Source organism: Sinohyriopsis cumingii, chromosome 6 (assembly GCF_028554795.1).
Source record: "Sinohyriopsis cumingii isolate HCF-2022 chromosome 6, ASM2855479v2, whole genome shotgun sequence".
NCBI lineage: Eukaryota > Metazoa > Mollusca > Bivalvia > Unionida > Unionidae > Sinohyriopsis > Sinohyriopsis cumingii.
The window spans coordinates 42,462,555-42,534,643 of NC_142966.1; the positions used below are offsets into that span (position 1 = coordinate 42,462,555).

The window sequence follows — 72,089 nt, forward strand, 5'->3', positions numbered from 1 at the left end:
TTAAAACAATTACTAATAGCTTATCCACAAAATTCTTTCACCCTTTTGAACAGATGAATTGCCAGTATTATTGGTGATGACATTTAGCAATTCCAGTTTTAATATTTTAATTTCTCTCTAATTTATCTTACTTAGAGATTCAGTACAATTTCTTGACCACAATACTTTGTCTATCCATGTGAAATTTAGTTTCTCTGCTCATATGAAATGTTGCTTGCCTTTTTTGACCTGGTGGCTATTTCCTCTATAATATATTGTTATACGACAAACAAAAATTAATTTTGGCAAGGTTTGAATTTTTCTTGCAGTGTTTTTAACATCAGCATCGTTAGTTTAATAATTGTATCTACATTTGTTTATCATCATGTAATTGCATGGACATTATTTAAACTTTAGACACAAACAATCACATATCACATCTTTATATAACAGTACAAAATGCTTTTAAATAATAAATTTATAAATTGTTGCCTCCTAAACCAATTTATTATTTTAATTTAACAACATAAATGAATGTTTCCTTCTCATCAATTGTAAATTTCTGACCGATGGTCGTTTCATTAGAACTAAGTGCATGAGCTTCACTGCAATTGCGATGAGCAAAGATCATTAGGAAGTCCGATTCATTCAAAAACTAATTCTATTTCTAAACGTATTACTATAGTAGTTTGTCAACCAAAGTGTAGCATCTTTTTGATTCGTTGAATCGCCAGTATTATTGGTTATGCCATTACGTAATCGTTCTCGTTTTCTTATTTCAAATTTCTCTTGATTTCACCTACACACAAAATATTTTTCAACCACGATTCATTATCCATCAGTATGAAGTTGATTGTTATAGTCAAATTAAATCGACGTTTTTCTTTTCGACCTAATTGATCTTTATTGTCACTTAGTATTGAATCAAATGGATGGTACTCATTCTCATTGATCCAACTTTTACTCTAAACCAGAACAGGATGAAGTATTGCGACGGTGTGTTGGAGAGAATATTACTATGGAACTTAGCATACTATCAAATGAATCCAGATTATATCTCTATAATGAGACAGTTGCAGTATTGGAGGGATCACGCTGTATTGTGTTCACTGATTCACCTTTCTATGGACGACTAAGGTGCACAAGCGACGTGTTTAATGAGAAGATGTGGTTAATAATAGAGAGCATCGAACAGATGGATGCCGGACTGTACAAAAGGATCACGGACGGTAGTGAATGCGGCCGATGGTTCCTTAACATTACAGGTATTATAAAATTAAAAACTCAATTTAAGTCATTATTAGTCCGTTAACATTTATAGAAGTAGTTAGTTCCTTAAGAAAAAAGTAACCTTCTTATGTGATCAACGAATCTTTTCAAATATATTACCGTGCGTTTTTCTTATGTGATCAGCAAATGTTTTCAACTATATTGCTGTACGTCTTTCTTATGTGATCAGCACATGTTTGTAACTATATAGCTGTACGTCTTTTTTATGTGATCAGCACATGTTTGTAACTATATTGATGTACGTCTTTCTTATGTGATCAGCAAATGTTTGTAACTATATTTCTGTGCATCTTTCTTATGTGATCAGCAAATCTTTTCAGCTATATTGATGTACTTTCAAATCGTTGAATCAACGAAGCTAAACACTCTTCTCCACATTGATCTTACGTATATATTAACATTGTGTCTGCTGAAGAATTTTCTGTACTAAAGCAAATTATTCAAATAACCCAAACGTTTTGTTTCGGTAACATTTAAAATAGAACATCTTGAGAAGAGCATTCTTTCTGACAATCGTTTGACAATAAGCAAATGCATTACAAAAGAGAAAGTCACAGTCGCATACCAGATAACATACAGCTAACGGGATGCCTTTACTATTTTTCTTTTCTTTTAAGATCACCCAACTTTCGCCTTTATTGGAGACAACGTGATGCTCAGCTGGTACTACAATAAGCAAGGGATGAACCGTATACTACGGATTATTCACCCAAACGAGGGAGTAATGATGATGTTGCAACCATCCAATAATTCAACAACCAGGAGTAATTTTGAGCATCGTGTGTTGTACAGCGGGGACATATCGAAAAGCTACATGTTGTTCACTCTGATGAATGTAAGCAAATCGGACACAGGCGTATACATCATTGAAACCCTACACGGAAATATCATACCCGGTAGTAAACAATTGATTGTAGAAGGTAAGAGAGCTATCTTAGTTTGCAAAGAGATTTTTCTATGCTTAACATTTTCACCAGATCTAGTGACCAACAATATTGTAGCGAGTATAACTATATATTCTTGTTTTGTACCCATGTCATTACAGTGTTGACGAGGCAAACTTGGAAATTATTTAGGAAAGAGATTCCCATAAAGTTCAATTTTAACCAGCTCGTACATAGGTTGTATCTATTATGATACACAGTTTGGCCTACTCATCTGCGATTAGTTTGACAGTTACAACAGTAAAACAACGTATGTGCCAGGAGCACCTTACATCTATAGGGATTAAGTAATGTTACTGGTTGATTGGAGATGCGCAAATGTTAACATTTTTGCCCATTTATTATCTCCAGTAGAAAGCAATGACCGTGTTAGTGATGATGAAGATGATGGTGACGATACTAGTAAATATTCTTATTATTGTTACGAAGGTAAAATGATAATGACAAGATGCACTGACTGGACTATGTTTCATATTAGACAATACAGTATTTAAAGGTTTTGTTCTATCTTCTCCCCTTTTCTGTTTTGCTCACTACCGGAATACGTCTGCCAGTATTAATACCTAGAGGAATATCCATAAATAATCTCATAACAATTACTACTTATATAAGCACATATATGCAACCAAATTAGCACGAATAATCTTCCAAACGTTAATACATGTATGTGTATAAGCGTGCATCAGCTTATCATGGAATAAAGTTTTGTCAGAACTCCTACTCATATTAGTTTGTGATAATTGGTATTTTTATTGATTATTTCTCAATCATTTCAAAACTAATTGGTCACTGGAAAAGACAAACAATTATATCAACAAGGGAAACACTCACGATAATGCAAAGTTAGAAAAATCTTACTCTAATCAAATTAAAATTTTAAGTCTTTATAACTATTTGGTAAGGAGTAGAATAAATATATCTTACAGAAAATATGAAGCATGGTCAAAATAATTAATGTGGCAGATAAGGGATCAAACCTGATAAAGATCATAGGTTTAGCAAAGAAGTGCACCAAAGATAGAAACTTCATTGCTTTTCAATTTAAATTCATGCAGATAATTATTGTAACAAAATCAATACTTGAAAAACTAAATCATCAATAACGATACATGTACTTTTTCGTAAACATCTGAGCACCAATTTTATTATTGTCCATCGATTAAAGGGTATATATAAATTCTGGACAAAATCACACCAGTTTTGGTATATTTAATCTTTACGGTATATTCCGTCAGCTTCTACTCTTGGAAATATAATAGCATCACAACCTTTGTAAGTGCAAATGTACATATCCGTGACGAATATTACAAATCCCGGTTGAGTAAACGTTTAACCAGTTAACCTTCTTTGCTCTTGTTTTTGTTGTGTTTTCTTTCTTGTTGCTGCTTGTTTAGTCTTTTATGGCTTGGTTAAAACTTTAACTAGTGAAGAACAATTAAGATTTTTGTTGAGTACAAGGCTAGTTTCCATAGCATAAAAGCTACAAATGAATTTGGGTTTTAAGGATTACCAAAGACATCGTTAACACATAGTGTTGTCTATCGTTCTGCAGAGCTTATCCCCCCACATCTACTTGGACATAGTAGTGGATGAGAAAATATTTAGGAAACTAATGCTATTGTATTTCAAAGTTTAATTGCCATCTATCCAGGTTTCCTAAGTTAATGAAATGAATGTTTATTACACGATGTTTAGATAATAATGTGATATATGTTTATTTAATATAGTTCTAAATACAGTAGTAGTGAAGGGGGACGATTTAGCGTCAATGGGAATTAGCATTACAGACCCCCCCCCCCCCCGGGACGGTTTAGCGTCAATGGAAATTTAACATGGAGAAAAATCGTGGGACTGTTTAGCGTCAAGGGAAATTAACATGGGAAATACATTTTGGGACTGTTGAGCGTCAAGGGGAATTGAACATGGGAATATGGGACTGTATAGCGTCAAAAGGAATTTAAACAGGATGGGACTGTATAGCGTCAACGGAATTTAAACAGGGCAGGACTGTATAGCGTCAAGGGAAATTTAACATGGGATTTTTTTTTAAAATTTATTTTTAAAAAAAAAAGGGGGGGGGGTAGGCAATCGAAAGTCAATCTCTTTTCGAGACCTATGAGTGGCCCTGAAAAGGGCCTTTGGGTTTATGTTAATGTATCCATTAACATAAGTGGCACCGCATTGGTCTTCTTCTTGTCCTTAGGCTGCGCTTCACTGTAGGACCGTAAATCAGCACTCTTTTGAGGCATCCTTGTCTTTCTACGTAGATCCTACGTATCCACAGACTGGTGTCTGTCCTGTGGACAACGGTCCACTTGGATCGGACATACATTAGCATGTCCGTCCTAAACATCATTGAAGACACAAGGGTGGGTGATTCAACTGTGGTCCACATCTTGAGGCGACGAGAACAGGTGAATCAATGCAGTGAACTGCGCTTATTTATAGGTAGAGGAAGGATTGAAACGGATTGAGTTCATTCACCAATCCGAACACGCGTTACAAAATTCAGTCAGCCCGCATCCAATCCGAAGAGAGCAGTCTGTGACGTCACGTGGTCTATATAGATTCGCTAGCGCCTGTGTGCAGTCAATCTATGCGACAGTGATTCAACATGACGGAAACTCAGAAAACGATCCATTGGGGTGCACCAGCAGGGGAGACCGCCCAAGGGAACCCGGACTTACTTTCAGAAGAGGTAAATTAGGATTTTGTGGATTTTCTTACCTCGCAAGAATTTGTTCCGGAACCTTCGTTACCTTCTTCATTACCGCAAGTAGAGAATTTTAGACAGAGACAGAAAGAAGAATTGGAGAAATTTATACAACGACAAAAGGAAGCGGAACAAGCTTTTCTCCTACAGCAACAGCAGCAAGAAGAAGAGGTAAAAAAAAACAACAACAAGAAGAAGTAGCAGCAAAGAAACAAGAGGGTGAAAATCAAACGGTCACGGTACTGTTGGACATTTTAACGGAGTTAAGAAGTCTGAAAAGTGCTTCAGTTGCGGTGTGTCACTTCACCACTGGGAACCGCAAGATTCGACCTACGTAGAACATGCTCGATGGTCACCGAATTGTCATTACTTACCCTTAGTGGGACCGAGACATTAAAGTAACTTACCATGTCGTTGACGAAGAAGAAACCAGTTTGGCTAGGAGTCAAATGTTGGACATCACCGAGACCAGTATTTAAACTTCATTTCAAAAACGATATTGAATCATTACCTAAAGAACTGCAAGAGAAGATTTACAAGGAAGTTTGGCAGGGACTTGCCAGAGTGAAATCTCAATGGGTGACAGTAGAACTTTTGTGCCGTGAAATTCACAAGAGGAAAGTGAAAAAAGTCAACCAGTGTGTTAGATTTCTTTGGGTCAAGTGTGCATTCCTCCTATTGTATTACTCTAGACCGTTTACATCAAAAGAGTTCAGTGACATTCTTGGACGTTACCCTGAATGGCAGTGGTCAGAAATTACTCACTATGTGGATTACTTTTGCTCTAGGAGAAGATTGTGAATTGTACGGACTGACCTATTCATGGATACTTTACAAGAGAACATTCGTGCTTTGCCTGTGGAGTTGAGAGAAAGGATTTACCGAGAGCTGGTGAAAATACAAGTCAAACGTAAAGAACAATTGCATCCGTTACGTCACCAGATCTTTAACCACTGGTACCTGAATGATATAAGAGGACTGATTCGTCAGAAATTGTTTCAGTGGTCAGACCTTGTTGAACACTTTCAGTTTGTGAATGAACTAAACGTTCGTAATTTTGGTTGCTTCGAGATTCACCCACTGCAACGTATTGAGGAAGACGAGTTAAATGATTACCAACATATGTTACGTGGAATCTGCTTAGCGGAAGACGAAACATCTAGACAAACTCTGACGTTTCGGTTACAGTATGTAACATTTAAATTCCCTACTGGAGAACGAACATGTCTAGTTAGAAATTACCTTTATTGCTTCCGAAACAAAGAGACTATAAAATCAGGCTGCCATGCGACGGATTATGTCACATATTATAATATTTTTGAATAATTATTGAACAGATTCCGTGGAAGGAACTCAATGACTATATTCAAACCGTGGATCATTACCATCGATTATTACAAGAACTGTATCCATTCAATATGGGTCGACAAGTGGTGTGTGTCTTAGGGACTTGTTTTCTGGGATTTCGTTTACCAGCCGATTCTTTGTGGACTCTTTACGATCAGTACTTACCACACACCCCCCCCCATGGCCTTAAATGGTCACGAAAAACTCCTTTTGCTCAAAGCCTTGCGGTTTCATCTGGATACTTCTCGACCTCTACAGGAAAAAAAGATTCGTCAACTTTTAGCTACCCAAGACGTGTATGACGATGTGTATGTAGCTTGTGACTTACACCCCCAATGGACAGATGTCCGTGCCTGGAAAGAATGGGATTTTGAGGCTTGGACCCAAGAAGTGGCCCAGTATGCACGAGAGTTGTTCAAGGAAAAAAGTTACTTTTCAACCTGTGTTAGTGACGGTGCCAGAAGAACCCGTCACCCAGGACAGGACTGTCGTGGACAGGCCTGAAAGACACTTTCGGGAGGACACTTGTGTGACCTTACCTCCTACTATAGAACTGGTCAGAACATTACCCAAAACATGTTGTACAGACACTTGTGTTTATTCCACGTTAATGGTTATTATGTGCCTTTTATCCTTGTACTTAAGCCTTTGGCTTTTATGTATTTTTGTCTTTCGTATTCATGTTTAAAACATTCAATAAACGTGTTCTGAAAAAAGTATATAAACTCTCGTCTTGTCTGTTTTCGTGTCACAAGTGACATTACTAACACTATGGCTACCTCTGCTGTCTCTGCTCCCTCTTCGTCTACTGTCAAAGTCATCGACGAACGACGAACACTTAGATCGTGCCAGTTGGGAGGCTTTGTATCTTCGCCATTCCTTTAACATGCTCATTGCTGGACCTAGCGGTTCAGGCAAAACCGAATTCGTCAAACGTTTGATCGAACATAAACATCATTTGATCGATCGGCCACCTCAGCGGATCGTGTGGTGTTACAAAGAGTGGCAATCGGCGTACAGCCTCTTGCGAGAAAGTCAAGGCGATTCCATCGTGTTTGTGGAAGGCATTCCTAAAGAAGACGACGGCATCGTCTCTGACTCCCGTCAAATCCATTTGGTCATTTTTGACGACATGTTAGGAGAAGACGAAGAAGAAATTAAACTGGTTCACGCGCAAAGGGCATCACCGTAATGCCAGTGTCGTTTACATCACCCAAAATTTGTTACAACAAAGTAAAGCCCATCGCACCATTAGTCTCAATGCACATTACGTGGTCTTGTTTAAAAGCCCTCGAGATAAATCGCAAGTGCAAGTCTTAGCCAAACAGTTAGGAACGCCTTGGCTGACTCAGGCGTACGACGATGCCACTCAAAAGCCACACGCCTATTTACTCGTCGATTTGAAACCTACGACCCCCGAGGATTTGCGATTTCGTACCCACTGGTTTCACCATTGGTACCAAGACGGAGGGCCTGTCCTGTACACGTCTCCGTCTTCGACTTAATTTCACTCCACAAAAAAAATCTATAAAAACCTCAGACCCTTTTCGTCTGTCTCACACAGTGTGAACATGACGTCCCTTCAGTCTCATCTTCCCGTCAAATTGATTCGTGCCTTGTATGGCATCAGTCGAGAAAAAAATCCACAAATACGAGCTCGTGTCTTAGAAGCTAGTCTCAAAGAAGTCTTACGATGGTTCACGGTGACGGCACGTCAATTACTCCAATGAATCATTCAGATTCCTCATCAAACCAAACGCTTTTTCGATCGAAACAAAGTCGCTTTGACCCAACTGGCCGATCCCCGCATCGACACTCAACCCAAAAAACAAATCATTTTGAAACCTGGAGGGAGCGGTACTCTAGGAGGGGTCATCATTCGCTCTCTCTTAAGATGGGATCCTAATGCCCCCAAACTTCTCCCCAAGAAAAAAGTCAAAAGAAGCTCCAAGAAGAAGAAGAAAAAGACCAGGTCCCTAAGAAGAACTTCTCAAGTGGCGGGACCCTCCTCTTACCAGACACCACCCCGGAAAAAGAAAAGAAGCCCCCAGAAAAAGAAACAGAGAAAAAGTCCCCAGAAAAAGAAAAGTCCACAGAAGAAAACTAGTCGCAAGAGAGGCACTTCTTCGGCCAGGACGCAACCTTACACTCGCAAACCACGACCTGCCACGGCGGTGACTGCGTCTCCGGCACCCTCACGTTCATCCACTTCTCCGTTGATGACACCAAGAACTGTAGAGTACTTGGAGACGTTGATCACACCAAGAACTCCTCCGTTGATGACCCCCAAAAGAACTTCCCCAGTGGCAGGGCCCTCCAATTTAGTGGCAGTGGTTGCTGCTCACAAAGTACCTTCTCCCAAAATCAAAGTCCAAGAAAGATCGGGCATGTTACAAAGTTTACTGGATTTGTCCACGCAAGAACTGGCTCTATTTAGTCCGTTGCGTACCCCTGCACGACGTGTCATGCCTGTCCTCAAACTGATACGACGTAAAGACAATCAGTGGCGACGCGTTCCATTATAAAAAAGGCCTGTGACCAAGTCGGGGGTATCAGTGTTTTTGGTGCTCCTGAAGACTCAAAGATGTCACCCTCCAGAAAACCATAAGGAAAGAAAAGGAAAGGACTGCCTCCTCGTTTAGTCAAACATGGGAACATGTTATCGGTCCTGTCCAAAGCTTCTCCACCTCTACGAAAAAAACTCATTCAATCAGCCTCCAAAGAGGTCATCGATACCGTGTGCGAATGTTGTTTGAACGTCTTGAAAGGCACGATCCCTTTGTCCAAAGACCAAAAACAATGCTTAAGCAAACATCGTCACGTTCTTCGCGAAATGGTTGAAAAGAAAATTCCCCTTCGTCAAAAGAAGAAGATGTTGGTCCAACGTGGAGGCATTTTACCCCTCTTGTTAGGCCCCTTACTGAAAGGAGTCTTGGGAACCATGTTGGGAGGACTGGTGGGAGCAAGATAAAAAGGCCCTCGGAAGTCCCAAGATCTCAGAATCGACCCCTGACAACCCCATGGAAGGACGAAAAATAGCTTTAGTGCCTTACAAACGATGGATGGAATACCATCGTTGGCAAGAACAACGCACCCCGCATTTACCTTCCAATCCCCATTTGAGCGAGATGTCCCAGGTACAACACGAATTGCAGTCCTTGATGGATCGCCAAGATTTGTCCGAAACAGAAAAATCGCAAAAGTACGGTCAACTCTTGCAACGACTGCAACTCTTTCACCAGAAAGCTTTAGACGAAACAGCTCTACCCACTCTGAAAGATTTTAAGACCTTGATGAAAAGTCCAGCACCATCACCAGTACCAGTACCAGTCCCACCACTACCAGTGACCAAGACAGAAAAAGGAGAAGAAGAAGAAGGGTTTCAAACTCCACCAGAAAAAGTACGCAAGTTAACAACACCACCTACCTCCAGAATTGGATGGATTAAAAAGATGATGGCCACCCCTTCTTCATCAAAAGAGAAAAAGAACGTGAAGACAGAAGTGAAGACAGAAGTGAAACAAGAACCGATATCCCCCGCTCAGACATCCTCCTCTTCAACTCCTATTGCCGGTCGCACACGCAAAGCATTGCAATCCAAGAAAGTACCCCAAGAGAAAAAGAGTAGCATCCATCAAGAGTGGGTGTCTTATTAACACACAAACACAAAAAATGGAAAAATCTTGGCCAGCATTTACTACGATCCCTCCCATCCTGCAGGTTACGCAGGAGTTCAAAAATTGTATCGTGCTGCCAAAACTCGACTGATAAGTCTCCGTTTACCTCAAGTGCAATGATGGTTACAAGAACAAGCTACCTACACTTTACACAAACCCATTCGACGCAAGTTTTCCAGAAGTCGCACCCAAGTGGAAGGCATCGATCATCAATGGCAAGCCGATTTAGCCGATGTCTCTCATTTGGCCAGCTACAATCGTGGCTACAAATATTTGTTTTGTGTCATCGACGTCTTTTCCAAATTTGCCTGGGTCGTGCCCTTGACTTCCAAATCGAGCAGCGAGTTAGTGCCAGCCCTGCAACGAGTGTTGAAACAAAGTGGTCGTCACCCTCTTCGATGGCAAACGGACAAAGGCACCGAATTTCTGAACCAAGCTTTCCAAAAAGAATTAAAGAAACGTGACATTCATTTTTTTACCACCGAGAATCCTGAAACCAAAGCCAGCATCGTGGAACGTTTTCAACGCACTTTGAAAGAACGCATGTGGAAATATTTTACGCATTACCACACTCTGAAGTACATCGACATCTTACCGCACCTGGTGCAAGCGTACAACCAATCTTACCATCGAAGCATCAGACGTGCCCCGCAAGAAGTGACTCCCGAGAACGAAGTGTTGGTGTTTGAGCGCCTGTTTGGTACGTCCCCGACGAGGGCTGTCCCCAAGAAAAGTGGAATGTTTGCCGTAGGAGATTGGCTGCGCATTGGCAAAACCAAACGCACTTTCGACAAAGGTTACTTACCTAACTGGACGACCGAATTGTTTCGTGTCACTGGACGAGTGCATGGCCGTCATCCTGCCGTCTATAAATTGGAAGACATGAACGGAGAAGTGCTCAAATGAACGTTTTATTTGCCCGAGTTACAACGTGTCACCAAAAAAGAAGACGACGTGTACGACATCGAAAGCATTCTTGAACGCAGAACCCGTAAAGTAGGCAAACGACGTGTCAAAGAAGTCAAAGTACGTTGGAAAGGATATCCACCCAGTTTTGATTCTTGGATCGACGCTTCGCAAGTTATCGACTATAAAAAGAAGTGACCATCATGCCCTTTCACACAGACGCAGCTACTACGGCTACCACTCCTTCACTCAGTTCTTCTGTGCAAGATTTACAAAAACAACCCTTGTGGGTGTGGTGCGGAGAACGTGTGCCTAAAACGCAAATCGTCTTTTTCTGCCAAATCTTCGTGGTGTATTGTGTCATCGGGGCAGCCATTGCCAATTTGAGTTTGCAACAAGGAGACAAACAATTGTGGACCATTTTATTGAGCAGTTGCATCGGTTACCTGCTTCCCAATCCCTCCCTGAAATTCTCTTCGAACGGGAACCACGGGAACCTTGTGTCCAGTGCCAGTGCCAGTCACCACTCCAATAACAACAACAACGACCCCATTTTAGGCGGAGACACGCCTCTGACGTCCAGTAACCCATCGGACAGCCACAGAACTCTGGAATTATGAGTCACCAAAACCAATTTTACTTAACCTTATCCAGTGACAGTTCCATGGAGGTGTTTCCCAAGAACACGTTGTGCTGTTACACGGCCAAATTACCTCAGGCCATCCCATTAGATCACGAAGCCCATTGGGAAGTGGCTTTAGTAGAAATCATTCACCCAACCCAAGTCCTCAATGTCCTTCCCAATCAAAATGTTTTTGATGTGGAAGTTCATGACGAACAATTGCAACAGTACTTGGATACCTATGGCAAATATGACAAGAAAACCCCTAGCACAAAAAATCAAAAGTACACCACCTATCACTTGTTCATTCGTCCAGGCTATTATTTTAGTGGTCAACATTTGGTCAGCACCATAGCCTCCAGGTTTAATATCGTGTTTGTGAAAGCTTTGGAAAGTGTCCAAAAAAGTGTCACCATGGAATACCACAAAGCAGCTCGTCGCTTCTTGATGAAATTTGACGGGAGTAAAATCCTGTCCATTTTATTTTGTCCTGAATTGTTTGACATGTTGGGCGGAGACATGGACATGAGAATAGCCATGCTCAAGAGAAAGGGATTACAAGTCATTGACCACAACGAGTCTTTTAGCAAGTTATTTCATGCCCCGCTAGAACTGAACCAAGGACTGAATTTGATGTTTGTGTACTCTGATGTGGTGGAGTATAACGTGGTGGAACACACCTCTGTGCCGTTACTGCGTGTCATTCCTTTCAAAGTGGATTCTGCCACGAACGCCGACGAGGAAGGTGGAAACACTTATCACGTTCACCGCGAATTTGTACATCCTCACTATTTGCCGGTCAGCAAGTCTTATTTGGACACGGTTAACATTGCTATAAAAGGAGATCTTGGACAAAATATTCCATTCACCAAAGGAAAAGTCACGGTGAAACTCCATTTTCGAAAACGGTTCTCTCACGACTCGTAAATCATGTATCCAGTGTACCGAGGGGTTGCTCGACAGCGAGGACACGGTTTAGGAGATATTTTAAAATCGGCCTTTCGTTCGGTGGCCCCGGTGTTGAAACCGATGGTGACACGCGGATTGCACGCCTTGAAAGATGCGGCACTGACGCAAGGCAAAGAATTTCTCCAAAATGTCATCATCGACAAACAAAACCCTAAAGAAGCCTTCATGAGGGCAGGCAAAAATGTCTTGCTGCAAACGGGCAAAGACCTTTTGGGTCGCCGAGAAACACCTATAAATGCCCTGCACGCTACCGAGTCAGGCATTCAGCAAGGACAAGGCAGAAAGAGACGACGAAGAAAATACCCTTTCACCAGATTTCACACTTCTAAAGCGAGAAAGGCCAAGAAAAGAAGAGCCGTTCGAGACTTAGACGTTTTCGATTATTGAAAAAAAAATACACAGAAAAAAATGATACACCGAGAATCTTGCGCTTGTTCCAAGTCGGAACTGGATCTGTTTGCCATGCCCCCCCCCCCCCCCATGATGACGATGCAAGAATCCCAGTGGGTGGAATTTCATCCCGTCTCCTCATTGACCGATTCCGCTTCCATCGAGTTTGAAATCAAAGGACAGCCCGAAGATTACATGGATCTGAATAGCAGTTACCTATACTTGAAAGTGAAAGGAACCGAAGTGGACGGTGACGCTCTCATTGATACGTCCAGAGTAGCTCCCGTCAACAATTTCATGCATTCCTTGTTCAGTGGAGTGGACTTGTATTTGAATAACAAACTGGTCAGCAGCAGCATGGATACTTACCCTTACCGAGCGTACCTGGAAAATCTCTTGACGTACGGAAAAGAAGCCAACAACACTCATCTGGATGCTTGCGTGGTATGGAAGCCTGACGCATTAGGTGCAAAGTTCGACAGCACTACAATTGCTGGGGATGATCAAAATACAACGGGATTTATAGAACGAAGAAAGAAAATTGCACTAAGTCGTAGTTTAGAACTGATGGATCGTTTACATTTGGACATGTGGTTGCAAGAAAAGTATTTGCTGAACGGAGTGGATGTCCGCTTGAGACTGAATCTCAGCAGTGCCGCTTTCCATCTGTTGTCTAATGCTAACGATTACAAAACTGTCATCCAAGAAGCCAGACTCTACGTGCGACGTGTGGAAGTGTTACCTAAAGTAGGTAACGACGTCAGTCAGACGTTGAGCAGAACGACCGCCAAGTATCCGATCCGACAAGTGGAAGTGAAAACCTTCACCATTCCTAGGGGACAGCGATCTGTGATCGAAGATCATCTGTTCCAAGGACACCTACCGAAACGTTTGATCCTTGGTATCGTCGAGAATACAGCCTTCAACGGAGCTATCGATAAAAATCCTTTCAACTTTCGACACTTTGGCGTGTCCAAGATCGAAGCCAGTCGCGATGGCAAGACCTTGTGTGCCCGACCTTTCGAGCCTAACTTTGTTGACAGGAATTATTTGAGATCGTACTTGTCCCTGTACGAAGCCACCGGACAGTTAGGAACCAACACCAGTCACGGTATTACGTACGAGGATTATGCAGGAGGCTATGCTTTGTGGGCTTTCGATTTCACTCCATACCAAGGCAGCGACGAGGGACATTTCCACCCTATAAAATCCGGCCAAATTCGAGTGGAAATTCAGTTTGCAAACCGAGACCCTGATGTAACGGTGAACGTCGTCCTGTATGCCGAATTCGATAATACCATAGAAATCAACAGTTTGAGAGAAGTCATTCTAGATTATTAGAAGCTATGGAAGACTGTTATCCCTCTTTACCTAGTGAAGAATCTTTGGACATGAAATGTGAGGAGACCATGGAAGAAGAAGATTCCCAAGACGAAGAAGTGATCATGATGAAGTCAAGATGGCCAGAACAAGAAGCCCATTTAGTCTCCTGTTTTGCTACATTCCTGACAGATGTAATGAAAGAATTGATCAAGGAAGAGTGCTATGGATGTCACAACGATCATCCCAGTCAAATTCAACACGACAAATGTCTGATGTTGAGCCAAGAAGAAAAATTGGACGAATATCTGGACAAAGCTTGGGGTGTCATCGAGATAGAATTCGTGTTGAACGAGTGGTATAAAGGCTTGGATAAACATTCTTCTCCTCCATTAACGTCTCTGGAGCGCCGTCGCATCGAATCTCTCTTTGACCAGAATAAGAAGTCGGAGCCAAACGCCTTTTACTTGTCAGACATTTTCAAGCAAAAGGTCAGGATCGAATTGATGACTTATCATTACCTGTGAAGAAGAAAAAAAACATGGATACCTGGGAACTTTATTACCTTTTGAACCACAGTTCGTATACGGCTTCTTGGAATCCTGTCGTCTGTGCTAAAGATGAACTCCCTCATCGCAAACCTCAAGACCATCTAGCTTACATGATCAACACGGACGACAGTCATCTCCCAGGAACCCACTGGGTAGCCGTCTACTTTCCTCAAGAAGGATGTGTGGAATATTTCGATTCGTACGGATTGCCCCCTTTGGAAGACGATATCATTGACTTTATGAGAAGAAATGCTCAAACCACCCGATTCAATAATGTGAAATTACAAGGCACAGATTCCTTGGTGTGTGGACAATATTGTGTGTATTTTCTGCATCATCGCAGCCTGGGCTATTCCTTAGAACATTTAGTGACTCATTTTGATCCTCGTTCTTCTTCTAGAAACGATGTGAAAGTAGATCGATGGTTTTGTGACCATTATGCTTATCTTTTGTCTCAAGCTAGGAAACGTAGTGTCCATCAATAGCCTAATGACTTCCAACATTGGAAATCACAATTTCATTCTCAACGTTGTCAAGCCTGTTTAAAGTAGAGTGTGAATTGAAAAAAAAATGTTTGTCATTAGAAAAAAAGTTTGATGTTATATGGTTGAGTTATTGTTAAAAAATCTTAGAGTTGTTGGTTAGTGTTAAGTGATTTTTGAATAAAAAATGTTGTGTTTTGAAAAAAAAATGCCTTTGTCTTTTGTTTGGCTTTAAGAATGTTGATTCATGCTCTTTGACTTCTTACTATCCCTCTCATGACACTCATTGAACGTTGCGGCTCGAAAACCGTGGAGGGATGTTTTCGTTCACGTCCGCGCTTTGACTTTAAGAACCGGGGCAGTCTTCAGTCTAACCATCCATTGTCAACTCATCCTCCTACGAAGATGTGCTCCAAACTAGCTAAGCTAAACGAAGCCTACGTGAATTTGCATAGGGTCAGACAGTCTGATACCGAAGCCAGAAGAGATAGAGAATGTGAGAATGCTAAAAGTCACTGAAGACCTGATAGAAGAGCTCTTCAGAGAAGAAGTGAACAGGGAGAAAGAAGAATGGACATAGAAGTACAGACTTCAGAGACAGCAGCAACAGCAGCAACAACAACAACAACAACAACAGCAGCAGCAGCAGGAACCTGAACCTGACAGAGGCTTTGTCGATTGTCGTATCGACACCAAAGAGTTCTTCTTCTCTTTCCGAAGAAGCAGACCTATCGTCAGAAAGTCTATCCTCAGAGGATGTCGCATTCTTAGAAACTAAAAGATTGCCATAGCAAACAAAAAAAAAAAAACAGCCCTTTTCAGGGCTACCCCAATACTCTAGAAAGAAATAACAATCGATTTGCCAATGCGTGGAGGTAGAGTAGTGTGAATATAAACACTAACTCTTTTTTTTTATAGTGTGAGGGTATGCGTTTGTGTATAAGATTGTGTGTTTGTAAGTGCTCACGTACGTTGGTGTGGATAGTAGATTAAGATCATGTTTTTTTTTTTGCTGTTAGAGGTGTGGGGAGAGTAGATTTGGGGTTTGATTGCTTTGCGTATGTGGATAGTATATTGAAGTGATTAATGAAAATTTTTTAGAATAGTAATGGGTAGCATAAAAAAGTGAGTGGGTGTTTCTTTTAGGTCCGCGCGTTGTTTGGTCATGATCTAGGTAAGATCAATTTTATGTTTTTAGGGGGATGTTTTCCATCACGTCCGCGCTTTTACTATAAATTGAAACTCGTTCGGCAGTCTAGCTACCCTTGTTGATTGATCAACACCACCAGAATGGACACCAGAATTGTGAAACTGCGAGAACTCCAGATGCACCTGGAATATGCCAGGCGCCTGTTAAATGAATTGGCCGCGGAGGCCATTGTCGAAGAGGGAAGGATGAGAGAGGTGGAGGAAAGAAGAAAAAAAGAAGAGGAGGAAAAGGAGAGAAGAAATTTCAGAATCCCAGAGACAGAAAATTGGGATTCTGAAGCCACTTATCCCGCCTCTGCACTCCCAAGAAAAAAGGTAAAAGGAGACTGGGGAAGAAGATGCGTGTGTGGCGCCAGACCAGGAAGGTACCAGCATTAGATAGGTGCATCTGGAGTTTAAAAACAGACAGCCCTTTTCAGGGCTACCCAATACTCTAGAAAAGAAATAACAATCGATTTGCCAATGTGTGTATGTAGAGTAGTGTGAATATAAACACTGACTGTTTTTTTTTCCTAGTGTGAGGGTATATGTTTGTGTTTGTAAGAGCTAACGTACGTTTGTGTGAATAGTAGATTATGGGTTTGTTTATTGTTTCTTAGCGTATGTGGAGAGTATAGTTTGGGTTTTGTAACCGCTCACGTACGATTGTGTAGATAGTTAATTATGGATTAATTTTAATGATTTGCGTGTGTAAATAGTAGATTTGGGGATTGTTTATTGCTTGTTCACGTATGTGGATAGTAGATCATATGAAATGAGAAAAGTAGGGGATGTTTTCCTTCACGTCCGCGCGTTGTTTGGTCATGGTCTAGGTAAGATCAATTTTATGTCTTAGGGGAATGTTTTCCATCACGTCCGCGCTCTCACTATAAGAACCGACAGTATTCGTCGTTCAAACCATTCTACAGAGAAGATCGCTTCAAACCACCTCGATAAAATGCAAACATTGCAAGACGTCCTGGACAATTTGGGCATGATGGAACAAATGCTAGTGAGGCTAGATGAAGATCACTATTCTTATAGCCCCCATCGAGTGGAGATGGAGATTAACAACTTAAGAAAAGTAAAGGACATGATAAGTGATGTGATGAAAGAAATAAAGGAGGAGAAGGAGGATGAAGAGGAAAGGATAAGGATAAGAGCATGGAATGAAAAAATTGAAAAAGAAGAAGAAAATGAGAAGAGGAAGAAAGAAGTGGAGGAGAAGAAGAAAGAAGAGAAAAAAAGGAAGAAAAGAAAGAAAAGAAGAGAAAGAGTGTAGGAGAGAAAATAAGAAGTTGGTGGAGAAATAGAAGAAATTAGAAGCAGAAGAAACCCAAAGGTCCTTTACAGGGCCACTCATAGGTCTCGAAAAGAGATTGACTTTCGATTGCCTACCCCCCCCTTTTTTTTTTAAATTTTTTAAAAAATCCCATGTTAAATTTCCCTTGATGCTATACATTCCTACCCTGTTTAAATTCCTTTGACGCTATACAGTCCCACCCTGTTTAAATTCCTTTGACGCTATACAGTCCCATATTCCCATGTTCAATTCCCCTTGACGCTCAACAGTCCCAAAATTTATTTCCCATGTTAATTTCCCTTGACGCTAAACAGTCCCATGATTTTTCTCCATGTTAAATTTCCATTGACGCTAAACGTCCCGGGGGGGGGGGGCTGTAATGCTAATTCCCATTGACGCTAAATCGTCCCCCTTCACTACTTACAGTTAACTTCCAAATATAAGATGGACATGGATACAAGATTGATTGACCATACCGACATGAAGCCCCTTAACACGATACAGTGCATTAATGAAATCAAACTATCATTGCTCTTTCTTTCTTTTTTCATAAAATTGGGGAGAAATAGTTACAAACTTTCATCTGTATTAAATCAGCCATAATAAGTATGTTACAATTACTTCCACAAAACATATTTTTGTTTTTGTTGTATTTATATTTTAGGTACATGTGCATTTCAATTTCACAAAATACATCTTCGTCAACTTTCCAGTTAAAATTTGAAAGGCTAAAGAAACAAAGATTCTAATGGATTGCAACTTCTTTCACAACAAAGTCAATGTATCAAATAAGTTTTGAATATTTAGGTTAGCAACTAAATATTTGCTCTCTTACATGTATAGTAAAATCTCATGATGTTACAAGGAATGATATCATACAAGACAAAGTCATACCAGTTACTGTCATCGAATGCATTTGAAAGTAATAGCCTTACAAACGTCCATTTGTATTGTATAAATTCCGTAATTCATTTATACCTTTTTTGTAAAACAAACGCACTCGTCTACGATACTCTACTTACTTTCTGGCAAGAAGATGGTTAAAATATGTTCCTAGACAGATGACTATTTGCAGTACTTACATGGGATAGCGGGCATTTTAAGAATGGTCTGCCATCGACAGTCACATATTGTGTTTATTGTGTAGTCATAAATTATATGAAAGCAATAGCATTTAGAACACAGGCATTACCAAATAGTATTTTCCCTCTTGCGTCTAGGAAACTGGCAACTTAAAGGGACAGTTGTAACTTCCAATGGTAGCGCACCATTGGGGGTATGTGTGTGTGTGTGCTAATGTACGCAGTTTATAATATGCAAGGTACATACATATGGCATACGATATATATTCGTAATGTTTATCTACAGATATTGCCACTACAAGCACCACGAGTACTGTTACCCTTGAGACTGGTTCCACGGAGATTCCAGAGTACTATCCAACCAGTGTTCCGAACGGTCAGCAGAGTACAGTAAGAGCGAGTAATGTCATTTAGAAGCGTACATAGTAAAAGTAAATTATTTTTTTTGGGTCAAATTATATTTTGTTTCTTGTCATTCATTTTGTCAGAGATAAAATATAATTAAAAAAGTAATATCTATTTTGAGTATACAAACCTTTATCTGCATGAAATCATTTACTAGGAGAATATTAAAAGTACTTCCACAAAGTTGTTTTGTTTATACACGTGCTGTTACATACATAGCTATTGTCATTTTTAGTTTAAGAATTGCAAGGCCCCCAAAATATGCTGAAGGATTGAAACTTTATTCACAACAATGACTATTACATGCAATGAGTTTTGTGACATTTAAGTTAATAGCCGAATTCTTTTTATCTTACACATATGTGGCAACACATCACGACGTTACAATATATATATATATATATATATATATATATATATATATATATATATATATATATATATATATATTAGACAAGGTCCAAACATCGGCGGTAATCGACTACATTTAAAAGCAATTTCACTGCAGTTTTATCATAAAGCACATTCGTCTAAATGCTCTATTTGCTTTCGATTCCAAAAAGATGGTAGAAACTGCTCATTAATAGAGGCTTAGTCATAATATTCACAGTATTTATATAAGACAGCAGAAATTCCAAAAAATAGTGTGCCACGTACAAGTATATCGTGTATTCTGTCGTCAAAAATATCCACATAATAGTAATTTCGTTAAGATCGTAGAAATTGCCAAATAATAGTATTGTTTTTTTATATCATGGAAACAGGCAACTTGTAGGGTAAATTCTAACTTCCCATGGTTTCGCTCCTTCTGTGTTAGACTTTACACAAGTACTTTCCAATGATACAGATAAGTAAATTATTCCTCCACATCTAATCATGATCTTGTCTCTTGACATCATTTTTCAATGACCAAAACAGAAACATAAAAGACCGCTCCGGTGGCCTAGTGGTTAGAACGTCCGCCTCGGATGCGGGAGGTCGTGGGTTCGATCCCCGGCCGAGTCATACCAAAGACTTACATAAATGGTACTAACAGCTGCCTCGCTTGGCGCTCAGCATTAAGAGGTTAGTGTTAGGACTGGTCGGCCCGGTGTCAGGATAATGTGACTGGGTGGGACATCATGTTACATGTCTGCGGCATGATGCCTCAGTGCTAGACATCACTATAAACTGCCACATTGCAGATATCGTAGCGATATGACTGAAAAATTGTTAAAGCTACGTTAAAATCCAAATCACATCACACACATCACACACAAACATAAAACAGGTTAGATAATCATAAAGCACGAATAATATTAAAATTGAGGCAGCAGTTATCTCAATACCCACCTTACATTTAGATGCGTAAACAAAGTTACAAATTATAGCAAGCAACACTAAATAGTCATTACCTACTGCGTCGTGCGTTTTTGACCATAATTGATGCTTTGTTTTGTACTCGAAAATTGTCTACCTTTTATGGAAATCCTGTCTAACACAAACAAGTGGTGTTCACTTATTGGACGCCAAAACATTTGTTGTCACGCTGGCACTGATTACTGACAGTTTAGTCGTTAAATATTACCGTGCAGAAGTTGGAAGGTAATGGTCATATGAATGTAGTATCAACGAATCTCCAAATTGTTGAATGATGATATAGGTAGTCTTTGCCCCGCTGTTTTGCACGCATAATACACTGATTCCGATTCACGTGACTATCTTAGCCATTTTGGGGTTGTAGAACGTTTTGGCTATTCATTAGCAAACCACAAAGAACTGAAAACCGGCAACTGTTTACACAGCGCAAACTATTAAAAAGTGCCATAAGGTTAGGTTTTGCGCAGCAACCTATCAGAACCAACGTCAGTGTATTTATTAACTGTTCACAAAATTCCCAAAATTATCGCATATCAAACGTTAACCTATAACGTTAACTCACGCACAAACTCTTAAAAGCGAGCAATATGCTAAGCTTTGTTCCAATTAAGTGGCAACAATACCTCACTCACCTTTGAAACCTCATACATATATAGCTAATGGTATGACAAAGACTATAAAATATCCACACCAGATTGTTCACAATGGTTAACATTCCTTATTATCTTTCATTGATTTGGTGAAATATATTGGTGCGGGAGAAAATAAAGACTTGATTTGATGACCTGCCTTTTACACATAGAAGAAAGCTGATAATTAATTTGTGTTTTACAGAATACCATTGACATCCGCAGCACACAGTGTTGTCTATTAGAAATCCGTAGCACATAGTGTTGTTTATTAGACATCCGTAGCACACAGTGTTGTTTATTAGACATGCGTAGCATATAGTGTTGTCTATGATTTTGCTGGGCCATTGCCTACCTTTGGATACTACGGCACTTCCTATGACAACAATAGTGGAAGGCGAAATACTCTAATTAGCTCGTGTGTTTCAAATTTTAAACGTCTCGTTTTGTTTACACGTATAACTAAATGTTCAGTGTACAGTATTTGGGATTACAAATCTTGTTTCATCTTATCAGTCAGTTTATAAGAAAGTTTTCTGAACCTACATAAATTTTACTTGTAAAAGACACAGAGAGCATAACAGAGCTAGACGTGCGAATATTCTCCACAAGAGAGCTAGGACCAACAGATGGAGAAGAGAACCCAGAAATCCAACGTTTGAATGCAGACACGAGGATGTTAGAAGAGGTGAACAGAAAGACGAATACTGAGAGAGAAACAGAAGAGACGGAAAAACAAAATAAAAATCTACAAGGTACCAAATAACATGCTCACTTGAAAACACGGAGTATTACATTAGATTAGTGGGAAGAGAGCAATTAGGGATCTCAGACAAAGGAACATTTTAAGAAAAGATTGCATTAGGTCTAGATAGTTTATGCACAGTCTTTAGATGGCAGAACGACTTTTGTTCTGTTTATAAAATTGAGATGGTATGGATCCCTTATAATGAAATGGAAAAATAGTTTATATCGATGAATGCTTTCCTTTTGTTCATATTTAAATTTACTTAATAGTAATGAAGATTGTAGTACATTTGGAACGCCTATTATTAATTGGGTGGAAATGAACAATGTCTCATTAAGAAGAATTTATATTCAATTCAGTAAACTTGTTCTCTTTTGTCTCATTGTTGCATACGAGAGGGAGATAAAAATGCCTTACCGTACACGTATGATGATGTATCATAACTAGGATATTGAATTCTGCCATACCGTACACGTATGATGGTGTATCATAACTAGGATATTGAATTCTGCCATACCGTACACGCTTGATGTATCATAACTAGGATATTGAATTCTGCCATACCGTACACGCTTGATGTATCATAACTAGGATACTGAATTCTGCCATACCGTACACGTATGATGATGTATTATAACTAGGATATTGAATTCTGCCATACCGTACAAGCTTGATGTATCATAACTAGGATATTGAATCGTGTCATACCGTACACGTATGATGATGTATCATAACTAGGATATTTGATTCTGCCATACCGTACACGCTTGATGTATCATAACTAGGTTATTGAATTCTGCCATACCGTACACGTATGATGATGTATCATAACTAGGATATTGAATTCTGCCATACCGTACAACTCTGATGTATCATTAGGATATTGAATTCTGCCATACCGTACACGCCTGATGTATCATAACTAGGATGTTTCACCTATTGATTGATTAGACTGAGACCTTCATCAAAATTCCTCCGAAATATATAATCAACTGCTATTTATGGCTGACTCCAGTCTTAATTTTTTTCAACTTTTGCAATTGTGTCTTTCCTCTTTAAAGCTACAACATAACAGTAGCAAGAATAAGCTACTGCATTTAGATCTGTTTCTATCATTCAGTTTGAATGCGGTATGTTATTGGAAATTCACAGTAAATTCACGTGCCTTAAGTTTAGCTGCACACCAAAATTCGATTGAACTCCAGAACATTATAAGAGAGTTAATGTATGTACAAACGAAGGTGAGTGGGTCCAAAAACTATAACTCCATTAATCGATGACGTAGAACACGGTCAGTGAGGTTCTATCAATATAAAGATGAATGGGACATTTGAGTAAAATCTAAACATTATAAAGAAAGCAATTTAGTACGAGCAAAAGTGTACTATTTCACAGCCACTGATCTCTCTCTCTCTCTCTCTCTCTCTCTATATATATATATATATATATATATTATATATATATATATATATATATATATATATATATATATATATATATATATGTGTGTGTGTGTGTGTGTGTGTGTGTGTGTATTGTTTTCCGACAGTAATACCGTATAATCTATTTCACCGTGTGGTAAGAAATATGTATTATTTTAACGAGTGCCGATAGCATGCAATGAAATAGATCCGGTATTTGCGTTAGAAAAGAAAATGTTCCTTTTATTACATACCTTATTACATACCATAACTGCTCCAGAATCGAAGCTTCTAAGATTATAATCATATAAACATCAATGGCTTTAGCTAGCGTTGGGATTGGGTTGACTTAATTTGTCGTAGAACGTTACACTTTTGACATATTGTAAACCATTTGACCCTATTTGAAAAATATTTGATCTTATATGAAAACAAAGCAAGTATGATTCAGTAATGCAACGCAGCTGGTTTCCCGTTTTTGTCAAGGAAGTAGGGGGAAATAATTTCATAGAGACGCGAACAACATCTAGTCGAATCTCGTCAGCAAAAATTAATTTCCATGACTGAAATGTAATACAGTTCCTGTTTATTTATTACAAAGTGTTTCCTTTTGTTACTGTAGGTATAACTGCAGGCACACATAATCAAGCGTCACATGGCATGACGTGAAAATCTTATATTTTCGGATGTGAAAATATGAGGATATATTTTTCACATGTGTAAATATAGGAATGGAAATATATGAGAATTAGTCCGCCAAGAAATGTGCATATTTCACAATATATATGTATTGTTACAGTGAATATGCCAGCCATCGTACTCCCTGTCATTTTTGGAGCGGCTTGTGCGATCATTTTGATGATTGTGTGCCTAGTAAGGATTCAGCGGATAGATATCAGTAATCTAGAACCAGGTATAATTAATGTAGTCTTTGTTGCTCCAATACATACTCTGAAACTAATTTTCCCAGTTCTTGAAGTTCGTTTTTTGTTTTCATAATCGCATTTAAGTCTCTATTTCATTCTTTGGCGTCACGCTTCTATTGTCTTTGTGCATTCTTTTATGCCCTTCAATGGCAATATGTTTTGGAAGAGTCTTGATGTAAGAATAAAGTTAAATTTAATTTTTGCCTTGGAATATACTGAATATTATATTCGTTCAGATTATGGTTGATGTTTGTCTTAGAAGACGTCTTTACTTGGTATTTGTCTTCATATAATTGTTCCTGTATGGAAAAGATCCAGTGTTTTTCTATAGCGCTTCCAATTTCTAATTTCAATTTATTATGGATTACAACACTTGCCATTCAATCATTTATAATTTTTTGATAGAAGTCTATCCAGAAACTTTGGTTTTTGTTGTAGAACGGCGTCATGTACTTGGGGAAAGTGATACCGATTTATGTCGTACAAACATTGCACGAGAGACCTCGGACAATGCCTCAAGAGAGATTATTTTGATGGGTGACTAAATGCATCAATCCAACACCGCTGAAAAGGGGCGACATAACTCGAGCATAATGCTTCTACACAATACCCAAACTATGTGCTTTGATGAGTATGACATTGTTGATATTTCAAGTAATGATGATCGCACAAATGCATCAAATAATATAACTATACACGAGTAAACGGAACTTGTATCGCACCTTCCAGGACACATTTGGATATTTAACTGTGCTGAGTGATAAAGACACGCTACCTTGAAATAGATACGTTTCTTTCAATATATCATTCCAACACCGCTCAGAATTGCACAGTTTGACTGCAGCATTGTTGGTTTAGTCAGTAACAAATTACTGTGTTTTTGAATAGATATGCGATTGCTGATATTTAAAGTAACGAAGATTCCAAATGCATCACATGACGAAGAAATCAACTAAGAGTTGACCAATGTTTTTAACACACGTTTTCGGGATACATCTGGATATTTGACGGTGCTGGGTGTGATGGAGACCCTCAAGAGTTATACTCCCGGCTATGAAATTCAAATGTCAGGAGCATCATTTGGATCGTTTTCGTACAACGTTATAGATGAGTGAATTTGTTAAACCATAAACATATTGCAATGAGTTAAAATAAAATGTTCAGTCTGTCGTATTGAAGTTCGAGACGAGAGCATACTATTTAGATTTTTATCAAAATTGCGCGCTTTGACGGATAAAATAAATCAGACGATTACAGGTCCGGCCCTATTGCAAGGCGAACGGGGCAATCGCCTTGGGCCCCGGGCTGTGGCATTAAGTTTATAATGGCTCAACATCTGCTTGTATGCTAATTAAAATGTTATTGAATACAGATGTAGATTGAACTGCATTTTGTAAGAGTTCATCAACGCATATAACGACCCTGTGTATTTGCGTTTGTATTCAGTAGGAGTGTCCAGAGGAAGAAAAAAAATTAAAAAAAATTAAAGACACACAAAGTTGAAATACTTGAATTTTAGGAACATTACGTATCTAGATTGTTCTGATAATGTTAAAACACCTGTCTTTCAAAAGTTACAGGAAAAGCCAACTCTAGAGTAACATATCATATTCCTGAAATCGATCGCAACACGTTCTATTATTTTTCATACATTTTGGGGACCCTAGTGGCCGAATGGTCTAAAGCGCTCTCCGTTACGGATCACTACCATCTCACCTCTGTCTGCGCCGGTTCGAGTCTCGGATTCAGCCAATGTGGGTATGTGAGAAAGCTTGCCAGTAGCTTCTCGTGGGCCGGTGGTTCTTTCCAGGGTTTTCCCGTGTTCTTCCTCCACCATTAATACTGGCCGCCATGTATAGCCTATAGTGTGCTGAAAAATGGCGTTAAACCCTACAACAACAACAATATACATTTTAAGAGCACATATCCTTTCATTTTGTAGTCTGAGAAAAGGATGTAATTTATAAAATAGTTGTATATTTCGACAAAACAGTTGCCCAAAATTGGTCTAATTCAGGGATATATCATGTTCTTAAAGTAAAGGTAAGGTAAATAAAACGTACTGTTTAATGATGTTGACTATAACTTGTACTCATATTGGCAGATCGAACTCAGTTGTAGATGCTCTGATAGTAAGATCTTTCTTAACATATGCTTTGCACAATAAGCAAAAACAGTAAATGATCCACTCACAAAGATTATTTACTCCATTGTCAATGCGAATGCTACTAATTGCTAGTCAATTTAACAGTTTTAACACGCTTGCATATTTTAATTATAACCGTCTCATATACGAATACGAAAACACCAAAGCATATTTGTGAAATTCGACATCATCACTGTCTCGTTGTGGTAAGAGAACATATAGAGCACACTTCTAAAATTTGAATGAATGCCGGCTATTGTGCTGGAACCAGAACATTTTGATAACACTTCTGAATTTAAATTAGTTATGCATCCTACCAAGAAGCTGAATTACTGAAAGGAACAATGGAGAGTTACCATGATATGGAGGGGAAACAGTCTTCAGAAATACATAACACGCAAAAAATTCTGATTCTTAAAGGCAACAATAAATGATACAGGTAATACTGATATCAACACACTGGTGTCCTTACCAGGCTTATACGAGTTGTATCCCTTATAGTGGCATAGAGATTATTATTCTTGGCCGATGTCATCCTATTTTCCTTATATTTTAAAGGAAAGAGAACAACATTTAATACGGAAACTAGTGCGAAGTATATAAAAGCATCGAATTGCATCTCCTTTGCTTAACATGACCCAATAATAGCTTGCACATATTGACGGCTTTGCGGTTAAATGCAAATATTTCAATGAACTACAGGCCATTGAAGAGAAAAAACAATGGCAGGAAAAGTTTATCAAGGTGTTTTCTTATCCCGTGTTAGACTTACGCCGCAATGGTATTAATGGTTTTAAATCGAGAGATCTCACCGGGCCATATATTTATAGTGGGCACCACCACCGACCGTTTTCTCCATAACGGGGCGCGAAGCATATCATTTTCATCATTTTAAACGTTTCCTCTTGAGTCGATCTTTCATCAGATTTAAGCAAGTTTTGCCAAGACACTATAGTTATATGACCAGATATTACACTGTGTGTGGTAAATAAATGATTTATTTTATTATAAATACACCAAATTTATTCCTTTAATCTCAAACAGCTTTAAATTTACAGAGTGAAAGACAAAATCTGATGACAACGTAAAATATTGTGCCGCGATCTCGACAGTGAAAGCAGTAATTTCAATCTTCTACGCGACTTAACCTTCTAGTGATAATGTGCAATTATACCAAGTTTCATCTTCAACGGTTCTAAAGCTACAGAGTGGAAGTGAGCTTTGATGGAAGTAAGTACAATACCGAGTCGAAACCGCACCTTTTATAGGACCAACAATATAGTAATTGATACCTTCCAGTGATGTTTAAAAAGTTTCATTTCATAATCTCATCATTTTAGAGCGGAATCGAAAGTGCGGAGGACGGAAGCTTAGAAAAAGTTTCAAAATACTCCTAAGAATTAAAACATCATGAGCTAACGTTATCTTTCTGGAAAGGATCCATGTACGAGGTTTTAAGAGGTTGACCTGCCAGAAGAAGAATATGATGTTTGAATTTGAAAAGAGGTACTTACTCGATTCCAGTATAAAAGTTTGTAAAACACTTTATATATATATATATATATATATATATATATATATATATATATATATATATATATATATATATATATATATATATGTATATATATATTGTTACGTGTTTAGGCTCTAATAAACACTAACGAAAGAATGAAAACACACAGGATTTGAAAAATTTGACAAAAAAATTATTTCCCTGGAAAAACAATGTCAAAATAAAAAAATAAGAACTTACGGTCAATAATATTTTTGGTGTTTCAATTTCCGAATAAAATTTAAATAAATGTATTGGTCCAAAATTTATGTATGAGCACTCAAATGCTTCCAGGAAAAATAATTTAGAATCTAAATAATTCGAATCAAAATTAAAATGTAATTCTCAAACTGGTCACAATCACACACTTTCCAGTAAAAAAGGAAAAGCCCCAACTGAGAAATATCTCTGTAAACAACGATTATACAGTAACTTGCATCATTTGCTTTTTACTTACAGGCACATGGAATTCAGATATAGCCTTGACCTTAGCATCCATAGGTTTAACTTTTCCATGTCCTGCGATATGTCCTAGAAAATATACACTAGCACGGCAGAACTCACTTTTGGGTAAATTAATTGTCAAACTTGCATCTTTGAGTCCGTGAAAGAATTTCAGAATTGCTGCTAAATGGTTTGTCCAGGTGTCGTTGTAGATGATAATATCATCGATGTAATCATCATACTTATCTAGACCAGAGGTAATCATATTTATGAGATGTTGAAAAGTACCTAGCTACTCTTTCATCCCAAACGGCATTACTTTATATTGATAAAGTCCATTTGGAGTCACTAATGCCGAAATTTCCTTTGCTCTTTCCGTTAGTGGAATTTTCCAAATTCCTTTCAGAAGATCAAATTTGGTGACATACTTGGCATTTCCGATCATATCAATACAGTCATCGATTTTTGATAATGGAAATGAATCTGTTTTTGTCCCAATATTTACCTTCCTATAATCAGTGTACATGCGGAAAGTTTTATCTGGTTTTGGAACAAGTAAGCATGGTGAACTCCAGTCACTTTTACTGGGCTCTATAAAATCATTCTCCAGCAAATACGGAATTTCTTTTTCCAAGTATTCCTATGTGAGAGGGTTAATCATGTCAGGGTATTGTTTCATAGGTTTAGAATTTACAATGTCAACGTCATGGAAAATTTTGTTCCTTCTTGTAGTAACATCTGGAAATAAGTGTTCGTATTCAAATAATAACTGTTTGAGTACATTCATTTCCTGCACTTGCAAATGTGAAAGTTACTGGTCCAGATCCCTCATAATTCCTGAATTCCGAAGATTTGTCATTCCAATGTCAGTAGAATCCAATGATATTCCTTCACTTAAATCTTCACTGAGTGGGACAGGTACAACTAAATTACTTGCATGTTTAACCTAGCTATCTCTTTCAATATACTCTTTTAGCATGTTTATGTGGAAGAGTTGTTTTTGTTTTCTTCTCCCATGTGTATTTATGATGTAATTTAAATCATTTATGTTTCTGCCAACTGTGTGGGGACCATACTACTTGGCCTAAAGAGGATGTTGTGGTATGGGCAAGAGAGCCAGGACTCTACCACCAGGCTGAAAACTCTTTTCCTTCGAGTTTGTATCATATCTTGACTTCATTTTTAATTGAGTGGAGTGCATATTTGCTCTTGCGACCTCACAAGCCTTTGACAACGTGTACTTAAAATTGGAAACTTAATAAAGAAGATTAATTTCCGTATCTTTATTAGAAAGAAGTTCCTCTTTTATTAACTTCAATAGTCCACGCCCAGTGTGTCCAAAACCAGTTTAAAGGGACTGAAGCCTAAAGATTTTTAAACTGATTCTATAACATCAAACGATAGTAAATAAATGTCTTCATCCCAACCTTTACTCGTATCAAAACAATACAGTGTAAATTGCAAATGTAATTGGCTATTTCTCTTTTTTCAATTTCATTTGTTCTTTCTCTTTCTCCAATTGCAACTGCATTTGTTTTTTGTCTTTATCTTTCTGAAGTTCCAGCTTCCTCAACTCCAAGTCCATCTGGTATTTCAATTCTAATTCCTTTACGTTTATGTCAGAGTCTGATACAGACTTACTGATCGACACCAAAGCACTTTTATCCAAAACAATCTTCTCTACCAAGTACCGGACCACAATATTTTTATTTCTTGCTTCGTTAAGGAACCCATTGCATCAGAAAGATACTATTTTCTGGCAAGTTGAATTAATTCATCTTTTTCCAAAGGTCTAATTGGTCCTGGGTAGGACTTGAAAGAAAAGATTCCACTTCTGATGACATTTTAGAAAAAGATTTCTCTACAAATTTCAAAAACTAGCGGAATTCAAATTTCAAAAAACAAAGATCTCTTAAATATTTTAGGCAAAATTCAAAAATTGAGGACGAACAACCCAATTCCTATGTTACGTGTTAGGCTCTAATAAACAGTAACAAAAGAAAGAGTGAAAACAACAAGGTTTAAAAAATTTAACTAATGATTTATTTCCCTGGAAAAACAATGTCAAAATGAAGAAAGAAAAAAAAAATAACTTACGGTTTTGAGAATCAAATCCAAAAATAATCCCAGAATAATCCACGGATTAAATTTTAGAAGTCCTAGTAATGAAATGTTCTAATAATTCACGTTCGAGTCCCGACGAAAATCCAAAATGGAAGGCGATGACGTATACGGTAGACAGATTAGAGCATATGTGTACATTCCTTTTTTATACCACAGTCAATAATTATTTCCAGTGTTTGAATTTCCGAACAAAATTTAAATAAATGTCTTTGTCCAAGAATTCTTTACGAGCATTCAAATACTTCCAGGAAAAAGAATTAATCTTTAAGAATCCAAATAATTGGAATCAAAATTAAAACGTAATTCCAACACTGGGTCACAAGCACACACTTTCCAGTGCAAAGGAAAAGCCCCAACTGAGCAATATGTCTAGAAACAAAGATTATACAGTAACTTGATAAATATAACAGATTCCCAGATGAGATCAATTTTCTCCGTTATGTCTGAATTAAAGTCGGGAACTAGGCCAAAATAAGATACAAAGTTCGGTGTTTACAATATACTCTAAGGTCAAACTAAATATCAAATTCCTAGTAAAAAAAATTACATTATTTTGACATATAATGAAATTAAAAGTAATTTAAAAATAAAATTACAAACAATTAAATTAAAACAATTATAAATTATATCAAATATACATAATAATTCCCCCCATAAAGAAAAATAAAGATTTATATGATAAATCTTTATTTTTACCATATATTAATTATACGTGCGGTTAAAAATAACTCTTATAAATTACACACAGTGTACATTAAATCATATATTGTTATACACGGGAAAGTGCATCTGCTATCAAATTATCTTTTGCCTTGATGTGCCTGGGGTCAATATCATATTCCTGTAACAAGAAACGCTACCTTAGTAGTCTTTGAGTTTTATTTTTCATCTTGCCGATGAAAATAACGGGGTTGTGGTCACTTGACACAATAGTCGAAGAAGGAGCTGAACTAATATAAACTTCAAAATGTTGTAATGCCAATATCAAAGTCAATCATTCCTTCTCGATTGTTGAATGATTTCATTAGTGCTTATTTAATTTCTTAGAAAAATAGCACACTGGATGATCAATATGATTTTCATCTTTTTGAATCAAAACTGCTCCAACCCCAACATCACTTGCATCAACAGACAATCTAAAAGATTGGCTGAAATTTGGAGCTGCAAGAACTGGCATGCTTTTTAGTATAGCTTTTGAACTTGTCAAAAGCCTCCTGACAAGTTTCAGTCCAAAGGAAGTTGTTCTTGTAACTCAATAAATTTGTCAGGGGTTCAGCAATTGTAGAAAAATTGGAACAAAATTTCCGATAGTATCCAGCATTTCCGATAGTATTATTAGGACAGAATTTTTCAGTACAAGTAACAAGATTGAAAATTCCTCTAAATTGTGTTAAGAGTAAGTTTTGATTAAATTGTATTAGAAGTAAATTGATAAATCATACTGAAAGTAATCTTCTACTAAAATATATTGAGATTTAATGCATTTATTCGTATCCTACTATTCAACAATGATTGCGCTATTATGATCAAGTACGAACCGTCTTATACAAAATATTACTTGTATCGCAGACTCAGCACAAAACAGTATATTCAGCAGGTTATAAAAATAGCGAACTAGACAGATTCCAAAAATTCTTATGGAGGGCAAATGTGCTGATCTTGCAGAAGTACTTACGTAATAATGTGCATAGACCTAGACAATAATCTGTAAGAGACTATGAAGCGTCGCTTTGAGATTCTGGCCAAACGCAAGAGCTAAAGAACACGCCATATTTGGCGTTGTCTTAAGAAAGCGGGTATATTAAGCCCAGCCAGTTTTGCTGGCCAGAACCTCAAACAGGCTTTGTCTTTTGCAGGTAAGATAACCGTCTATGTATAGTTTTTCATAGTATAAGACTTTTTAGTGTTATAAGAATTTGTAGTGTCATAAGAATTTTTAGTGTTATAAGAATTTTTAGTGTTAAGATGCTAACCTAACATCAGTATGTTTAAACATTAGATTATTTTAATATTTCTTTGCTACTCTTTAATATAATGTAACGGAAAGTTTAATTGTTTGAATAACTTATATTTACTTATAACTATATTATTTATTATAGTAAAAGCAACGATCGTTACCAACGTCATACTCAGTAATAGTTAATTTAGGAATAAAATACTCTTTAAATAATAGAGTTTAATATGCTGACCTTTTAGAATAAATTCAGTAAAATATATTTCAATTACGGTATTAGTCTGAAATATTGAATTTTAGATTCTTTTGCTATCGTGAATAATTCGATATTCAATTATCTGTATTACATTCTAAACGGCAGATATTATACAAGTATGATGTTGGTAAGTGAAAGAATATCGTAGTTTTATATGTATTTCTTATATTCGAAAATTGAGCTTGTTGTAGTTTGATACTGAAATGTAAGTTTACATGTTGAGTATTTCAATAAAGTTTTGCTGGCCAGAACCTCAAACAGGCTTTGTCTTTTGCAGCTCGATCCCGAGTACCTTCAATTCCCCAAGAATGTAGTCACGTCTTCATCATCGAGTGACACTACATCAAATGACTTGAACTTCCTTCATTTCTTCTCTCTCTCTCTCTCTCTCTCTCTCTCTCTCTCTCTCTCTCTCTCTCTCTCTCTCTCTCTCGGAATTGACCCGAAAGAACAAAACTCTTCGTAAAAGTATCCAGCTATACCTAAATATCGCATCAATATATATATATATATATATATATATATATATATATATATATATATATATATATATATATATATATATATATATACTCTAATAGTCTTTTGAACTTACATTAGTTACATTCTTCTCAAGTCGCTTTGTGCTCACAGTAGCTACAAGTACCACACATTTGAAACTCTTAATTACAGTTTGTCCGTTCCTAAACATATACAACTATTTACTCTCAAGTTACCTATACATTTCTAACGTTAAAGCTACTTTTAGTTTTCAGGCGAATGATTTATGTTTTCAAGTAATAGTTCCGTCGACCACAGCGTCGTCCATACTCGGACAGGAAATCGCCACTAACTCAAGACCTCATTTGAAAAAAGGTTGAATTAAAAAAGAAGCATTGCTCCAGATTTAGCATTGTATCATTTTTTTTTTTTTGCTGAAATATTTCTTTTGCACAACGCTCTTAGCTGTAGTGTATAAAGCACTGAAGTGAACACAAGCCCACAAGGTGACCCAACGAACCAACCCGAGGCCCATCGCGCTTCTGTTATCATTCATAAAATCAGGTGACCCAACGAACTAACCCGAGGCCCATCGCGCTTCTGTTATCATTCATAAAATCAGGTGACCCAACGAACTAACCCGAGGCCCATCGCGCTTCTGTTATCATTCATAAAATCAGGTGACCCAACGAACTAACCCGAGGCCCATCGCGCTTCTGTTATCATTCATAAAATCAGGTGACCCAACGAACCAACCCGAGGCCCATCGCGCTTCTGTTATCATTCATAAAATCAGGTGACACAACGAATCCACACGAGCAGCAGGGGGGGGGGGGGGCGAATCCGACATTTTGTCCAATCGTTATTTTGCTTAATTATTACTTTCTGCACTCAGCGGATCCGGTGTAGTCAGCGCTGGTAAAAAAAAAAACGACGACGGTCCATCCTACACGACGGTGACGTCATTTAGTTTAATACACTTTTCTGCGCGCCGATCCCAGCGTCGTCAGCGTCCGGTAAACACAGCGACGACCGCGTCGATGTCATTTCCCCCCCTGCTGCTAAGGGGCTATTTACAATGAACTTACAAACAGAGTGATCACTAACTCCTCCTCTTGTAGATCAATTAAGTTATTTGACTGATCGGTAAGTCTGAAATTAATTCTCGTTAAAAACCGATTATGACATCGCATATAGACCGGATTAATCGGGCTCTCAACGATTAAAAATCCGGGAGGGGCTGTTGGCGAAAATGAATAAAGGATATACCCCTGTTGAGCTTGATTTGATTGCTTGGTATCTACCTGGTAACTCCCTTCGATAACATCACACACTAGATTGATTGCTATCACCGATGCGATATTTACGTTGTATGGAGCAATATGCCTACCACCATCTCCGTTATCGTGTCTGAGGATAATTGATGGACCGAGGAAATCATTAAGAGACTTTCTTAGTTCTGGCGCGTTGTATCCTGGAAACTTGAAATCGGGTAAATCGGCTTCTGTGATATTATACTCGGTTAGGAATTTTTGTTTATTATCATCGCTGTTATCGGATATTATTTTAACGATTCGTTCATTGATATATTCCATGTCTGATATAAGTTGATTTAACACCTCAACGTGTTTTCGTGCTTTTGTTTTCCGTAGTTGTTCTAGTTGCAATTGGTAATTACGATTAATCTCGATAAAAAAACTATCGATATCATTTAAAATAACTGTTAATATGACGATCGATTCAGGGGTTTTGTCATACTGAAAATACCATTGCATGGTATTCCTGTCTTGAAATATAAACCAACTGGGTAATAACGTGTTTTTCATAATAGACAATTTATCTTGATAACTGGGATTAATTTCATGATACGATTGCGCATTCGTGTGCAAATCCGCGGTGATTTCATTAGGTGGATTCTCGGGCCAACCTAGTATGGTTCTTATTGAACTGTTATAAATATCAACCATATACCCCGGTGTGCTTATTTCAATGGTCGACGATAACGTCGGTTCATGAACCGTAATAGCGATTTTTGATTCTTTTCCTGTGATCGATTTTATCCTGCGTTGAAATTCTTTATTGATTTGTTCTACTTGGTATGACCCAGTTGGTATTGTAACCTCATTCCAGTCTGGGGTCCCATCGGGTTTATTTGTCCATGCAAAAACCAGCGAGTTATTAGGTTGTTGTCCGTTAAATGCTTCCGCTCGGATATTAGGCCAACTGTGATATATTCGCAATTTTGCCAGCGCTATTTCCTTCACTGGAATCGGAGAAGGGAAGTTTACACTGAATTCTGGCTTCGTTGATGTTATCGATATCATATTTGTTTGTACCGGAGTGGTGTTCTCCGCGATCCGTTGAAGTAATTGAAACCCTTCGGGGTTCAGCAGCGACATTATTATTATTCGTCGTTTCTATTGTTTAATTTCAACACCGAATATTAACAACCTGCTTGTTTTCAGGAGAATGTTTTAAGCCCATTGAAGTGGTTTCAGGAGAATGTTTTAAGCCCATTGAAGTGGTTTCAGGAGGATGTTTTAAGCCCATTGAAGTGGTTTCAGCGACGTGGTTTCCAGCTTCCAGTTGAAAATCCTCGATTTTTGACATCGCGGAGTCATACAACTGGACCATCGTGGAGAATTCAGCATCGGATATAAACGAATTATCTATCGCCAACGAGATCAACCCGGATAATTTCGAGTACGCGTCGGATACTATTTGATGTTTTACTGTATACTCGTTGAGTTTTTTCTGAGAACACGATGATATCTTTCTAGTGATTGCGTTGGCGACTCCAGCAATTGTTGTCGCCGCGGAGATAGCGATTGGAACAGCGATCGGGGCCATCATGGTCACCGTGGATAAAATAACACCGGTACCGGCTACTATACCTGACACCGAGTACACGACCGCGTCGATGGTGGTTATTTTTCGGCGGTATTTTTTTATTTTTACACGGTATTGTTCGGAAAGCGTTTTCAAATTCGCGGAGAATTCTTTTACGGTATTGAATCGATATTGATGTGACGTCGGTGATACCTCTGATTCAATTACCTTGGTGGTCATTTTTATTTTAAAAGAGCTAGTGTTTTTAATTACTTAGATCCGTTACAAATTCCACATACCATGTAATGTTTGCCCCGGTTAAATTTCTATCAACGGCATAAATTGTAAACTGTTCAGTTGCGTTCTTGTCTATAATTGTTGATATTGTATTGTTAAACCCGGATGAACTCGACGATAATATATTAAACTGCATCATTGAAACCAGTGTCAATCGATAAATACCCTTAACAGTTGCGGTGATTTTTACTGTATTCTGTGTAGGAGTCCAAGCGAATGATCCATGATGAATAGTGTATACTGTGTTGATGGTGTTTTCATGAGGGATTTTTATTTTTGTCACCTCCGGTAGTCTGTCTTTAATCGCTGTAACATCAGTTTTGATTGTTCCTATTTCCTGTGTATGCTCGTCTATATTATTTATGATCGCTGTAACATCAAGTTTGATTGTTCCTATTTCCCGTGTATGCACGTTTACATTATTTATGATCGTTGCAACATTAGCGCCGATTGTTTCTATTTCCCGTTTATGCGCGTCTACATTATTTATGATCGTTGCAACATTAGAGCCGATTGTTTCTATTATCCGTTTATGCGTGTCTACACTCCTTTTGTTCGCTGCAACATCAGTTTTGATTGTTTCTATTTCCTGTCAATACGCAGTGATATCATTTATAGTTATTGTAATTTCATCCGGTTTGGTATTTTTTTTACCAAAGAATTTATCAATGGTGTTATCAGCCCTGTTAAAATTTTTTCGTAACATGTAAAATTGGCCCGACAGCGTTGTAAACTCCGAAATAGTACTTTTTATCCCCACAAGATTCGGTTCGGTTACCGTCGGGGTTCCAAAAAAACTAGCAGTAGTGAGTTGTATATCGGTGACAGACTTTTGTATCCCCTCGAACTGATTTGCTTGCGCGTTAAGTCTATCATAGAAATTTTTTAACGAATTCGACATGGTCATATAATTGTCGCCAAGTGTGCTTATTTTTCCATTTATCGTCAAGATGGATTCACCTGATTTAAGTCGTCCGTCATCGGTATACAACACGATAGTGTTCTCGGCGGCATCACGCTGTCGTATTAAAACGTCATTCAGCGACACATTACTGGATTTCAGTTTACCCTGGCGGTCTTGAAATACAACTATTTCGCCCGGGTCAACACTGGTTAAATTTAACGTATCAGCGATTTCATCCTCGATTAGTTTTTTTATGTCATCGGTGGCGAGCGTTTCCGTGGGTTTTTTCAGCGCCGAAACCGGTCGTCCCCAGATATCAATCATTATTATTGTAAAAAAAAACAGTTTTTAATTAACCCGCCGGGCCTCTACGACCCCACTAGTGTATTCGTTTACAACCACATGAGGTGGTTTCCGCGATGATGAAATCGCCGCGAGTACGTTCAATACCTCACGGCCGCATATCGGTGGGTCACTTAATTGTTGTGTTGGCAGCGTGGAATAAAAAACCGGGGCTGAACACGCCCGGATATACCGCATGAACTCGTTTGGCGGGGCTAACCCGTATGAATCAAAATAGACGATCGCACGCGGATCAATTGCGTATGCAACCCAATGAGTTCCCGCTCCGGAGGATTTATCGAGGTTAATTATGCCGGTTTCAATATTCCTTGGTTTTGTCGGTAATTGATCCCTCATAAAAACACCTCTGAAGTTTTTTATCGCTAACGCGTTTGCGGCATCTATTAAATCAAAATTAGACATAGGAGTCATTAAACGGTTCCCGGTAGTCTTAGACCCTTCCCCGAGTACCATGAATACGGGGTTCCCGGTAGTCTTAGACCCTTTCCTGCTACGGGTCGTTTTTTTTTTATAGCCTTTCCCGGTTGCCTTCTTCAATGCCATTCCCGCCGCGGTACCAACGGCTCCTAACGCCGCCGCCTTCGCCACTGCTGGGGCCGCCGCGGCAATCAACGCTGGAATCGCAGCTAACAACGGAAATATCCCACCGGTCTTTTCCATGTTTTTAATCGCTGCGGCTGAAAAATCTATTTGAACACCCTTTTTATTCTTCATCGCATCATTGAAATGTTTTATTTGACGCGCCGTCAACGATATCTTATGATTACCACCTGCCATCTGTGACGGCTTTAACGTTATTGTGGTTCCACATTGTTTAGCCGACTTTGATCGTAATTTCTTGACTTGACCATCCGTCAACTCTACACCGACAACATTATACGACATTTTTATTGTAAACGCGTTTATGTTTTCAATTACATGTTTTCCACTGGTGCATCAACGATTCTCATTCGTCCACCAACGCCTTCCAACAGCATTGATTTATCGCTGAGAATGACAGCAACCGCTCTATAATTGGCAATAACTCCGCGAGTTACATTAGCTCTGAAGTGTATATCAACGACGGATTGTCTTGTTAAATCAAGATGTTCCAGCGAAAAGTAATAGATCGGATATAGTTCTTTGAAATCATGTTGTGATATTTGCAAACCAGTGTCGACGTTTTGATCACGACTCATATACGACAGCAACCGATGGTACACGCGTGCAATATGGTTTTGACCGTAATTAAGTTGTATATCCTCAGATGGTTCCTGCTGGCCGTTTATTCTCAGCGAGACGTCAGTAACGCCTAATCGATCAAATATCATATGGCTGGATAGTTGATTATCAACTCTCGTCATATCCTGCAACGCAACAAATATATGACGCGGAGCCGAAATGCCTTGTTGTGATGCCAGGTTCCATGTAAATATACCATTGATATTTGATTGCTTAGTATCTGTTGTTGTTGTTAGCCAACTTAGTAATGATTTTTCTCCCTGCTCCATAAAGGATAGCAATCGTGCCTCTGTGGTAATGGATGGAGTCATTACTGGCATCCACAATAATATTTTAGTTAAAACGACTTTACCAGGGTCATTATTTGGATTTGCAAGATCCGCTGAAATTCTCCAAATTGCATTTCTATCATCACCTTTTCGCACAAGCACCACGGTATGCTTTGCTCCGTAGATAACTTTTCGCACGTTCCTACAAAATCCAAATATATGATGCAGTGGAATCGCGCATGAGAAAGATCTACGCGGCCCTGTTAACATTGATATGCGTGTTGCAGCTCCGATGTTAAAATTAGGATCGCTGTTTATAATCATATTCTCAACATCAGCGTTAGCGCTATCAGCATTATTTCTTGGTCGTCTTACCACAAATTGCGAGTTTCCAGCAGTGTTTCTAGTATCCTTTGCAAACATCATAGATGGACCCGCTGATCTTGTATAATCGTCGGAATATCTTGCTAGCCCGATTATTGTTGTAGCAACATCAACATCACGTTCTATTGATTCAATTTCTCGCCCGTCAATGAGATATTTTGCGCTCTCAAATAGCGCCATTACGCCGTTATTGACTAAGCCAACTTTGGTATCATCTGGATACGGTGCTGGTACAGCAGGAGTATCGGCCTCTGTTACAAGTTCTCCTTCGATTTCAATAAACGCTTCACACGGCAAAAAGTATTTACTGGTATCATGGACTTGAAGTTCAATTCGCGATCGTATGTTGGGTTGTACTGCATGATAGGAATAAAATTGATAATTACGGACAGAATCATCCTTGTGCACTGGTGCGTCCATATCAAACGCCGGGTCAGCTGTTCGTTTAAACATTTTATTTAATAATACGCTGATGCATCTAAATCATCGTCGTCGTTTTAAATTCTTCGAATTTTGTCGTGGTTTTAAACCACTTCCCGCTATTATGTTTGCGATGTCATCTTGATTATTGTTTACCAACGACGCTAGTTTTTCTTCCACGGCGTTATTTATTACTTTACTGACATTTGCAGGCATCACTGTCGTTGATGGCATCACCGGTGGTTTCTGTTTTCTTTTTCTCACCAACGACATTAGTTTATCTCGTGCTGCAGAAAACGCCCTTCCGGCAACATCTCCAATAGCGCTGATTCCCTTATCACGAATAACATCAATGGCCTTCATTCCTAATTGTTTAGCTAACGGCGCCACTTTTGGAGCCATTCTTGTAAATAACCCCGCAATGGTGCTACCGAGACCGTCTCCGTACCACGCGCGGTATACAGGCAATCGTGAGTTTACCACGTAGACGCTGACTGGTTTATCATGGTTGTAGTGTATAATCATCTTTATTATAAAAAACACCAGTGTTTTCCAATTAGTGATTGATCACCAGTGATTGATCACCAGTGATTGGTCAATCGCTGTAATGACCGTGGTCCACGAGTTCGTCTATGAGCGTTCGATATACATTTATGTCCATGATACCACCGGCAAATAACCGCCTGCAAATATCAGCGGCCTCATTGATTATTTCCGGAGAGTTATTTCCGGCTCGTTTTCCTCCGATTAGTATTTCTAGCCGTGATATATCACTGAGAACATTACCAGGACAAGTAACGTCTTTACCAACAGAGTATCCTTTTCCGTGCTTTGGTCTTTCACTTTTTACTTTATTGTGGAATATTATATAATTATTATCACGCGGTGGTAATTCATTTTTATATTTATTTGCCAAATACACTATTCTTGTCCAGTCCTTTAACGACCTTATATTTTTCTCGTAGCCGCTATTGATATGCTCATCTCGTGTGTCCTTAGCAAAATTTGTAACAGTAAAATTAACTAATTCTTCGTAGCCGAGATTTCTAATTGTGTCTATTGTGCTCTTTTTAAGCACATTACGGGGTATATTCCCCTCTTTCTCTATTTCTTCCGGTATTTCTTCCGGTATTTCTTCTTCTGGTTCTCTTGCGGTGGCGCCTAGTTCTTCTTCATCGGCTATTGTAACATAAGGTTCTTGTGGGTCCGTTATAGCGAGTGGTGGCGGCCTCCGTGTTGTAGCAACCGCTATTTTCGCAGGGAGTGTTTCCAGAGACTCTTTTGTTTGCTCGGTCTGAGCCGCTATCTTTTCAAGCGCACCGAGGACGGGCACAGTTGCCGCCGTAACATCTTTGGTCGCTTTAGTTACCGGAGCAAAGAGCTGTTCGCTTCCAACAGCAAAATCAGTTTGTAGTTGTTGCCGCGTTTGAAGTTGTTTTCGGACCCTGTCTCGTAACGGTATGAACTTTTTAAGCGCCGCTAGCCGCTCTCTGGCCAGCCGAGTAGTAAGTGATTCGCCTACCATTATTGCAATTGCTCCGTAGTTTCTAATTTCCCGCCGAGTGTGGCGGGGGGGGGATATGTCCCAGGGGCTCCAGGGAGTTTTCGTCTATAATCCTTCTAATGTTTTTAATTTTATTAGAGATTTCTCGACGTCGTTCAAAAGCCTGTCCGAGTTTTTTTCGTACTGTCTCAACGGCAGTAAATAGTCCAATAAATGCATTTACGTCATTGCCATACAAGTTTTCATTGATCGTATATTGTAATCGCTTTATAAAAGAATACTCGCGTGGCAAGGTATATCGACCTTTCTTTGATTGCTCGTTAATAATTTCATAATCGGACAATATTTTTTGGTTATCAAGCTTATCAGATAATTCAATTCCTTGATTTTTTAATTTTAAAATCTCGGTTAATATATTATTGATGTCTTCGATATTCATATTCTTATAAAACATCTTATTTCTAAATTAAAAAAAAATTATTTTACAAAATGAACCCCGCGTATCAATCCCGAGGTGTGTTATCTAGTATGAAGTATTTCGTCATGGCGACTTCGTCATGGCGACTTCGTCACGGTGACCTTGTCACTCGCTGATTTCTGTTACATATGAAAATCGAATTCTGTGACTCGTCTTTTTTGAGATCGCTGAATGCTGTATTCCTTCTGCAACAAATCGTATTGAGGCTCTACAAATATCGAAATATTTTCCTGCCTCATTCATCGACTGAAATATTTTTTCTTCGTGCGTTGTTGTATCAAATGACTTTACGCTTTTTGCCTGCTTTGAAAACTTACCAGTTTGGCCTTTTTTGGTATTTTGACTTTGCGAGATGGCTTGCAAGTTTATAAGAGAATTATCAGTCTTATTATTATTAATATGATCAATCACAAGCCCATTCTCGATTAATCCGTTGAATACTTCAAATACCACCCTATGAACATAATAATTCTTCTTTCCGGTACCAAACATCAAATACCCCTGATTATTTACGGTACCAACCGGCTTCTTCAGTCTACAATTTCTAACAACGCCGTCGCGAGATGCCTCGTAATTAACGAGCAGAGGATGCGGCTGAAATTCTTGGTTCATTTGTATAATAATACTACTTGTCTAATTCATTATTTGGTTTAATTATAAACCTTGCAATGTAGTCCTGAGGAGTTTTGATGACGAAGTCTGCGGTGGGGTCAATGACGGCGTTTTTTATTCGCTTGTCATAATAGCGTTTTAACTCTCTGTATCGCTTTCCGCCACAACTGATACATAATTGCGATTTTCCTCTTACACCAACGTGGCAAACCAAGCACGGGAGGGGGCCAAGAGAACCATTACGAACGCTTTGTAAATGATACCCGCAGAATTCACCTCTACATGATTTATTGCACGGGGTTGTCGACCCAATCATCAACCATTTGCAGTGATTCATTATACTATATTCTTTCATTTAAATACTTGTTTTAATTATATGGAGGAGTTCGAGAGATTAGCAGCAATTAAGCCCTGGAAAAATATTAAGTTCAATCTCGATAGAGTCCTCAAGGACGCACCAAAAGCGTTAATAAACGATAGAACCCTGTTGAATAAAATACGCGACTGTATCAATGAATTCAAGCGTGATGGTGCATCTCATAGTTGGTCAACATTTCGAATTGATGGTATTGTTGATGCTACCATGAACGACAACCGCGTGGCAACGATAATATCACAACTTGACGGTAAAAAGTATTTCTTCAGAGTAAAATTCATTGTCCGGGTGGAATCAGGTAATTGGATCATACGTGATAAATTTGAACCGGTTCTCAGCGACAAGAAAACAGTTATTGTTAGCCGCGACTCCAAGCCAGGGCTGTTAACCGGAGTTGACAGACCATACTATGAACGAGCGTATCCTGAAACAGCAGTTGTCTATGGAATATACCCGTTAAATAAGAAACCTGATATCGGAAAACTAGCGCCGATGAAACAGTCAATGGGGATAAATTGTGTAGCAGAACGAGTAATAGAGCATTTTACAAATGCGTGTCGAGGAAATAAATTGACTGATTTACGACGTAGTAAAATAAACCAATGGGAGGAGACAGTGCGCGAGCGAGGAGCAACCATCAGCGACATAGCGAGATTAGAAACGTCGCTGAGATTTCCAATAACCGTTACAACAATAACCGGTGAAGTATTATACGAATCGAAGTATAAATCAAATGGAGCCCCAATCAAAATTATTGATCATAACGAACACGCGTGGACGCCCGCGGTCACAATATTTCCACGGGATAGAACAGTAAAGTATATCCCGGGGGAATTCCTGGAAGAGGGTGGTTTTCTCGCGGAGAGGAAACTATTTGATGCTATTGCCTGCTTGTGTAAAAACGACCCTGTGTCAGTGTGGTTACTTCGAAGCACTGAAAACGACATGGATACCTTTGATCAGTTTGTAAGACCAAACGGTGAATTATATCGCACTGAAGCGTTTCACAACAAGATGAAAAAAACCGCCATGGAATTTGAAGAGCATGATGAACAACTGCTAACAAATTGTTTTACGATTCCATCGGTTGCGGCTCATGTTGCAGCAAGGAAAAATGCGTGGAGACCAACGCGCAAGGAATTTCTACCGGATGTACAATCCAGTTGTTTGGAATACTATCACGGTGAACTATGGAACACTGAATACAACCGCGACGCTATGATTTCCGTTGATATGGTTGCCTGTTATCCAGCGAGTTTTCTCGGGTATGGATCCGCCGCTGAGTATTTCAAACGATTTGGACACCCCAGACATGAAATGACTCGTGTTGCTATTAATGGACCACTGCCTGATTTTGATTTAACCGGATTCGCTCGCATAGTATCATTTGAATTCTCAGCAGGACTTCATCGCTGTTGTTATATTTGGATTGGTAGACACATGACTGAAAAGAAGTGGCTGCCAATAGCGCTGCTACGGTATATGATTGATTGTAGCATGCTTGTATCGTTGATTGTCAGTGACGCGATTATATCATGTCGGGCGCAGACTGAAGTCTGGTTACCAGAACCAGAGCGTCTAGATAGCATAATTGACGAGTCTAGAGCACACATTGATGCCGACGAGGAATATATCATCGAATGGTCCAAAAAGATATTCAACCAACGAAACCGCGAGGCAAAAGATCTCGGTAGAAGAATAATTGGTAAGTTCACACAAGGTGGAAAAAACTGCGACTACAAACGATATTGCTCACGGCTGATTATAGATGACGCAGAATATGATTTCGTAATCAAGGACGCAGTGGCAAAAAATAGATACGTGAACTGCAAAACAGCTTTCTTGTCCAATGGAACAAAGTTGGGTACAGTTGTTTCCTACAGCGATGGAGACAGCCCCGCGTATCCACATTTGAGGGCGTCTATGCTGGGTTACGCCGCTATCAATTTATTCTCGATGATAAATAGATTTCCCGACACTGCGGTTAGAGTAGCCGTTGATTCATTTTATATAGTCGTAAAGTACAAGGGAAACTTAGCCGAGTTTACTAGTCCGGACGAGAGTTGGGGTATATGGAGAATTAAAAATGAAATACGACGCGATTATTCCCCGTCAGCAGATGTCACCGTTGAAAACAATTACTTACGCGGTGATAATCTATCAGAATGGTCTAATGCACCACCGTGTTCTGATCCAATTTGCAGATATAAAACAGTTTATTTAAGCGGTTGTGGCGGGTCAGGAAAGACGACTCGGGCAATTGAATTATTTCGAACGCGGGCAAGTATAATCGTGCTTACACCGACCCATAGACTAGCGCGAGAGATAAAACAACGAAATGTTGACGCAGTTACTTATCACAGCTTTTTTCGATACAGCGGCGGTGAGTGGACTCCTGATCGAATGGGTGAAAAATTTATTCCTGAGGTTATCATCTGGGATGAGATATGTACTGTTTCGTTAGATACTTTACAAATGTTTCTTGAGTGGTTGTTGCGCGCGAATACAGCGGTAATCATGTGTGGCGACCATGGCCAACCACCACCATTTGTCGGCGAGGGTCCACATGATTGGTTAAAGGGTTTTGTGGACTATTATGAAGAAACCGATACTGATTACCGAGCACTTGATGAACAACTGCGCGAGGTTAAAAAATTAATCAGATTACAGCCGGATAGAGTTCAATGTGAAATAATCCGCGAGGTGATTCCGGAAACGCCGTTAAATGAATTCTGGGAAACATGGAGACCAAACGATTTGATTGTAGCGAGTAGAAAGATAGTCAGAGACACACTTCAGCGGAAGTTGTTTACGTTGCATAAGGAAAAGTTTCCAACGCGCCCAGTGCCGTTATGTTATAGACCCGCGGATACACGGCGGCAGAACATTGAAGTTGAAATCCCGGGCCCGACAGCGTCAGGGATAAAAAAACAAATTCTCGTGCTGAATGATATCGTGCTCGTTGATATCAGCGTCGTCGAGGACGCGCTACGTGCTGATAAATCCCCGTGGACGCTAGGATACGCAACGACAATACATTCCTCGCAGGGATTGACTATCACGGATACAATTGTTTGGGTGATTGGTAATCGCATCGAATGGTCAAATCTAGTCTATCTTGCAGTGTCCAGAGTACGGAGAATGAATCAGCTTCGAAGAATTGTTATTGACGAAGCCAGTGACAACGATGACATCATCGATACAAGCGTCATTGATAGAAAACTCTCGGGTTACCGCCAACAGGATAAAAAAAAACAGTGGCGTTTTGATATTGATGCCGAATTAATAATTGCGTTACGACAACAACAGAATAATCACTGCGCGAGTTGCAATTGTGTAATGCGCTGGCGTTATTCGGATAAAGACGCTCGCCAATTTACCGTGGACAGGATCGATAACAGTCTCGGTCATATCCGTGGTAATGTGAGGTTAACTTGTCTTGAGTGCAATAGACGCAACGGCGCTAGTTAAGACCACGCGGGGGCAATTGAGTATCGTCAGGTATCACTTGTAGTTGCTCGCGTGTAAACCCCCGCTGTGGGGCAGTTGAATCCAGTCTATAGATCGGTGGTCTACCAGTTGATCGTGTTATCGTTGATATGTTATGTGTGGTAACACTCCAAATAGGATCAGTAGCTCTTTTTTTACCGCCTTCAAGCTCTCCTGGTTCATACACATATCTAACAGTGACATCGCCGAGAATCGGATTGGAAACGCTATCTATTTTTGATCTTCCGGGTATATACTTTTTTTTAATCGCGTCGCTGGGCTTCATGTTGATTGCTCGGGTAATCTCGTTATTTAACGCTGAAATTACGCCTGGTAATCTTTTAACCCATTCACGAGATCGTTTTTCCTGGATGAATTCTTTCGCGTATTGATATCCAAATAACCGTTCAGCAAGAGTCCGATTGAATCGTTCAACAATTGCCTGATCACGATGTAGCGCAGTATGACCTCGTCGTATCGCGACGCTATGATGTTTCAGCGTTGATAAAACAGCGCCGCGAAATTCACTACCAGGATCAACTTGTAATAGATTTGGCCAGCGCAGAGGACCCCTTCGGTAAATCCGCTCAAACGCATCGGCTACTTCAGTTGCCGACTTTGTTTTTAACGGCTCCGCTTGTTTGTATCGACTCGCAACATCAACTACGGTTAGCGCGTATTTGTAACCGTTGTCATGCTGCAGAAATAGTATATCAGCTTGATGAACTTCATTGGGTACGGTAACATCAAAGTGCGAGAAGTTGATTTGTTTAGGCGGTGGTAGATAAATTTGCCATATAGCCTGTTTGGATAACCAATTAGCCGCAACGGCCTTTGTTACCTTTGCAGCGCTTGCGAGTTTACCAATTGCGGCCTTCCCCTTCCAGTATCCTCTCGGAGAATAATAGATGGATTCCATGTTGTTATTATAAACGCTAGCGTTTTCAATTACCAGCGCGAGAAGCTCCGCTTCCAATCATTAATTTACCTTTCATAGCCGATTTTACCAACCATGAAGCCAATTTTTCTTTGAATGATTTATCAGGAATAGCATTTAACGCGTGAATTAATTTTACATCCGCGATATGACGCTGTTGCAGATCGCTACTTTTGTAGTAAGCAACATCATGAGCATGACACGCCTTATCGATAGCGTTTATTGGATACTCACCGGGTTTGGGCTGATTTTGATCATCGAGCCTGATATCTAATCGTGTTCCGGGGCCACAGTAGCTATATCCTGGGAGGTGCTTTTCTCCTGGATACTTTGCCCACGGGGTTCCGGGGAGTTTTGATAACTTGGCTGCAATATCACCTCCTCGCTTTTTTTTAAAACATCCCCGGGTCTAATAGAAATAAATCTAAATTTCTTTGTACCGCATTGTACACACTTACCAGTAAGCGCCGATCTGTTATTTCTTGTTGTAACGGTTGTCATATCATTTGTGCCAGTACGCACTCTACACTTCACACAATATAGATCCATAATTTATGTATAGAGATATGAATATAATTGATTTTTCGGCGACTAAAACAAGAGAACCAGTTAAGCATGTTTCAGCGTTACCAAACTCGATCCGGATGATTATCATCGGACCATCTGGATCCGGCAAGACGCAATTATTACTTAATTTAATAATGAGATGGATGAAGTGGGATAAGTTGTATTTAATCGCCCCTAGCGTAGATGATCAACGATGCTACGAGGTGTTGAAAGATTTTAACGAGAATGCATCAGCGATCGCTGAAAAAAATGTTATTGAGTTTATTACAGATATCAATGATGCACCAGGTATTGATGATATTGATGGCGACGTTAACAATCTAGTCGTGTACGATGATGTTATGTTAGACAATCAAAAAAACCCAGCTAGGATATTTTCCAGAGGCAGGCATGAAAACACCGACGTGATATATGTCACTCAACGATACACTCAGATTCCAAAAGTAATCAGAGACAACTGTAATATTCTTGCTGTATTCAACGGCGTTGATACACACACGCTACGAAATATTTGGCAGACATGGTGCGGCGGTGACATGGACTTTAATGTTTTTCGAAACTTTTTTAGTCATGCTCAGTCGACCCCACATGGATTTGTAACGATAAATTTACATGATCCTCGGACACGATATCGTATCGGACTTGACCAAATATTCGGTTAGTTGTAAATAATTTTCATTGTAAATAGCCCCTTAGCAGCGGGGGGGGGGGGAAATGACATCGACGCGGTCGTCGCTGTGTTTACCGGACGCTGACGACGCTGGGATCGGCGCGCAGAAAAGTGTATTAAACTAAATGACGTCACCGTCGTGTAGGATGGACCGTCGTCGTTTTTTTTTTACCAGCGCTGACTACACCGGATCCGCTGAGTGCAGAAAGTAATAATTAAGCAAAATAACGATTGGACAAAATGTCGGATTCGCCCCCCCCCCCCCCCCGCTGCTACACGAGGCCCATCAAGCTTCCATATCATTCATAAATATCATTCGTTTATTCTACTTATATAGTATGGCTGTGCTGAATACACAGTAGTTAGGCCAGATATTCACATACGTCCACTCTACCTATGCCGTATGGCTGTGTCGAACAACACTGTGGTTACGTTAGATATTTAGGATTCAGGCGCTAATTCAGTTTCCCTTGTAACCTATGCAAACACCATGATATTAAAAATTCAGTAACTTAAAATTTTTGAGTGCTGATGATGAAACTTGTATTTATCAGTATAGATGAAACCTGGATGTCAGCTTATGTGTAGAGGAAAGGATATGAGCCACGGCATTTTCTGGACCTGCGTGTGTTTGAATCATGTGCTTTCAATTCCGCACCAAAGAATCAGGTGCTAATTTTAGTTATGAGTGTTCCAACTTCAAGACTGTTAGAGGACTGAAATTCCATCAATAAAGCAATGTCTCTATAAAAAAAATTCATTCACAACTAGGACAACCTCTCAAAAGATTATTTTTCCTAAAACATAACTTACATTATTAATCAACCCTGGTCAGCCTAACCCATATATACTCTATTTTAGGTGCACCCATTTCCAGGCTGGTTCCCATTTTTCCATACCATTAGTGCCGTGTGTGAGTCACATTCATTCTCTCTACCTCTGCAGTATGGTTGTGCCGAACAGGTATAACGGTACCAATTGTACAACCCCAGGTGGGCGGAGCATTGTAGGAAAACATTGTATTCTGAAAAGAAAAATAAAAATAAAAACCTAACTGTGATTGATGCATTATGTAAGAGTTGTATTTTTTGTTAGGCTTAATAAAGTTAAACCTCTTAGCAACATGTGAGATTATGATAATTCATATTTAGATCATATTTTGTATTTGTATGATTTTTTTAAAAATGTGGTACACATGGCTGAAAATGTCTGTTGTGACTAGATAACTCTTACCTCTGTCTCAGTCCAGCAGAGTTATATCCCTTAAATGCAATGGAGTACCTGGTTTGTCCTTGTCAAATTGACGATCTAACCTTGTTCTTTATGACAGTGTGTGACCTGCATGCTGAGGTAGGATAAAAAGAATATTTATTTCACAAAACATTAGCATTGAGGTGTATGGAAAAACAATTGGTACTGTGATACAGACACACTGTAGGTACGGTGGATATTCTCATTCGTATATCTCAGCAGTATGGCTGTGCGAACACACAGTAGTCACGCTGGATATTCACGTTCATCCAGCAGCATGGCCGTGCCGAACACACAGTAGTCACGCTGGATATTCACGTTCATCCAGCAGCATGGCCGTGCCGAACATACAGTAGCCACGCTGGATATTCACGTTCATCCAGCAGCATGGCCGTGCCGAACACAATGTAGTCAAGCTGGATATTCACGTTCATCCAGCAGCATGGCTGTGCCGAACACACAGTAGTCACACTGGATATTCACGTTCATCCAGACATAGAACACAATTAATTTTACTATATGTTCTCTAAACTTGTTTCTCAGTATTGACCGTTCCACTGTGTGACAATCAATACAAATCATATGTCAATCTAAAATAACTTCAAAGATGAACTCACGGTGAAGTTCTCGTCAAAGGTTGACCTGCTTTTTTTGAGATGCTGGACTGTCAACATCGAGCATGTAAACAAATATATCAATAATATACGCAAGAATGGAATATAGACAAAACTTTTTATTACAAACATTTAGTTTAGAATATGACTCCATCATCCGTAGTCTATACTAAACTTTTCCTGATATAAAGAGAATAATGATCAGCTAAAAATGAATTATTAAGAATTAATTTTTCATGAATCAATTCATCTATAACAGCTTCAATGCACTTGAGTAAATGACGCTGAAGTTATATCGTTTGATCCCACAAATATATCCATTTAAGTCGCTTGTAAACGGTTTGATGATTTGATATTCAGCCAACATAAAAAACAACAATGGCACAATCGTCAAATCGTCATCAACAGCAACAATATTGCCACTACTACTACTGCTAATAATAATAATAATAATAATAATAATAATAACAACAATAATAATATAAATAATAATAATAATCACAATCGAATAAAATTGATGTGGGTGGGATCAATTTAGGTTTCAAATTTCATCACAATTAATGGGTCACACATGTTAGGAGATTCTCTTTACAAAATGAAATTGCATATTGGCTTACTTTCTATGTGGAAGCAAAATTACATGTATAGTTGGCTTTTTGTGTTTTGTTTTCTTCAGTTTGGTTTCGTCAGTCTGTGTATTTGTCGGTATCTGAATACATAATGCGTACATTAATATACAGTACTGCAGCTTAAAGGCTGGTGTGTATAATTAAATACGTTTGTTGAATCGGAATTGTGTCTACCATTCTTATTGATATGTGTAAATATACTATCCTCTTGTGCCACGTATGTGGCTCTTTACATGAATAAACGAATACGTCTTTAATCTAATCGGTTTAGCTCGTTTTCATGAAATTGATTTAAAAATCAATGGTTATTTAACAAACGTGAAATACACTCAAGTATTTGAATCTAGATAAATATCTAACCAAGTACAACATTATTTTTTGACCGTGATGCTATTCTTTTTACGTCAATCGTGATATCAAATTTTATCTGACTCAACTTCAACAAAACAACATAGCACACTGGTACAATCTCGTTTCTTTCTTCAATTTCCAGAGTTCGTGACCGACTAAAATTGTGAAATCTAATTAATCCTATTGTAGAGCTATCCTATTCTACAGCACCAAATAAATTTTTGCAAGCAATGTAACGAGGACATACAATTTCCGCATGCACATTAACAATGTACATATTTGTATTATCAAGATCCTTTTCTTTTATATCATTCATATGACAGGTTTCAAAATCGCCGTTATAGTACACCCCCACCCCCCACCAAAAAAAACCCCACCGAATGTGGCAAGCTTTACAATTACTCATTTCTGGTTGTTATTTGATACCGTTGCATCTTCTTTTAATGTCATTATCATAAAACAATGTGTACACAGAACATCGTATGGTTGACGCAGTGACTTCTGCCGTATGCCTAACGGAAAACACATTTTACGACAAGAGAACTCACAACAGCAAATGAATTCACACTGAATGACTAGTCTTTTTATGAAGCAGCAAATAATTAAAAACTGTTCTGTTGTGATTCAAAAGTACGATGAAAAAGATTTCAAAGGATTTCCTCTGCAATCTCTCTCTCTCTCTCTCTCTCTCTCTCTCTCTCTCTCTCTCTCTCTCAACTACTTCGTTCACACTGATCCATATATCCCCGGCTGTAGCTTCTTCGCACGTCGGCAGGTCTTTAAATACGAAATCAGATCCATTGGGGAATGCAGATCCCCCTTCGTACACAACTTGTTCATATGGTGGTGGAAGATAGGAAATGCCCAGGCCATGCATAAACACTACTGGGTCTGGTGCTGTTGTCTGGTTTGCATCTCCTGAGTTCGAACCGAGATGCCTGGATTGGTCTCCGAACGCTACTCGCGCCGTATACGATCTCATATCGGAAGTAGAACCTCTTAATCTCTGGAGAAAAAGAAATACTGCGTCAAATAAAAAAATACTCTCTCTCTCTCTCTCTCTCTCTCTCTCTCTCTCTCTCTCTCTCTCTCTCTCTCTCCATCAGATACATACGGTGGCGCAAAAGTTGCCTAGAGGATACTGAACGATTTTTAAGATCGCAGCCTCAATGGAAGCGGGTTGATCCCTAAGGACGGGATAATTAATCATAGTTTCGTTTTAATAATAATAATAATAATAATAATAATAATAATAATAATAACGATACTAATAATAACAACAATAATAACAACATTAATAATAATAATAATAATAATAATAATAATAATAATAATTGTGATGGCTACCATTGTAGCTGACAATAATTGGAATTCATACCAATTTCTTCCTGCAGCAAAACCAGAAAATAAACATAAATATTATCACCAGGAGGCCAAAGAAGCACCCGATGGCTATCCCAGCAATCTGTCCTCCTGGCAGACCTTCCGGTTCGCAGTCAGAACCATCTCCACAGGGGTCAAGTCCAGAACACCTCAGATCTTCCATAAAGCAATGGCGGTTGTCAAGCCTATAGTGGTAATCCCTACACGCACCTGAACTCATCAAAAATATATAACAATCAAAATATGTCAGACCTTGGGAGCAACGACATCTTGCTATCACATTTACATAGACTAATAATACGTGGTATCACAGGAAATGTCTTGTGCAATTTACGGCACCTCCTGCTTGTTCGAAGTTGACTGGAACTGCTCGAAAAGTAAATTTGTAGGTGAGAAATAGCAGTGAAAATACAATGGACCAAAGGAGGAAAATGACCACACTCAAGCAGTTGTTAACTAATAGTCTCAAACACCTAGTATTAATTCCTTGAATCAATATAATTGATCTCAACACTGTATGTGAAAATTCCATCAAACGGTTCACCAGATAGTCTACACACCGAACCATAAGCATGCACGCACACAAAATATGATGCATTTCCATCTAAAAACATGCACGCACATTATCTATCTATCTATCTATCTATCTATCTATCTATCTATCTATATATATATATATATATATATATATATATATATATATATATATATATATATATATATATATATATATATATATATATATATATACTGCACACCCATACATATGATATTCTGCACACATTTACACGCACGTATGCTAACACATACACATGAATGCGTCCATAAGCGAGTACAATACTCAGCTCAGCTATTGTGGGATTTATATACATGTAAAGTATGTAACAGGAAACTTACCATCGTCGAAAGTAGAGAAGACTATATCAAATCCGGCATTAAGCGGTGTTTACTCTGTGCCTTTAAACCGAAGTGGTATACTACCCCAGCTGAAGTACCTGTTTTCTTGTACAGCGCTGACATCATCTCCACATAACTTTTCTGGAAATCCTGAAATTTGAGTGAAATAAATTAAGATTGGCCTTCATTACACTGACTACTTCAAGGTAAACTTCAATTTATAAAATGTACATTCCTCAAAATTGAGACAATTAAGAGCGTTCGCGTCTGGCAACATACATATGAAGCATTACTAATGCTATTTAAAACTACTCACTAGCTTAATAGCTCGTCATAATAAGACTCACAACGCTTTTTAATTAAAACGCAATCGGAAACATATATACAACCTAATTTCATGTTTATTTCTGTTGGAAAATTTCTTTGAATGAAACACTGGAAGTGAACCATTCATCGTTTTGTCGCAGTCGACTTTCTGAATAGTTTTCTTTGATGTACACTTTGATATTCCTGGGATTTTTGGACCGCACTTGTGCCACATAAAGCTGTCCACAAAAGAAAACCGGCTCATTGAAATATATAGCAGCCTATTCAAAAAGTTATCCATGCTACTTGGTAGTCGTGATTGCGAATGCTGGCCAGGTTGGAAATTGCCTTCTTGTCAATACCAAGGGCAAACTGACATCACTTTGTGCGATGATGATGCTCGGCAGAAAGCCAGCTTCTTCTTTTTGGGATGAACGAGTTTAATAGAAAGGTTGGACTTAAAAAATACAAAAATGTAAAGATAATTTTAAACAAATGGGGATAAGCGAGTTTATAAGAAAGTTAAACCTAAATATTCAAAATAGGAAAAATAAAAAACATTGTGAAGTACCCGAACTCTTGAGCTCTTGTTTGGCAAGTGGGACACACAGAAAGATCGAAAGACAAAGTTTAGCATAAAAATACGAAAAAAGTTAATAAACAATATAAAATATTGAGATGAGAGAGTTTGAAAGAAAGTTTGATCTTAAAAATAAAAATTATGAAATTTAAAATAAAAATATTGGTTGCCGCAACGAGTTTCAAACTCGCGACCTATTGCTTGGCAAACGTGGCACATAAAGAAAGAAAAGAAAGAAAGAAAGAAATGAAAGGAAAGGAAAGACAAATGTGGGTGTTAACATATATGATAAAGTAGCATAGTTTTAGACCGCTAAGGTGGCCTAGTGGTTAGAGCGTCCGCCTCGAATGCGGGAGGTCGTGGGTATGATCCCTGGCCGAGTCATACCAAAGACTTACAAAAATTGTACTAACAGCTGCCTTGCGTGGCGCTCAGCATTAAGAGGTTAGTGTTAGGACTGGTCGGCCCGGTGTCAGGATAATGTGACTGGGTGGGACATCATGCTACATGTCTGCGGCATGATGCCCCAGTGCTAGACATCACTATAAACTGCCACATTGCAGACATCGTAGCGATATGACTGAAAAATTGTTAAAGCTACGTTAAAATCCAAATCACATCACATCACATCACACAGCATAGTTTTATAGTTAACAATACATTCGTATAGCTAATGATGAATAGGGAATGATATACGGCCTATCATAAATGCACTTTAACTTTTGCAACTCAGTCTCAAAGATAATGCACTGTCTGGAGAAAAAGATCTATATTTAGCGTAGTTTTTTGTTACATTGTGCTCTATGATGACTATTTCATACTGTAAATAACGACACCTTTGGGGGCATTTATAGAATGACGTAAGAAATCTTCATTGCAATATATGCAGGGTGTAACCGAAAGCGGAGAAATGCGTGCTGATACTTGACGTATTTTACAAGTTTTATCTATATTTAAGTGACTAGGCATGGATCCAAGAGGACTAGGTCCCACATAGTACGCACTTCTATGTATTGAAGACATTTATCATTAATGTAAAACAAATAGAAACAGTCATCGCATATTACACCCGTTTCCATGTATGTTGTTGTTGTTGTGGGGTTTAACGCCATTTTTCAGCACGATGGGCTATACATGGCGGCCAGTATTAATGGTGGAGGAAGAACCCGGAAAACCCCGGAAAGAACCACCGACCCACGAGAAGCTACTGGCAAGCTTTCTCACATGCCCACATTGGCTGAATCTTAGACTCGAACCGCCGCAGACAGAGGTGAGATGGCAGTGATCCGTAACGAAGAGCGCTTTAGACCACTCGGCCACTTGGGGCCCCGTTTCCATGTATTATCTGTTCTGAAGCATGATCATTTTGGCTCCATTATAACCCTGCCCCCTTCCCCCGGTCTCTGGGCATTGGCTCAAGCTGCATAACCATAAATGAGTAGCATATAGTTCTTGGTTTCCAGCAAAGACTATATACCTATATATAGTTTCAACCCAATGTTGGGAAACATCGCTGCATTCAGTGCCGGATTACCAAATAGGCAGAGTAGGCACCGGCCTATGGGCCTCGCGACAACGGATCAAAATAATATTGATAAAACGTATTAGGAGATAATTTGCGAGGGAGGTGGGTGTCCCATGATTTCGACTGCCTAAGGGCCTCCACAGGATTTAATCCAACACTGGCTGCAGTCCCAGTATTAGTATGTCTCAACTTTCCAAAGCACCCAATCCCTTCTAGTAACCAAAAGGAAACGTGGTAATCAATGATGGCAATCTGGTACATATGAACAAAGGAAACATCACAAGTTTTGTGAATTTCCTCTTTTGTAGTTTATGAGAAAATAGGGTGATGGAAAGAAGAATGGTATAATACATCAACGCGTGGGTATTTAGCAAGGTGTGTGTGTGTGTGTGTGTGTGTGTGCTCAACCTAGAGGGAAGGGAAATGAGGGTGCATGTTGTGCACAATGCATGTTTCCCCACCCCAACTAGACATTTTGCAGCATATCAGCTAGCACCCCTCCCCTCATCTCCCCACCACTATCACCACCACCACACTCGACAAAGGGAAAAAAGCACATAACTGTGTTTTGAGATATAGATCGAAAAGAAAAATTGGATTAACCTGTTGGGTGACAATAACAAATTTATGTCCAGGAACGAAAGATAAGCTTAAGAGTATTGTATAAAAAATTACTTTTGAGATCGCATTGACTGTTAAATGTCAATAATTATCGCTGGCAGGCAAGCCAGGAATGGGGTTAAAGGCATAAATAGTGTTTGTATTCGAGACATGATGGTAATAATAAATTTACACTGATACACTAGCTTAACTAGAGGAATGGTGAGCAATTTGCTGATGTAAATATATCCTCGTTCCCCCCTCCCATTCCTACCCCATGATAGTGATTAGTCCATAGTAACAAAGCCCCGTAACTCTTCTGAAAATATCGTGAGTTAAATGATTAGTTAATATGAATATATTCTGACGATAAGCATATTATGCATTAAATTTCACAGCAATCAACTAAAAATTGCGAGCGTAGGTGCATTATTTTTTAATGTACAATGCATTCATTTGAAAGTCAACAAGGGCAATAACTCTCATAAAAATCACTGGAGCACAAAGATTTGCCAATATGTGCATTTCTAGACGATGACCACAACATGTACTAAGTTTCACTGCGATTCCACAACAGCCGAATGATACACTGCATTCGCAGGACTCTGTCTTACACTGCATTCCGCTACGGGACATAAAGGGTTATAACTCTAAACAGTTATGAGATTAAAGTGAATTGGTGACATGCGCATTTTGTACTGTGTATGATGACCTAATTATGCACGAATCTCATCTCGTCTCATTCAAAACTGTCAGGCCAGTTGTGTGAACAAAATTCCAATTAATTAATATCAATACTCTCATATATGAATTTATCCTTGACATGGGCAATATGTTACCCTCTGTTTTCTGCTATTGTTCTTTGTATCATGTTTTGTTGTCTCTTGTTTCGTGTTTGTATTATATTCGTTTTTTTTAAACATGCTCGTAAAAATATCTATATCTAATGGTTGTACCTCATACATACTAAATGTTTACTTATCAAATTCGTTCAACATGTACAAATACACTTTCAATCTTTGCCAATCAAGGTGATTTCTAAATGAGGAGTCTCTACGACATTGCTGTCTGGAATTTCCATAGTTCCATTTCGTTTGGTAAATTTGCAGTACCATAATGATAGCATTTTGACATATCCACTGAGTGTTAGGGTAAGCTTTCAGACCATGAGAGCTGGGTTCTTGGGACCTATTTTCTAAATACCATATCATCGAAAAGATCGTATTAGTTTTAATTTAAAATTGAGCCAGATATGTTCTACTACCCCATATGAGATAGTAATAATTTAAATTTCGTCATAAGGTTGTACTATTTCAATAGCAAAAGGTGGCCTCGCATTCTCTTAAACCAACTATTACACATCGATAGAAAATATGATGATTTAATTACATCTTATTTTGACAGACGCTGGGTTGCTTCCATCCTTTGCCTTGAGGTAACCATAATCACAGGTGGGACCTATCTTTAAATTGGTGAAGTAAAATGAGATGCGATTCTCAGAAAACCAGGAGGAGAGAATGATGGGAGCAGTCTTTGTTGGATTCCAGATAGCTCGAAAAACTAAAACTAACTATGCCTGTGTGAACGTTTTCTCGAACGAGGCTAATCTCTTCACCACACTTCCGGTCCATCTTATCTAAGAGAATTAAAAAAAATGAGAAACTTTAAAACCGTTGTAAACCGCCATATGTCCAGACAAATATTTGGATGTACCTTTCCATCTAATTTTTATTTTATTTTTCTTTCTGTGTGGTCTTTCTTTTACTTTCTTCTCGTTTTCAAATGTCATCGTGACAGGTAATCTGTTTATTCTGACATCTCTCTCTCTCTCTCTCTCTCTCTCTCTCTCTCTCTCTCTCTCTCTCTATATATATATATATATATATATATATATATATATATATATATATATATATATATATTACTAATGGACCGACCTTAGGCAGGCAACGTTCGACACGATGTCGTTTAATTTTGCTAGCTCCTATTTAAAGCGACAACCCTGTGAAACTTCACGTGATCTATTTACATGGTAGTCTATCCTTTTCATTGGACATATGTGTATATATAGATCGAGCAAATGCGTCCCAACTGCTAGTTTTATTGGTAGCAGCAACATTCTTACTACTGTTACAACTATTAACAATGGCTCAAAAATTTAGACTCAAATGTCTATATTATAATTTCAATTTAAATAATTTTTACCCCTTCCCTCCACCTTCTTCACTAACCCTAACTTACACCAATTACTTTAAGCCCTAGAATTATTCCAGAGAACATGTATGGAACAGATTGTTTGTTCATGAAATTCTCGGGCGGATTTGCCTAACATATAAATGTGATGTAATTTTGACTATAACAGAGTTTTCATGAGTACTGTTTTACCATTTTGGATTATACACATTTTTGAACACAAATTTTATATATATAAATTTCTTAACAAAAGTTTGTGATAACTTCATACACGATAACCTAAGTTTCTAAGGACATTAATTCCCAAATACCGTAGAGTCACCGTTCCCATGTGATGTTAAACTCTCTGTACATTTTATAGCGGACTGTTTTTATTACTCTGCAATCAATTAATTTTTTTTCTTGTGTAAATTAATGTAATGTGCAGATATCTGAGCACACAACTCTAGCACACAACGGGTAGTTTTTAAAATAGGTTTACGTTTTGATTTTTGATACAGACGAAGACGAATTTGAACTACTCAGCAACCAATAATGCAAAAGAAACTATAGGTAAAGTAACTGCACAACTAAACGAAGGGTGTGATAGATAGCTGGAACAGAGAGATGTATAACACGATGTGACCTTTCGCATGCCTAAGCTTATTTTTCCACTGCGCCCACTTTTTTCCCCGTATGAAAACTGCCCCCTTCTCTTAAATACACACATACACATACACATTCATCATGAAACATAATCACATTTGTTTGAAAGTGTAGAGAGGGACACAAATCAATATATCCGTCCTAACATCCGTAGCTAACTTAAAATATTGATGAATCACATCGATTTGCCAATTCAGTGATCTAGATTACGACCTCAGCTATGTACTTACATGTCTTAATGGCGGCTACCTGTATAACTGAGAACAAAGCGAAAACTCCGGTGATCAGACAGGTGTAAAGGTCCTGTCTGGCCATCTTGTACTGACAGTCTAGTGCCAGCATCACATAGTTTTAGAACTGAAGAGCAGTATCACAGAATGATCCCAATTCCTACAAATATTACACCTGTCCATGTTTACATCGAGAGTGACACGGATATGGGTTATTGAAAAGTGAAGAGGCACTAGTGGGGTAATTTCTATTAATTTTCTGCTTCCTGCCATTGTCTTGAATTCTGCTAATTCCAAGGAAAGTAATATGAAATCTAATCAATAATATAATGATTAAAGTTTGAAATATCAACACAGTCTCATTAAGAAGAAGACGATTTTAAAGATTTCAATTATTAATTGTGATAATTGAAGGCAATTTCATGATTATTTATTAATCAGAACAGAAATAGTCAACGATAGGCATACAGCTTAAATTTAATAATTGTGTGTGACATTTTATTATTTCTCTTTCGTTTACACACACACACACACACACACACACACACATATATATATATATATATATATATATATATATATATATATATATATATATATACGTGTGTGTGTGTGTGTCTGTGTGTGTGTAGTCAGATGAGAAATAATTACTAGATCGACTTACGAGAGTGTCTATAGGCACGAGTGCATATACTACCGACTTTGTGCCATCACTCTTTCGTGTTATGTGCTTTGTCGTGATGGTATATGGACTGGTACATGACGGTAAGGCGAACTGAGTTGGAATCTCCGTAGAGTACAAATTAAAAATTCTTTAACTGTATTACAGGATATATTAGATTAAACAGGTAGATAAGAGGGAGTTACAAAAACGAATAAACATAGGAACCGAGAATTCAATAGTCGTAGGCATGACCGCACTTTACAAGAATGTCACGTTCTAAGGTTTCGGTGGAAAACATGAGGTACGTTACATTTGTTGAATTTAGAAGAGGGTATAATGTTCTGTTAATTATGGCTTGGTGGAGTTTCTACAGATAAGTCTCATTGGAATTGCATGCACTCTCAGTTAGGGCCTTTTATAAGGGATATGAACCGTTTTTGAAGTCTTATATACATTCTGTAGCATTTTTTTAAAACCTCACCCATTATTTTATCATTTAATCAAACTCCCGGCGAACTGGACTATTTTTAGTTTTAAAAAGCACAAAAACACTAACCTCATCACGTTAAATCGAGTTTTTTTTTTACAAATAGAAAAACCTCGGCTATCCATTCTCCTATTTCCTGAATAAAATTTAAAAAACCCACGACACCCAGCCTCAAAAATGCTTGAAAGAACATTAGATCACGTACCGTACCATCCTACCCTTTATTTGTTCCAAAAGTCCTATGCTGCATGTCCTCCAAAATTAGTAAAACATCGGCATCGCACCTGCCTATCCAGTAATTAAATCGAACATGAAAGAAAAACAAAATAAAACAACATCAAAAGACCCTTGCCCCCCCCCCCCCCCGAGAAAAAAAGAAAAACAGACCACCATATTACTATCAGTAAAAATGTATCAAAATTCTAGGCCACCAACCCTCCAAATATTTTAGAAAACCACATTTTTAAAAGAAAATAAACCATCTATCTTCCATTTGTTATGTATAGCTATATTTTCTGTAACTTCTGGTATACTATTTTATTTAATTTTCGTAATTTTTATTCATGGTCGTGAACTGTATCGAATTTGTTTTTGTTATAAATTGTGTGCGTAATTTGTCTCTGTTAAAAATGCAAATTACGTAGGATCTATATATAGATGTTTAAATAGGTGTTGACAGTTATTAATAATAATCGTAATAATAAGTCTTAAAATGGCGCCTTTGGCGCCGTTTCTCAGTGACTGATGGGATATGGAAGTTTCAAGAAGAATTCTGTGGATTTCCATTGCTTGCGCGAGGTCATGTGAATGTAAGTAGCTTCTCGTAAATCAAGAGTGTATGTTGTCACATGGGATCTAATGCAAACTACAGTCGCAATATACGGTGTATATAAAGACAAAATTAAGCATTTAGTTTCATTCCGATTTTTGGAGTCATTCAACTTTTTGTGTTCATGATGCAAGTCTGCAGACGTGTTTTATGTTGTACTTAGATATTTTTCAAGATGATAAACATTTGTTTGGACTTTTCAGTGGTGATAGATAGTGCTCATTGTTTGGACAATAATATTATTCTGGAACTGTTATAAATTATTTGAAAGAATTCTGGACAACGCCATCTTGACAACGTCACGGTTCGTGGAGGACTAGTACATTTTTAGTATTAAAAATTACAAGGGACTTTTCATTCGTTTTGGACCCTCATAGACCTTTATAAGGACTAATTTGGATTCACTTCATTATATTGTAAGTTCCTCTCAAATTTTTCATTTATCACTTTAAATTGTTTGTTACGTTTTACAAAACCTGTTGGATTAGCTTCTTTTCGGTTACATAAGTTTGTGATGACATAGTCATAATACATTCAAAATATTAACTTCTTGCAGAAGTTATTAATAGACCTATACCGATGCTGTTATAAAATCCGATAAATAAAGCCCATACAGTAGTTTCAATTGAAAACATCATAACAAAAGACCGATCTACGTAGGCTTTGCCGTCAGAGTTTTAACTTGTTTGGCTTCAGAAACTAAGTAACAATTGTAAATAATTTACTAAAGAAAGTATATAAATATGAAGAAAAGGTCTTCGGACAACTGCCTTTTATTTTATGGTTTTATAATCTCATATAGATTATATATATATATATATATATATATATATATATATATATATATATATATATATATATATATATGTATATATATATAGTAAATAATATTATTAGTTGATTCATATAGCTGTGATAAAATATTTTAGATAAATACATCCTCGACAATAAGAGGGTAACGCATGTATACAAACAAAGCTATTTCTATGTTTACAACTGAGTTGTTTCTATAAGCTTCTAACATGTTTGTCTGACAAACACACATACAGACACGTGCACCTTAAAAATAGCATGGCTTTTAAAGTGTTGGTATAAAGCAATTTGATATATCACTGTTATTGGTAGATCAAGCTGTGGTCCGCCAATGGCGAATGAATACGCATATATAAATATTGTTTCAACATAAGGTCATGTTTCAACAGTGGGCCATCATCAGCGATGTAATTAAATAAAAATTAAATATTAACAATCCCCATCTTCTAAATGAAATATAATGCTCTCTCTCTCTCTCTCTCATGCATAAGAATGAGAGAGAGAGAGAGAGAGAGCGAGAGAGAGCGAGAGAGGTAATACGGGGAAGTTTGTGGAGTGAGAGAGAAAAAGAAAACTGAACTTGCAGCAAATAACCTACAAGAACTTGGGACTTCGTAATGGTTAGGTGTACAAGTTCCATGGGATTTTAAAAGTGTTCACAATACCAATGATAAAGGTTGTAATAGCCTGCCAATTATACGTTACATTTATTGGTTAGGAGGAAGACATATTGTAATCTTATTGATGCTTTGTTTGTTTTAGTTTCTTTCTCCCTATTTTATAAAACCTATTAATAAGGATCTGAAAACAGATTATTGAATACTAAAATGTGGGAAGGCTGATCTACCCACCTCAGGCCTTTCTCTTTCACTGAGTTAGTTGGTAACGCAGCCGACTTATCGACCAATAAAGAAACATGGGGATCGGTTATGAATGCCCTCTCTCTTTCTCTCTCTCTCTCTCTCTCTCTCTCTGGACCAATAAAAACATACCAGTGAAAATCAGTGAAAACATTAGCGTGGCGGAAATTCACCTGTGTCATATGGAAAGATAGAAATTGAAGAATAGAAACAACCGTATGTAGGTAGTAATGTTAATTAAATAAAAAATAATGACTTAGATCAACTACAGTGCACTTAAATGTTTGAGTTATTCATTTCACTTAACTTATAATTCCCTCTATTTTCAATATGCTGCGCGATCACTGTTCATGAAGTTAAGTATGCTGTGTTACTTTCTTCATTTAAACTAGCATTCATGTTTAAATCATAAGTGTGTCATACCTTTATTAATCAATATGAATGAAAACAGAAGTTCAAACACTTAAAGAAGCAGCTTATCAATTTGCAAAGGAGACTGCGATTACACGCAAAATGTAAAGAACTACCGGGTACATTTTGTAGCGGACACACTGGAAAGGGTAGTGCAAAATTCATTATTTCATCCAAGCAGGCTTGCTTGAAGTCAATCGTTAACTACTTTCGAAATGCAAGTATGTATATTTGAAAGTGATATAAATAAAATATATGCATAGTCTGTACGCTGTATCTTTGATTTACTATTCATTTTGTAAATTTTTCATTAAATTAAGAGGAGGCAAGCCTCGCTTCCTTTTAATGAAAAAATTATACATCCCGTTACAGACATATTTGCGACTCTGCGTCTTTAATTATTTAACACAAGAGTGTGTGTGTGAGATTTTTATTTTGAAAGTAGCTTTATTAATCCGAGTCATATCGCTCGATGTCTGCAGTGTGGCAGTTTATAGTGATGTCTTAGCAGACATGTGTTATCATGTCCCACCCAGTCACATAATCCTGACACCAGGGAGACCAGTCATAACACTAACCTCTTAATGCTGAACGCCAAGCGAGGCACCTGTTAGTACCATTTTTATAAGTCTTTGGTATGATTCGATTGCAGTTCGAACTAGCGACTCTCGCATTCGAGGCGGACACTCTAAGCATTTAAGCCACCGGAACGGTCTATTTCACAGAAAGAATCAAAGCCAACAAGTTTATAAAAATCAGGAAATAGTTTATTACCCTAGAATACAAAAGTGAAAATTCAAAAGGCATATGAATTTGATTTAAATTTTAAATAATCCTGCATGTTTTATTACAAGTCCAAAAATACAGAATGTTCCAAATAAATTCCAAGTCTTGAATGTCCTCATGCTCCAAAAGTCTTGTATGTCCTGACGTACCGCAATGGTACAATCCAAATTGTTCTTTGAATGAGTTCCCAGTTATACCGAAATAGTGGTTTAGATTGTAAAAGTCAATGAGCACTTTGTAATTCCAGTGATTTATTTATTTATATCACATTATATCTGAAACCATGTTACCGAATGTCTTGACTTAAAGTTGTAAACTGGAGTAAATCATAAGAAAATATTCCTTCTTTTGAATTTCTTTCAATGAAGCTACACGACTTGTTATGTATTGGGAATGACAGTGAAACAGTTTGGAATATTAAAGGTGGATGGGGTGGGTGGATTTGGTGGTACCGGACATCTCCACCACCAAGTGCCGGATTAAACCCTGTGCAGACTCATAGGCAGTCGAAATCTTGGCTCCCCCCCCCACCGCAAATTATCTCCTAAGACGTTTTTCATTTTACCAACCAACTATTTAAAAAAACCAATTACATTACACAAAACAAATATTAACAATTATTAATGTTTACAAACAAATTAACATTTTATGTTATTAACCAAAAAAAGTATTAAACAATTGTAGTCGTGGGGCCCCTAAAAGGCGTGGGGGCCATAGGCGAGTGCCTACTCTGCTTATTTGGTAATCCGGCACTGCCACCACCTCCACAAAATGAGGGCGAAACAATCGGAGAGAGTTTGTCTTACAGTTCGATGGTTAAAAGTATGCAATGGATACGTCTAAAATAAAGAAACAACTCCCAGGGCCCCCAACCAGACTCACTAACTACTTGTTTAACGCCGTCAACCCCTCACTACCCCGCCCCCATTCCTGGTTCTGCTCCTGCTATAAGAACAGACATGTACATTGCTTGCCAGTCTCGGTAGTGGTAAATTCAGTTAGGCGAGTATGTTCTTTCTTGGGAAAATAGTTTAATCCGTAATCAAACGTAACATATTGGATTGAATTTCGTGTCTCTATAAGTGAAGAAAACAGTGTCCGTCATACCAAGTATACATGCCCTTGTGCTACGCATAAAACGAGTTCACACACAGGCAAGCATCATGCATAAATCTGGCGAGCCTAGTCCGACACCATCTATTCTAACACTTGGATCTTTACTTACTGACTGAGCAGCTAAACACATCATTTCACTATTAGAACACTTGTCACAGTTTCAAAAACATTACGTTGTCACTGTACAGGTGTACAAATGAGTACATTATAAGAGCAACATTGTACAAGACACCAGTATAATTATATGCAAGCTATCGATTATTTATGTGAAACAAATTTAAATCCAAGTTGATAACGGGTGGTCAACAATGCGGAAGCCAAGATGCAGGGATCACACTCTACCTGTTTTTAGTAGTATAATATTTCTGTAAGAAAAAAATAAATAAATGAAGTTATAGCAGCAATTATGTAGATAGCACATATATATAACTCGACACTGAATGAGCTTCTTAATATGTTGTCATCAATAATAATAATAATAATAATAATATTAGTATTTATTTTAAAGGGATTTTTATAAATTGCAATTAATATTGTGATAACGTAAAATTTTGTTCTGACATAATGACTTTCATTCTCAGAAAATATGTTTCACACTGTATAAAAATATTACGGTTTTCATCTACATTGTAATAGACCTGGGAGCTCTAACGCTGTAATGTGATGGATGGGGAAGATGGTTTTTCTATGTCATAAATTTAACATGTTCATGTCAATGAATATATAAACTGCTGAAACAATGATTTTAAACTCTGTAATGTTGTAGAAATGTATTGATCGCGACTTATCTTTGGATCTGTATTAAGCCATTCATGTTGTATGCCAAGTGTGATTGCCGTTCATGTGGTAACAAATGTCATCGAATTCAACCTCGCACATCGTTAACTACTCACAAAATTTTCTGGAATCTTATTTTATATGAATTTGTCACATCCAGAAAATTGTTTATCACACTTAAATTCCCATCCAAATCATCATTTCAATAGCACTAAGGTCGATGACTCCAACAGCTGACATCACGAAAATACGTCTGCAGGCAAGATGGCCGACACTAGATCACATGACCGGTTCCACAGTAAATTTGTCAAGTTCACATTTTTGATTGAATTTCATTTGTTGATTGTAAATGCTGGCCTTCTTTTATACAAGTATAAGTATGTTTTTTAATATTTAATAGTGTATTCTTCATTATTATGCTGGTCAATATATTTTCAATGTTATCAGCGTTCATTGGTAGTTGTGTACTCTTCAAATAAGCTTAACAGTCTTGGTTACGACTTCAAGTACTTTGATTTTTGACGGACACTACATAATACGTAATGTTTCTATATTTGCTAATGACAGAGTGTAAACGGACAAGTGATGATAGTTTTATTGTGTATTAACCCTCAGTTTGTGTAGCTGTTTATTGAGTATCTGTTCGGCACCATCAGACATGTTCGGCGTCCCGGACAAGCAATGATTGGTTCAATTTACGTCACATAGCTAGTTTCCGAAGAGTGTAAATAGGAGCGAAAATCGAAATTCGGCAGATAGCTGTCAACATTAGCGCCTCTATCAACATCTCTCCACCAAATAAAAATGACACTGTATTGAGGTAGTTTTAACTACAACTTGATTGGATGGCATTAAAAACCTCATAGATACTTATAAAAAAAGAGACAACTCACAAATTTTAATTTCTTTATTCTCAAAAAGTAGACTGGAAGCACACACACACACACACATACACACACTCACACACACACACACATATATATATATATATATATATATATATATATATATATATATATATATATATATATATATATATATATATATATATAAAGCACAACAATAGGAATCAATTCAATTCAAACAAATTCAATTTACTGCTATTGATTCAAGCTTAATATAAAAATAATATTGTGCCGCATAAATAAGCAGCTACGTCCAGACACACTAAGAATTTAGGGTTAACTTTCAAAATACTCCTTGGGTCGTTCATTTCTCGCTGAATGATTATGTTAAGGTTATGAAGGCCAGCATATTATAGCATTTGTGTATTGCATATGTTACACGTAATCAAACGCATACATTTGTGTATTGCATACGTTACACGTAATCAAACACATACATTCATGTTTTAGTTCTATATTTGTATTAAGCATCTTATCACAATTTCATAGTCAAAATAAAAAGGTTCTGACTTTGAGCATTCTTTAAATTTATTATAACATTTACACAAGTTAGCCCATACCCCGCCCCCATTTGTTACAATATGTCACGCTAGCAAGTGACATTTTAAATTGCACGCAAGCGCAATTATATTCATACAATACGTGGCTAATAACATACAAGATTATTAGGAAACTGAACATGCAGTCGCATAATTCAGGGGTTTAATGTAAACAAACGAGCAAGAGGCCAGAAAAAGGGAGACGGTAGTGTAATAAACGATGTTTATTATATTGACTAACCAGATGTGAAAATTAAAATGCGTATGTAACCAAATTTGTCCTTTACGTAACGCAGTGAGCTAGACTAAGCATCACACTACAGGCTCTGGCCTCCTCCTGCAGGTAAGAACAACATATTGCATTATGGTCTAAAAATTATATATGGATCTCAATGCATTTAATCATTTAAAAAAAAGATTTTACGGAAAGAAATTTTTTTATTTATGGTAACATGTTGCATTCTCTTGTTTTTTGTTCTTGTTATTTGAATTTAATTGTTTGTCAGTTTTATTTTTTTTTATATTCTATTATATGCTATTATAATGCAAATTTATTCACTGGAGATGATATTTTTCCATTAAATTGGTTGACCTGAATCATTCTTTTCATAAACACCAGGTGTTGGCCTGGATGCTGACCTTGATTCAAAATTAGTAAACAAAGTTCTATTTTTATTTTAAAATGATTGGTTGATGTCAAGGTCATGATGGGGCTTCGGGTTTAAGATGTAAACAACTTTTTAAAAACAAAAATTTCTTAGAGAAAATTATTGGTCTAATCAAGGCCATATTCTGTGATATAAACATGATCACGTCCCCCCCCCCCCTTTCTGATTTCGCAACTTGGGGGAATTTCGAAACTGCATCTTATAATACAATATAATCTTTGTTTTAGAGAGAGATCTCTCAGTTTTGGGCTTTTTATACTGATGTCAAGTTATTTTGTTATAGCCAGATCTTGAGCTATAATTTTCTCCAGGTCAGATGGATTTCGAAAGGATTAATTATTTTTTCTTTGGAGATATTTTGAGGAGTGCTCACAAATTTAATTTGGATTTCCAACACCGGAGTGCCATTATTTGTATTTCTACAAGAAACTGTAGATAAGCACAGTACTGACTACAGCATAAGTCATCATCATCCATCTTGAATTTTCCATCAGGATTTGAACTTGAAATTATTAGAACATTTGTTACTAGGACTTTTGCAAAATAATTCGAGAATTACCCTTAGATTATTTTTGGATTTGATTCTTGAAACCGTAAGTTCTTCTCCTTTTTTCATTTTTACAGAATTTTTCCAGGAAAATAAATTGCTAAATTTTAAAAAGCTTGCTGTTGTCACTCTTTCTGTGTTACTGTTATTCGAGACTAAACACGTAACAGTTCTGTTATTATATAATCCGATAATATTAATTATGAATTATATCTATAATTTATTTGAATTTGCTATGAATTATATGTAATGTATTTGTAGTTTGAATTATTATTAAAATAACCTGTTACCAGCTTCATGCTCAATAGCAGCTGAATAGTTTCAAAGAAACATGGCATATAATCCCCAACATTTAATAAATTGTTCGTGTGACAAAATGATTTATGTAGTTATTATAAATACTTAATTCTTACTATACTTTTAGCACATTTTGTCTGTTGGTCCTTACTTCATTTGATATTTAATTATTTACAGCAAGCTCAAAATGGAAGATTTTAGAACCGTAAAAAGTCGGTAAGCTTTGGATAAATTACAATAAATATATGATTCTTGTTTAATTCTAAAGCGTAACAATAAATATATGATTCTTGTTTAATTCTAATGAGTAAATCTTATAGTTTTATGTACAATTCTAAATCTTGAGTTTTGTTTAATTTTTATAATAAAGCATTCCTCTACAGGCTCTAACCTACTCTTGTAAATCGCACCGAGTACCTCTCTGCTCCCAAGCGATGTAACAACACCCTCCTCGGCGGAGTGACACCTCCTAAGATGAATGCCAGATTGACACCTGTATTTCTCTACCTTTCGATCTGATAGTATCCATCAATAAATAAAATCCAGTCAGCAACAAGTACTACCACCACAGCACATACATAACAACAAATTACAAAAAAACGTTGTGATTTACAATAATAATAATAATAATAATAATAATAGCACACAGTGTTTATAATATAATCTCTGTTTTAGAAAATCCGAAACATTATTTATTTTAAAATCAATTTCTTCATCTGGTATAATATTAACTTTGTTTTGGTAATAAATATGTAAACACAATTGCATACTTGTATTTTGAACTACTTTTTATATTTCCAATGTGTAACCTATCTTTATGTAATAAATTACTATATTCAAAATGAGTTTTCTCTTCATCAAGTTCTTAATTTTGTGCACTAAAGCTATAGAAGAACGATAGATTTTATGCATAGATGCTTATACAGTTTCAGTATATGTAAACAAATTGTCCGAAAAATAATCAACTCTTTTTTAATTCTACATCAATAAGTATAAAAGCTTCGTTTTTCTTTTTCGTCATAATAAATATCAGTAAACGTCTTGTGTACCACCTATAATAATAACATAAATCAGGTAGGCAAACACGAAAAGGTAGATAGGCAAAAACCTCTACCCTCAATCACGAACAAAGATCAAACACACACTATAAATTAGCCATACATAACAACTGCGACTGCAGTTTAAATGCATTCATATGCCCCAGATAAAAGTTTTGAAAAATTCAAAGCGAAAGGCTAAATTATCATATCAGTAATGCAAACAGATCAATGAAGCAGCTACAGAGTTTATATTGTTTCGTATCTTGGTCTTAAATTAAGTAACAGAAAATCTTGAAGCCAACAATATAAATAAAACTAACAAACAACTGATATTTCTAAGTTACAAAGTGAACATTTAATATAAACTTAAAAAAGTATTGTGAATTAAGTCCCAAATAGTCCTAAATGTCATATAACTAGTCCACAATTATATAATGTTCCGCATGAATTCCAATAGTCTTGAATGTCATGATGTACCACACTGATGCAATTCAGAATGTCTATGAATGAGTTCACAATAATTCCAAAGGAGTATATCCAAAGTCTAAGAGCACTTAGCAATTCCAACTATTAATTAAAATAAATAATTTCTTTTGAATTATATCTGAGCACAACTGAGTCTGATAACAAATGTATTGTATAGACTGATCTAAGATATAAATAAATTATTTGTTTATCAAGTCTACAATTATACACATGTCCCTTTCACTAGATGTGAGTCATTATAATTAAAATTTCAACATAATTGTACAAAAATCTGTTTCTGGAATATTATAAACTAAAATGCTATGTAATATTTTATTTATAACTTTCAATCACGGAGAAAGTCAACTATATATATATATATATATATATATATATATATATATATATATATATATATATATATATATATATATATATAGACACAATTATACATAACAAATGAAAACAATTTGCGAGGAAATAGGGGATATCAAATAAATGCAAATATATGTTGGGAAAGGAAATCGGTTGATATGGTGTATGAAAATACGTCCCATCGTGACGGCCTCGACATATTTCTACTCAGTATCAAACCTGTTCTTTCCACCAACTCACCGCTCCGGTGGCCTAGGTGGTTAGAGTATTCGCCTTGGAAGCGGGAGGTCGCGGATTTGAACCCCAGCAGAGTCATACTAAAGGCTTATAAACATTGTACTTACAGCTGCCTCGTTTGGCGCTCAACATTAAGAGGTTAGTGTTAGGACTGGTCGGCATGGTGTCAGGATAATGTGACTGGGTGGGCCATCATGCTATATGTCTGGTTCATGATGCCCCAACGCTAGACATCACTATAAATTGCTACACTGCAGACATCGTAGTTATATGACTGAAAAGTTGTTAAAGCTACGTTGAGGATCCAAAACACACATACAAACATACAGACACATGTATCGTGCTGTATAAAGCAATGTAATATGGAAAAAACTGCACAATGGTGATAATGCAAAGTTAATGGACAAAAAATGAGTATACAATACAATACAATACAATACAATACAACAGATGCCTCAGTAAGTTGATCTAATCCAACTGTATCTGACTTGTAAAACACTGAACAGAAAACTCTAACTCTGAAGCTCCCGTTACCGTCG

At 37.7% G+C, this 72,089-nt stretch overlaps 3 protein-coding genes across 6 annotated transcripts in view; 1 reads left to right on the forward strand and 2 right to left on the reverse strand.

Moving 5' to 3' along the window:
* The first annotated feature begins 965 nt into the window (after positions 1–965).
* Positions 966–25,421, forward strand: LOC149796796 (uncharacterized). 2 transcript variants are annotated; one of them, XM_089961450.1, is made up of 6 exons: positions 966–1,244; positions 1,887–2,189; positions 19,050–19,163; positions 21,723–21,911; positions 24,125–24,238; positions 24,690–25,421. In XM_089961450.1, exons 1-6 carry the CDS (start codon positions 998–1,000, stop codon positions 24,794–24,796), a joined length of 1,074 nt encoding a protein of 357 aa, XP_089817576.1. In that variant the 5' UTR covers positions 966–997; the 3' UTR covers positions 24,797–25,421. The 2 variants fall into 2 exon arrangements, with proteins under 2 accessions (XP_089817576.1, XP_089817577.1); XM_089961451.1 differs by lacking the exon at positions 24,125–24,238.
* Positions 25,422–48,850: 23,429 nt separating this feature from the next.
* On the reverse strand, positions 48,851–59,935 carry LOC149796797 (uncharacterized). Of its 2 annotated transcripts, XR_016421460.1 has the most exons (6): positions 59,735–59,935; positions 53,656–53,805; positions 52,802–52,968; positions 52,097–52,381; positions 49,764–49,875; positions 48,851–49,554 (listed from the first exon to the last, which is right to left on the reverse strand). XR_016421460.1 is itself a non-coding variant. In XM_089960276.1 (5 exons), the coding sequence occupies exons 3-5, from the start codon at positions 52,919–52,921 to the stop codon at positions 49,852–49,854; spliced, it is 429 nt and encodes a 142-aa protein (XP_089816402.1). In that variant the 5' UTR covers positions 52,922–52,968; positions 53,656–53,805; positions 59,735–59,935; the 3' UTR covers positions 48,851–49,851. The 2 variants fall into 2 exon arrangements, 1 of the variants encoding a protein (XP_089816402.1); XM_089960276.1 differs by having other exon boundaries at positions 48,851–49,875.
* An 8,195-nt stretch (positions 59,936–68,130) lies between these two features.
* The window catches only part of LOC149796798 (heat shock 70 kDa protein 12A-like), a 16,724-nt gene continuing 12,765 nt past the window's right edge, over positions 68,131–72,089 (reverse strand). For both annotated transcript variants that reach the window (XM_089961454.1, XM_089961452.1), the window contains exon 5: positions 68,131–72,089. This exon is cut by the window's right edge and continues 2,875 nt beyond it. The gene's annotated coding sequence lies outside the window, so the exon portion shown is untranslated.

What these genes read in the sequence shown, in the direction of transcription:
- LOC149796796 (XM_089961450.1), top strand. Translation starts at nt 998, where the DNA reads ATGGAACTTAGCATACTATCAAATGAATCCAGATTATATCTCTATAAT. An exon ending in TAAACAATTGATTGTAGAAG is followed by an intron (nt 2,190 to 19,049) that starts GTAAGAGAGCTA and finishes GTTTATCTACAG; the next exon opens with ATATTGCCACTACAAGCACC. An exon ending in TATCAGTAATCTAGAACCAG is followed by an intron (nt 24,239 to 24,689) that starts GTATAATTAATG and finishes TTTTTGTTGTAG; the next exon opens with AACGGCGTCATGTACTTGGG.
- LOC149796797 (XM_089960276.1), bottom strand. Translation starts at nt 52,921, where the DNA reads ATGGAAGATCTGAGGTGTTCTGGACTTGACCCCTGTGGAGATGGTTCT. An exon ending in GGTGCTTCTTTGGCCTCCTG is followed by an intron (nt 52,382 to 52,801) that starts GTGATAATATTT and finishes CTTTTTCTCCAG; the next exon opens with AGATTAAGAGGTTCTACTTC. An exon ending in TATGGATCAGTGTGAACGAA is followed by an intron (nt 49,876 to 52,096) that starts GTAGTTGAGAGA and finishes ATCCTACCTCAG; the next exon opens with CATGCAGGTCACACACTGTC.